The 68,996-nt window shown below is 34.7% G+C and overlaps 1 protein-coding gene across 1 annotated transcript; it reads left to right on the forward strand.

Moving 5' to 3' along the window:
* The first annotated feature begins 17,254 nt into the window (after window positions 1-17,254).
* Window positions 17,255-60,680, forward strand: LOC129220189 (tyrosine aminotransferase-like). Its single transcript, XM_054854550.1, is given in 12 exon segments — window positions 17,255-17,441; window positions 19,986-20,090; window positions 22,189-22,256; window positions 29,862-30,020; window positions 33,556-33,750; window positions 34,710-34,792; window positions 36,957-37,026; window positions 38,601-38,729; window positions 39,854-39,937; window positions 47,601-47,699; window positions 59,962-60,003; window positions 60,005-60,680. Coding segments are annotated over 12 exon segments (1,389 nt in total). The 3' UTR covers window positions 60,173-60,680.
* The last annotated feature ends 8,316 nt before the right edge of the window (window positions 60,681-68,996 follow it).

The raw sequence follows: 68,996 nt of genomic DNA on the forward strand, positions 1-68,996 counted from the left end.
GAAGTTATTTTAAAAGACATCTTCTTTACTAATAATAAAGCTGAAAGTCTGGATCTCTGTCTAGATGTCTGGATGTCCGTGACGCGCATAGCGCCTAGACCGTTCGGCCAATTTTCATGAAAGTTGGCTAAGAACATTTTACCGAGCATGTTATCATAACATGGATGAGCAAATTAACATAACGTGGGTGAGCAAATTAGCATGACGTGGACGAGCAAACTACCATAACATGGGCGAGCAAATTAACATAGAAAACTAGGGAGAAATTCAAAATCCATTATTTGTAAATGTACAAGCGAACCAAATGACCTTCTAATTGTCTACAACGAGCAAAGTCCTGCGGGTACCGCTAGTGTAAAATATTTGCATTTCTTATTTTCTGATTCTTGGGTCACTTTGAATGTTCTCCTAGATTTTTGGAAGCTTTGTTTTTGTTAGATGAGAGTGATCAAAACTAAGAGCTTTGCTTTTAAAAAGTTGGCATCAACAAGTTCAATAACAGAAAAGGCAAACGTCAAGCCTTCTTCTAACGTTGGACGACAGAGTATAAAAAATTCTAAAAATTTATTAATCTGTTGAATTAACGGCAGAGTTTGACAGGCTAGTTTATGTTGAGAAAATAATGCAATATAAATAAAAGTATTTTTTTTTTTGCTCTGAAAGTTTGACAGTCCTTTTGAATTTAAAATTGCTAATATTCTATTGAATGAAGTTTTTGGGCAGTCGACTAACTCAATGACTGCAGATTTTCCTCTGAAAACGAAATTCTTTGGAAGATTTAAGCAATACCGTCGGCGTTTTTTTAAACTCCTGGAACATGAAAAGGATTCCATTAAAGGAAGATAAATGAAATGCGACGCTCCTCCGTGGTTTTTTTTTTTTTTTTTTTTTTTGCCAATTCTCAATGTTTTTAAAAATTAAATGATTTCCCTATTAGAGCTAAACATAGGATAATAATTGGAGAGCTAAGCAAAAGAATTTGTTAAATGAAATTTTTGACGGGGAAGATAAATAAAGGTTTTTTTTTTTTTTTTTTGGTTTGCAACTTATATTCTGCTCTACTTAGCAACCTTTTTTTTTTTCTCTCTATCCTTTGAAATGACATGAAAAGATCAAACCAAATAGAAGAACCTTGTCGGAAAGGGTCATTGGAAGAAGACAAACACTAACATCTGCAATAGTTGGGGCAAACCTAACCTGGCAGCTCCGTAATGCGGTGATTAAGATCTGCGTAGCCGTCAAAATGGTGCCAGGTTAAGTTTGTTCCAACTATAAACACTGAAAGCAGGTAGAATTATCAATATCTATACCCCTTTATTTCATCATTTTTCTTCATTGCCATCATTTTTGTACTCGTCAGGTCTTTAAGCTTTATTTCAGGACATGTTAAAAGTTACAATTGGTTAGAGTTGAAAGTACTCGGTACTACCATCTCTCAGATTGTTTGATTCAAAAGCAATGGAACGAGGATATTTCCTCTTCTTTTTATTAGTACAAATGTATCCCTGGCAGTGAAAGACGAAACTGAATACACTATAACTGTGCGGTTGTCTTGTGATACTGAAGGCAAAAAATAAAATTCATATAAGGAAGTCATCTTTATAGCTCAAAATAAACCACAAGATGGCTGATTTAGGGGGGATAAATTATGAGTCGGAAAATGCTTTCGATCCCCTTTCTGAAGCTGAAAATGGGATAGATATGGTGATTATAAATTGTTTTTACAAATTAAGAAGTGATAGTACCCACCCAGTTGGTCAATAACTACACAGGAACATTGGGTCACGTCCCATTCTGAGAGGCAGAGAAGTGGAAACAGATTTTTCAGTTTTCTTTACTAATAATAAAGCTAAAAGTCTGGATCTCTGGATGTCTAGATGTCATAATCTCTGTGACACGCATAGCGCCTAGACCGTTCAGCCGATTTTTATGAAATTTGGCGAAAAATTAATTTGTAGCATAGAAGTGTGCACCTCAAATCGATTTTTCGAAAATTCACTTTTCTTCTTTTTCTATTCCAATTTTAAGAACATTTTATCGAGCACATTGTCGTAACATGGTCGAGAAAATTGTCATAACGTGAACGAACAAATTGCCATAACATGGACGAGCAAATTAACATTAGCAAATTGACGAGAATTTCATCATCCATTATTTGTAAATATACAGGCCAAACAAATGACCTTTTAATCTTCTACTAAGGGCAAAGCCGTGCGGGTACAAATAGTATAAATAAATGCAATTAAACTAATAGCATATGGGCAGTTGAAAATAGAGACATCGCGGAGCAAAATTACCCTGAATGACTGATCGTGGATTTTACCCCACCCACTAATTAAAGAACTCATTTTCCTCTATGAAGTTGTGTTACTTCTCACGCTTTTTGAGATCATGATTGATCAAATTTTGATTTTCACGTATTGTAGGTTTCCATAACTGATGATGTTTTGTTCTAAAAATAAGCCCCCTTTCGAAATAACCTATAGGATTTGGTTGTTAATTTAGCAGCTTTTTCCAAGAACAGTAGCCCTTCCGTGAACATTTCCCAGTAAGTAATCCAGAAAAGACGTCAAACTCTTAGCTATCTTGTAAGAAAGACGTCAACTCTCACAACATATACTTCTTTAATCTCTACTCAGACCGGCATCAGTGGGGAGTCGACTCGGCAGACATTTTGGTTATCAACTCGCAGAGGACCATTTCACCTGCGAGTCAGATATTTGTCCTTAAAGAACCCATATTTACCTTTAGTCCTTTTTTCTAATTCGATGTTCTACTCTACTTTTCTCTATAAAAGCCATAGGCAGCTCGTACGGGGGAGAGGGCAAGACCGGCAACTGCACTCCCACTTTCAGACATAAAAGGGCTTTGCCCCTCCACTTTTCTGAGTTCAAAATGAACGATGGATCGAAAAATGATAAAACTATTGATTCATGTGTCCTGCCTCAGGTGGCCAGTCGGTGGATTTTCGAAATGCAGAAAATCATCAGCGTCCATGTCGTATAATTACGTGGCATGTAAAAGATCCCTTGGATATTCGTTTGGCTTAGCATTCCCTCGGCAAAATTAAATTCCTTGCGCAATTTCGCATTAAAAAGAGCCCAAGTGCCTCAATCTGGTGGAAACTGAGCGTCAAAAGCTACCTGTGTCATGCACCAGAGCCTTAATGGTGGCACATGAAAGACTGATGCCTTGTCGGGGAGAGCACTAGGTCTGGTCATGGTCAAAAGGTCTCTTACACAACCCCACTGGAAACAAAAAAAAAAGAAAAAGATTCATGCGTTAAAAGAAAGAAGAATTAATTTGATAAGTGTGCGCTTTAAATTTCTATCATGTCATTATTTCATAAAAATTAAAATGTAGCTTTGAATTCGAAGAAGGGCGTTTACCGTGAGACCATCGGTCCCGATTTTTGAGGGCGTGTGACGTATTTTTTCGAGAAGGTCAATTAATAAACATTGACATTAGAATTAAATTAAAAAAAAGTCAAATTCAGGTGTACCGCCCCTCTAACCTGCCCCCTCCCCCGGCACCTCCTTTGACTCCTTACTTTTTTGGGGCAGCAGCCATCTATGATAGGAACATACACTTTCATCAGACATTTAGGGTAACTTTGAATTTTGTGGCCTTAGCTTTGCATCATATTTTTTCCAAGACACTGTGTTGTAGCGGGTAACGAGTTTACCGATGCTTTTGCTAAATCTGGATCTAATCTTCCACGATCAGATCCTCTTGTTTGCTACCATGCCACCAAAAGAATCATCATGGCTTGAATCATGACCCTTCAACGTGAAAATCATTTCCAACCTTGTAAAGAAAAAAAGCTGGGGTTTGCTTTTGGATAATCCTATTCCAAGTGAACTGCCCAGATCTGTGAGTGTTGCAAATCTTCATACATATAATAGCCGATGATCGAGTAACACGCGTGTTTCAACATTGAAACTCGCGCCACGGCATGATAATTCGATAATATTTTTTTTTGGTAATGTTTAACATGCAGGGAAAGGCTTTATTGTGATAGGGCTGAACTCGATCCGGTAACTTAACTGTTTTATTGGTAAGACTGTCCTTTCAGGGGAATGAAGAAACGACAAATGGCCTACAATGAGCGCTACCTACTGGAGTTTAGGGTTAATCCACTGGAGTTAAGGTTACAATTTCAACCATCAAAATATCACCAAACAGGCAATGACTTCGTTCAAATGTATAAGCAATTTTCACCCGTCATCCCTTGACGGGCGATTTTCTAGTTTCAGGATAAAAACGGGACATGACTGTTCTAGGAGGAAACATCTACATAGAGATGGACTAACGCACATTGTGCTCAACTAATTTCCATAGGGGAGGTGATCACTTAAATTCCTGTCTTGAACTTCGTGACGTAGTAGTTGAAAATACTACTAATAATTTTAATTGTTTTAACTGCTCTTCTGAACTAGATTGGGCTGCTCAACAAAGACTGTTATCAGTTATGGAGAAGCTGGTCTGGAGTAGGTTTAAAAAACATTTTTTTTTTTAAGTATGACACTTGAAAATAAATCGTATAAATTTTTAATACTACATTTTGCTAGCAAAGTTATACTATCGATTTTCTACCTAGGTTGTTGTTGCTATGTGCCAGCTAGGCTGTCAACTTGGGGTGCGCTGCTTCACTTTTCCAACTCTACTGTAATTTAGTGTAAAGTTCGACTTCCATAGTACACACATGCCATAAAGATCCGTTTATAGGGTAGAAAACCATTCACAGCATAACAACACATTCACACAAAGGAAGGAAAAGGATAGGATAGAGAAAGTACATCCATGCCCGAGTCAGGATTCGAACTCGGTACCTCCCCATCGCAGTCAGACTCCTCTGACCACGAGACAACCCAGGCGGCATTTTCTACTTTTGATCTTCTTTATTACTAATCATAAAGCTGAAAGTCTCTCTGTCCGCATCTCTGTCTGTCAGGATCTCTCTCTGTCCGGATCTCTGTCTGTCAGGATCTCTCTCTGTCCGGATCTCTGTCTGTCAGGATTTCTGTGATGCGCATAGCGCCTAGACCGTTTGGTCGATTTTCATGAAATTTGGCACAAAGTTAGTTTGTAGCATGGGAGTGTGCACCTCGAAGCGATTTTTCGAATATTCGATGTGGTTTTTTTTCTATTCCAATTTTAAGAACAAAATTATCATAAGATGGACGAATAAATTACGAAATTATCATAACGTGGAAACGTAACATGGGCACAAGCCAATTGGCGAGAAAATTCACCATACATTATTTGTAAATATGCAGGCGAACCAACAGACCTTTTAATTTTCTATTACGGGCAAAGCCGTGCAGGAACCACGAGTACTAAATAAATTGGCAACGCTATGCAGCTCAGTGTATTATCAAATAATTTTGAAATTATTTTTTTAAAGCTATCCTAGAATGCCTATTCGAAGTGGTTGAAATCACGCGTCCTACTTTGAAATATTCTATGCAATTCAGTTAATGAAAGAAATCGTGTGATGTTGTGTAAAGAAAACGGGGAGTTATTGGAAATTTAGTAATTTTAGTTTTTCTTGCGGTTTAAAGTGATACTATTTTCCTTAAAATAATTTCTTCTTCCTCCAACTTTCCAAGTTGTTCAAAGTCGTCACAAAAGACAGGATTACTTCAAACTAGGTAAATAGTTCATTTTGAATGGATTTAATGATAATTAGTTCATAAATTTGGATAACTACACATTACGTAAAAGTTTTTCTTCAATTTCATGCCAATAGATGTAACACTATAATTAAAATAGGAATGGGGAGTTAAAATTATAGAAATCTTGTGTTAAATTTGCATTAGAAGGATCAGTTATTTTGCAAGATTTGTTCATAATGACTTTTATTCAACCTCTTTTCTGTTGTCTTGCTACTTACTAAAAAAAACCTATGATATCCAATTTAAAATACACAGTGTTTCCAAAAAATGGTGGTGTTTCATTAGGCTACCTATTCGGGAATGATTTTAATTGTTTTTCATTCCCGAATAGGTAGCCGAATGATTTGCCTTTAGTTGTCTAGTGGAACTTAAATGAAAGAAGGAGTTGTAAAGTGTCAATTGGCTACCGCTAGATGTCTATGAGTATTATCGTACGTGTCCCAGTTGTTATTTATTATTCAGTTATTCAAAATAACGAGCATATAGAGAGATGTTTCAGCAGTTTTTGATTGCCCCCCCCCTCCCCAAAGCCACCAGACCTACACCATGTGATTTTTCCTGCGAGGATATGTTAAGGATACTGCGTTTATACCTGGTTTACACCCCTTGCCTGCTAATTTTGACAAATTAAAAAATTGAATCGCTGCAGCTATTGCTTGCGGTTATGGGGAGATTAAATAAAAGAGTGAGATTGTTCCGGCGTCAAGAAAATGGTTGAAAGATTTAAACGTGTAAAACAATTTCTTTATTTTACCATTTTTACTCTTAGAACTGTACTCGTTTGAAACTTCAACATTATTTTTGGATCACCCTGAATTTTACCTATGACAGGACTCAAAGTATTCTTGAGAAAAAATGTCGGACAAGTCGACCTTCCTTCTATAGTCTAATCTCTGCAACTGACCAAAAGCTCCTTTCTAATCCCACCTGTTGACGTCACAGGACCATCCGAGAGATGTCCCTTAAATCTCCAGTCACGTGTCCGAGGCGAACCTTTTGAGCAACCTTGTGTCGCGTGTGCCGCAGGGTTAACCTATATAAACAACCAGACGTGCGCTCCAGTCGGCCACTCTGCGTAGAGGACAGAAATTTGAGCGCTTTTTCACTTTTTAGTGAATTTAGTTTCGTATTCGCTGCGGGGCGTTTCATCGAGGAGAGACTATCATCTTCAGCGTGTCCTCTTTCATCCCCAGGCGATTCGGATTCGAAATCGCATCGGTCCTGACTACTTTTTTCTCGACGAGGTAAGATTTGAAAAATTTATATTTATGGATTGTTAAAATGAAATAAATAAATTAGTCCATAGTTATTTATTTAAAAAACTGACCTTACAGAAAAAATACAGTTACAGCGGCAAGACTATCGTAAAACAAGGCAGAAATTAAAGTAAAAATAACAAGAAACTGAAATTTAAAAAACATTTTTGGGAAAAAAAAAAAGATTTCAAAACTGCAAACTGAAATTGCTCGAAAAAGTAAAAAATACGTTTATGTTTTGAACACCATCGATAATACTTTCAAACATAATTATTGAAGTCGATTAAAACATTATATCTAGTTTTAAAACCAACAAAGGACATGTTAGAAAAGTGCAATCCTCCATTGTATTTGTTAAAGAGTTAATAAAACTTTTTCAAAAGTAAGATATGTTAATGCATTTAAACTTATTTAAAATATTTTTAATGAACAATAATTTCTCAATGCCTTATTTGGCACAACTAGTTGAATGCAATTCTCGTTGTAATCAATCATTCTATTAAGAACGAGTATTTTTTGTAAGTTTGAAACATTCGCGAAAATTTTAGACTCGGGGGGGTAAATTTCGGAGAAGAATACCTACTGGTTTTACATGATAAATAATGAACGAATTTGGGTTGAATCTGTTCGAGGAATTTAACTTTATTACGGCAATAATTATCCTAAATAATGTTGCAATATGTAGCATTAATTAGAGAGCACATTGCCCGACATTGCCGCCTTGTCTTGAGGTCCTGTTGGTTTGAAGTTAAGGTACTGGATTACAATCCCAAAAGTCCGCGGATCGAACCCCGCCACAGACACATTACGTCCTTGTCACTAATATGTGGCGAACTAATGTGGACAGCAGAGTGAGCGATGTGTCCATGGTGGGGTTTGATCCACGGACCTTTGTTATTGCAGTACTTTACCTTTAGCTAAGCGGACCGCAAAGCTCGGAGGAAAATTTGGATTATGTGCTCGCTAATTAGAGTAAGATACACAATATTCAGAGTTTTTTTTAATAAAAATATAAGGTTTTAAGAGCATTCTCGAATAACCTTTTTCCATATTTTGAAGAAAACCCAGTACTTTAAGAGGCCTTAAGAAATAATATTTTCAATATAATGAGTGCAATCAAAAATAATGTCTAAGTGACTCCCGATTTCTAGTCATGTAACTGGACCAAGAAAAAATTACAGTACAGAACCTTTTATCCGGGAACCAAAAAACCGGGAAACCAGAAAACCGGCAACCTTTTGCCGATTTTCGCACCATTTTTTAAAAAAACGCATTTTTGACAATTTTTGAAAAAACTAAGCATTTTTTTTCGAAATATCTAAAAGAAAATGAGCAGTTTTTTAATAAATACCATATGACACATCATAACTCGGGAAAATGTTTACAAAAATGAACTTCAAAGGGTTGTCTTTAACGCAGGGGAAAATTTCCGGAATATTTTCTTGAACTAAAAAGTACACACGTAAGTCTGAAATTTTTGTGTTTTATTCCAACTGAAAACTAAAGAAATGAATATTGTCACATTATAATGCAATATTTTATTGAGTGGCCTTTAATTAAAACCGTTTAGAGCGGAAGTGACGTCGCAAAAGCGCGTGGAACGCCGCGATTCTGGAATTTTCCGGATAGTTGATGGTGGAATCTAGAAATCGTTAAACGCAAGACTGTAAAAAGACTGCAGGAACTCACAAATTAAATTTCAATTGGTATTAACTTAATGCAAAAGCAATAGTTATCAATAATCGCTGATGCCAAACCTTTACAATAAAGTGAAAAAAAAAAAAAAAAAAAAAAACGCTTTCATGAAAACAAATTCTCTCATACACTAGCGTAGAAGAATCGCACATTTAAGTTCAAAAACTAGTTTCTTGCTCTTCCCTTCATTCTCTTTCATTTTAAAACATCGAAAATTGGTGTTTTTCTCTCCTTTTCAAAATGAGTGTGAGGGTCTCAGGTCTTATTAAACATTATTCTCTCACTAGTAGTTTTTAATGTTTCGATATTGATAAGCATTTCTGAACTGTTTTCTTCTTATTTTGGTACATATTACTATTTATTATAGTAATTTAAGTTTTATAAACAATCGGCCCAAAGCTCTTTTTAGCAATCCAGAAAACCGGGAAATTCAGATATCCGGGATAGCTATGCTCCCGAACTACCCGGATAATTGGTTCTCTACTGTATAATTTTTCTCTGTACCTTATGTTTTTTTTTAATCACGCGAAGCGGCTATGACTAGAGATGTGGATGTGCGGGGGGGGGGGGGGGGGGAAGCGGCAATTTGAGAAAAAACGGTTTTTTCCGTTTTTTTATTCCGATGAGGTTTATTTCCACTGGAAGAAAACTGAAAATGTTAATGCTCGTATTTGTGGGACAAAATAATGTATTGAGAAATTTACAAAACTTACATTCCAATGTTCTTTTTGTTTGATTTTTTTTTTTTTTTTGTTCAGTATTCCACATGAAAACACTAGTTCTGAAAATGCAAATTGTAAGATAAGTTAATTTTTCTGCGCACCAAAGTATTATTTGCTGCTTTTCTCACAAAAACTGTTAAATAAACAGAGAACAGAATTATTATAACATTGTTATTAATTAGTGTAGTGGAAATGTTTAAGTAAACATTTTTATGTTCTCATTTAATGAGTGCGTCTACATCGTCGTTCCAGTGGAACATTGACGTAACTACAAAATTAATTGAAAATGCGTTATTGTCGTCACTGGTCCCTACGTGGTTAACCCATTTGGGGGAACACTGACAGATTTGTGTTTCAACTTTTAGCCACCAGGGCAGCAAATCAACTGAATCGATCATTGCAGAAAGGGCATAAGTCAAATTTTTTTCAAAATTGAGTTATCTGTGGTTTTCCCATATTTGTATGTAGAGGCATCGACTGGTGTAGCAGGGAAGTCAATTCTTGTAGAACAAAGCACTATATTTTGGGGTCACATTTTTCGTTTAATGCAGAAAGGGCATAAATCCCGAACTTATGCCCTTTCTGCACTAAACGCGAAGGAAGAAATAGTAAGACGCAATGGCAAGATCATAGCAGAACTAGATTTTTTGGCGCAATGAAGTAAAAACAAATAACTCCATTGATCTGGCATAATTTCGGTAATGGTAACTTAGGGATTAGGGGGGAATTCGAAATCACGGAATCGGAATGAAATTCACTAATTAATCAAAGGTTTATTAACATCACTGTAGGAACTGCGAAAAAACTGTATGCTTTCAGTGTGATATATAAGTTAATCAAAATAAGAACACTGCAGGAGACTTTTTCTAGAAATAACACTGAAGCAGTTTAACAAGACTGCTGATCACTTTCCGCTGAGAGGACATTCGTTTGTCCTTTGCGACCGGGATTTTGGGACAGTAAAGCGAATGTTAAACAGATATGACAGATTATAACCATGTGAAATTCAATCTCTCATAAGTGAAATCCTGAAATTACATCAAGATTCACCGTCAAATCAGTTGAAAACAATGAAATCTGTAATTGCTAAAACAGGTGCCTTTCATTTTTTAAGAGGACTTATCTCTCAAAATGAGATTTTGGGAAAAAATTCTACTGGGGGTGACAAATGTTTTCAATTATCAACATTCATGATGTTTAAATATTCGAAAGAACATAAAAGGAACGGTTTCAGTCTAGCATTTTATAGACGGAGGATAGAGAATATTGCAAAGTAATGCTTGTAGGCTGAACTACCTTGCCAATATTGAGTATAAAGAGACATTTTTCATATTGTTGGAAGAAATAACAAATATCAAGTTGATTATTCGGTGCAAGTTTGAACATAGTCATACTGATATGTACATCGAACTTGGAGCACAAAACTAGACTAGAGAAGGATATAAAAAAAAAAAAAAGATGTCCATGGAGGATGTATCTGATGAATATGAATATGAATATAGTTTTATACACATGTAAAACCTTTGCTTTTTATCTCAGTTTGATAGTTTTTGTACTTTTTAAATTTTTTTTTTTTTTTTTTTTGCACCAGATTCTATTATTTCACTAAAACAAAACAAGAGAAAGAGGAAAATACACGATGCATTTTCTTAAGATAATGAATTTATGAATATGGACTTTATTAAATATTTTTGTCACTTTGATATATTATTTTTATTATCATAAATCAGTTTGAAACAAATCTATTTCACTTGATTTACATTTTCATCACTCCAAACTAGTCTTCCAGGATATTAATTGCAGAAAAGGCATAAGTCCTAATTTTTAAAAAATAATAATTAATTTCAGTGACGAAATGAAACGTAATTTAAGGTGAGGTAATGATTTTACTTGTGGCTATATTAGTCATAAAACGTTTTGTAGAATTTAAATCATTTCTGAATGAAATAATCACATTTTATTGATTCCTGGAAAGTTGCGTTGGTTAGAATTATACCCTTTCTGAAATAATCGATTCAACTATGCTTCATTGCATGAGGTAATGAATAAAAGAATTTTGCATATTTGATTCTCCTATAAAGTTACACTTTTTTTGCAGTTGCGTAAATGTTCCACTGGAACAGCGATATGTACACACAACTGCATGTAACTCTAAAATCAAGAAAGCTACTTTTTTGTTTAGAGTCTCACAATTTACACAAAAAAAGGTCAATTGCTGGCAAAAAAAAAAACATTGAACTGTTTATAATTATTGCATATTGCTCAAAATTAACGGTTGAATGATGATTAAAATAATTAGGATAGTTTTTGGTACTTTGAACACAGAAAGCTACTAGATACTTTTTTGAATAGGTATAAACGTTTAGTATATATTTCGGCTAAAAAGAAAACTAATATGGACGGTTTATATATTTTTAAATATTCAATATTTTTTACGTTTTATAAGAAAATGTGACATTTAAACTGCATTTTAATTTTAAAATATCAATGTTTCCACTTTTTCCAATTTTTCCAGTCCAGAAAACACGCTTTCTATCCCCTCAAAATTTCTAGAAATTAAAGTTTCACTTCAAAAATATTTTTTTGATGATTGGCAGAATTTTAGATTGGTGTAATATAGTGTTCAAAGTTGGCAAAGCTCATCTTGATTGAAACATTTTTGTGTTACAAACAAATGTCAAAACATTTTAATTAATAAAAAACCAAAAGTTTTCTCAAAATTTTCCTGAAAACAATTTTTTGAGGAAACGAAGAAAATAAAATCCACATTTCATATTTTAATTATCAGATACACATTTCAATTCTCATAAAATACTCGTGTTTTGTTTTGTTTTTAAAGAAATAATTAATTATAACGATTATTTATAATTATGTGCTCTTAAACATGAAAGCCAATTTTTGGAAAGTTCTTGAACATTTAAGTGAGATAAAGTGACGCCAACATAAAGTCCCGCGAGTTTTTAATTGCATTTCACACTTAGTAGCATCGATTCAGAAAACTTGTGGAAAACCTTAATTGAAGCAATAATTCACCTTGTTTCTTATTCTAATAAAATATATGTATGTCAACTTTTTCTATCAATACTTTTACTTCCTGTTCATTTATCTATACTAATATTAAAAAATCTGAGCACGTCTGTCTGTGTGTGTAACCCTGTTTCCTCCGAACTGGCAATGTATACCAGGTCAATACTAGTACCGTTGGATACATAACATCCAAAGGAAGCCATTCCAGACTTAAATCTTAGACGGCGAGCTAAGGGGCCAGACATTCAGCGCTGATGAAATCCTGAGGAGATCCAGGGATGTCCTGACACCCCTGGATGTTTTAAGGATAGAAAAGGGTAAAAGCATTAAAATCATCAATTGTCACCCGCCGCAGACGGCATTGAGCCACCGCTGGTGGCAAATGAGGGTTGGTGAGCGAAACGAGCAGAGGCAGAGCCTCTTAGTTAAAACATTAATTGCTGAGATGATTTTCTTTTGTTTTTGTTAAGGATGTCGTCTAAATAAAAGAAGAAACTAAATGCTTTGAAGGTGTACACTCGTTTATTTATACGTTAGATTGAGGTACCTTGGGCCTAAACTATATCAGTGTTTTTGGTTGCAAAACAATTTTTCTTTTTTTTTTTTTTTTGCTATCTTCCGACAAACACGTCATAATGACTTATAATACTGCGAGAAAACTATCTGGACTAAGAAAAGTAGTCCTACGCAGTTCATTTCAAACGTTTTAAATATTCAACAAATACAGGGTTAAATACAGCCTGAGTGAAAACTTAAGGCCAGTATAGTTTTTTGTGAAAAAAGTAAAATAAAATTAATGGAATTTTAATATTATTGTATTATTAATTTTTAATGTTCATTGGTAAGAAATAACGCTACAGACAGGATTTGGAAAGCATGCAACGACCAAAACAATAGTATATTTAAAGTTAGTATTTCAGCTTGAGTAAAAACTTGACGGCTACTCGTATTTCTAAAAAACTGCAAGTACATATACTGGAATAAATATCACCGCAGTTAACAAGATTGTGGAAACTCTTCAACTTGCAGTTTTGTCGTTAATTTTTTCAAAGTTTTTTTGTACTCTTTGTGAAGATATCTAAATGTAAAAAGTTTACTGTTCATGAAAGAGGGCAGATTAAAGCTTTTTCCTCAACAATGATAAGTAGGCGTACTATTGTCAAAAAAATAGGAAGATCGAAGACTGAAGTCAGCATTTTTGTTTCGTTGAAACACGGTTAGGGTAAAAAGAAAACCCGGGAAAACCTAAAGACTTGTCCTTGCGTGATGGAAGAAGAGTTTGGAAACTTACATCACCTGAAAAGTACTCAACCAGTGTACTTATTCAGACGATAGGTTTGAATGTTTGTCAAAAACGATATATAACACAATTAGAAGGTGTGGAAGTTTTATTAATGCTGCAAAATAGCTTAAACTTCAGTTAATGAATAGGCACAATATAGAGCGTTTCAACTTTAGCTAGGAAATCATGACCTGGGATAACCAATGGATACAAATAATTTTTTTTGACGAAAAGGAATTTGCATGGAACAAACGAATAGAAGTACTATTCGCATGATTTACGAAAAGAGAAAGAAATGTTCTCCAAGCGCCAATTAGATGGAGGCTCTGTCAGAACTTGAGAGTGCTTTGCTTACAATGGTGTGTGCTCAGTTACGTTTGTGTCAAGTAAAATGAACTCATAAGCATATCCAAATGCCCTCGCAAGTCATCTTTTACCAAATGCTGAATTTATTGCTGGAGAAAACTGGAAATATCAGCACGACAATGCATCTATCCATCCGAGTAACAGTGCAAAAAATATGTTCCAAGTCAACAATGTTGTGAAATGACCAGTTAAGCTTCCAGATCTTAACCTAATAGAGAACTTATGGGGTTACTTTTAAGATGAGTTTATGCAAATGAGGGACATTTTACTTCATAAATAGACCTGAAATCACTATCGAACATGAATGGTAAAAAGTACATACCGAACTTTGTCAAAAACTAGTTTCATTCATAAGAACAAAAATAGTTGAAGTAATTTGAAGAAATGGCTCCTACACAAGCTTATAAAAGTTTGAATTTTTGTCCTCATATGCTTTTTTCTATGTTGGCCTTAAAGATTTTACTCGGGTTCAAATATTGATCAGTAACAATTTCTGATAATGAAACACTTACAATTAGTTTCTTCTGTCTTTTTTACTTGTATTTAAAGTTAATAATTATCACTGAAATGATTTTTTGATCCTAAGTTTACGGTGTTTCCAATTTTTCAAAAAAGTGCATTGACCTTAAAGTTTTTACTCAGACTCTATTTATCTTTCAATTTTGTTTCGTAAAAAATAAAGAGAATTGGCAGAATTAAATAACGCACTCATAACTTAATATCTGAGTTAAAAATTAATTTGCAACTGAGATGATAAGTTTCAATAATTAAAACTCTTTTCGAGCGATAATATCGATAGAAGTATTTTTCTTCTGGATGTCTTTTTTGTACTGACACAATTTAAACTACCAGCACAAACTTCAAATTTTATTCAAAAATTTAATCAAAGGTTTCAAAGGTTTTCAACGAGATAATTAGACAATACAGTGAAACTAAAATACTAGCAAACTTTTTATTTAATTAAAAAACTAATTATCAGTACTTTTTTTATGCTGTATTCTTAATTTAAAAAACGTACGCATCCAATGAGACGACGATATCTTGGTTGCCAAAATGAATTTGTTTTCTCTTTGAGTGATATAAAGCGAGAGAAAGAGATTATTAATTTTTAAGTGCTTTTTAATTTGAACAATCAAGCAATTGTTTTTCTTGGATTAAAATTGATATAATGGTTGGCTTTTCATTTGTTGGATTTACAGTATTTGGCATAGGAGTTATTTACTTAGATATGAATTTATTTATTTTTCAATTCAGAAAAAACAAATCATACCCTTAAAGTTTGACTTTAAAAAATTTAGAAATTAAATTCACCCTACAAAAAAAAAAAAAAAAAAGAAATGATGAGATTTGAGTTGGAAGTTTTCCAATGAAGAAAAAACCTGTAGAGGGCATTAAATTTGAATCCACTTTAAACTGTATTCCCAAACTGATCCTTAGACGTACTTCGTTCTTGCTTTCTTTAGCTGAACTTGCATCAGCTTAAGTTCAGCCATTTTGGATCGGAGCGCGTGTTTGAGTAGTTGTCTTTTCTGGCAAGTTATCGCGTTTGGTGATTGTTCACTGCAAGCGATTATTAGCTGCACATGAATTGTTCATTAAATAAGAATTACTTTTGGCTAATTTGGCAATATCCCGAAACTTTGCTCTGGTAACACTACAACTCAACAATCAAAAATCCGATGCAAAATGGCTAAACTTAAGCTGATGTGTCGACAGGCCGACGCATCAGCTTAAGTTTAGCTGATGCATCGGCCTGTTGGCATTTGCGGCCTGCGAGCATTTGCCAAAATACCCGCATAGCCAGTCCGACCTTGGGCAAGATACTAGATGTTGTGTACTGAATACGGTTTTTTGTCTAAAGAGGAATGTGCAAAGGCTAGAGGGTCGGATATAAATAAAGTCGATTCCGGGGGACATGGACGAGAAGTCCGTCCTCACCACCACCCAGGAGAAGCACCCGCTTCTCAGGCCGCCGGAGGCCGGTGGACCTTAAAAAGGATACGGTGCCAACTAAAATCAAGTGAAAACAATAAGCAATCGTGGTTGCTTAAAAAGCAAAAACGAAATTTTTGACCAAATCAATCATATGGCAGAACCTATCTTGTTTTATTCTGTACGAAAACCAGTGGTGTCGCTACGGGGGGCGAGGGAGGTGGTCCGCTTCGAGTGTCACCCGTCGGGGGGGGGGGGGGTGAACATCAAGTAGAGCCCACTGAAAATTTTGTTATAACACAAATGTAGTTGTTTCTGTAGTTGGTTCTGTTTTCATGTTTACATAAAATTTTAATTTTTTTCTTTCACACACACAACAAATTACAGCCCCCTGTGTCACTCATGCTAGGTACACACCACTGCAAAAAATGATACCAACTCGAACTCAAATAAACTTAATTAAAATACTTTTTAAACGATGAAACATGATTTTGGTTGAAAGAAGTCTCATAATTTGTCTAACACTACGAGTCAAGCCCATCCATTGCATTCTTTTTCAGGCTCCCCAGTGCTCCTTCTCGTGAGCGGCACTGCATCTAGTGGAACACAGATCTACCCTACACCTTGATGTTCGAGCATTCAACGAACGTGCCGGAATTCTTACCGATCCCCGTCCATGCTATGAGCAAGCGCTTTCTTAACTACAAGCTCTACTGTTTCTTGCACTTCTTCGGGCGTATTAGGACTAACTGCCACAACTCCCTCCTTTAAAACAGCTATACTGTGATATCCGATAATCAGCTGCAGATCTCAGTAGAAGTCATAGTGCGCTTTTAGATTATTGCTTCAGATAGAACACGTTTCCTTGAGACAAGCTGATATCCGCCTTCAGACTATTTAATTTAACTTTTTCAATTACGTTCGGCCATCATACTGCTGACAGCAGTGTATATTTAAATCATAAATCCTTGTATCTTCGAAGAAGTTTGCTGTCCTCCACATTGCAAGTTTTAGTACAAAAGGAAGATCAATAGAACTTCCAAAGCAACCATTCAATATAAGTTGTGGCAACAATTGTAGCAGCTCAAAGCCCGAAAAATATTTGCATTCAACAGCAATCAACGATCTTCAATTATTAGATCGAGTTTTGGATATTTACACTTTTTGATTCACTCATTCCAAGTATATCAAACCACCAACACAAAACAGGCTGATTCCTCTATCTTACTCTCATCAACCGCAGTTAACGTTCGTCAAATATTAGATCGAGTTTTGGATATCCACACCTGATCCACGATGCCCATTCGAGTGTCTGCCACCCTCGCTGATCCGCCCCAGCTCCAGAGGCGATCCACGCCTCGCAGGGGCTGGAACGTGCGCCCTTCCAACTACGCCACTGGCACTGTCAATCCCATCCGTGCCGTAGTCGAGAACATGAAACTCACGCCCAACCCGGACAAGAAGATGATTTCGTTGTCGATCGGTGAGTAATTTTCCTGTTTATTATTAGTCTTTTCAAATTTTGGTGAAATATAACTTGAAGATGCCTAATACGGTCATTGTACAGAACATCATGACTGTATAGAGTAGAGGGGGGGGGGTCTTTCCTTTCTTAAGATTAACTTTATCTGTTGACAAGGTCTCGCGATCTATCATCAAAATGTTTGGTTTATAGTTCAGAGGGGTGAAGGGAATAAGACATTTAAAAAATGCAATATTGGTTTAGCTGTATGTTTATTTAATACTGTGAAACCCGCTTAAACAGTTCCCAGTTTAATAAGTTCTTTGCACTAATCTTAATTTTTTGACTTATTCTAAAATGTTATGATTTCCCTTTCAGGAAGTTTAAATTTACGTTTAAGAAGTTGGCGACCTGCCTGATATTAAAAAATATTTCATAAAAATTTCAATTTATAATCTTATTTTCCACTGATATTAACTTTTCACTGCCGAAAGTTACGGATTTTTCAGTTTAATCAGAATTTAGTGAATAGTTTCTAAATTTTTTCATCAAGTTCGAATCGCTTAACTTGCAAAACACAACACTTTTAATAAAGCAGTAATATGCTCTAAAAACATTATTTTTGTACTTCAAGAGCTTATAAATAACTGCAAAATGGAACAAAAGTTACAGATATTTTCAACAAGCCAATAAATCATTTATTTTTATTGTTGCCCTTTAAGAAGTTTTTCTTTTGTTCCCTGACAGCGTTTTTTATGCGGGTACATAGTAAAAACTCATAAGCGAAACTTTTGGTTGTAGTTGTGTAAAGAAGCCGTTTTACAGTAAGCGTAAAAACTTACGCAGATAGAACGATCAACTTATTGATCATCTCTGGTATAAGATGTCCCAGTCCAGAGATATAAGTCGAATCTAGTGGCTTGGATATCGGTCTCAGGTTCACAGGATAGTGAGTTCTATGCCGAAGCCATAAAAAATCATCGATTACATTAACCATCAATGGAACCAGAACCTTCTCCAGAGTTTATACAATATACATTACACAGAAATTTCCAGCTCAGGAAGACAATTTGAGAAATGGAGGCTTTAACTGTTATCTAAAGACTAATAGCTTTGGTATAAACGCTTGTAACATTTATGGATCTTGAAATTAAAGATTCAAATTAAGTGGTCTTAATTGTTGATGTTTCACTCCATCATTTAAATTAAATCGTTATCATGGTTTTATATTTTGTTCCAAGTATCCAACTTGTTTTCAGATTTTTCCATTCCCCCCCCCCCCCTCTTTTGTTACATTTAAGTTTGAAAATTTAAAACCTTTCTTTAACGGTGAAGTTGTAGCAATTCTACAAAGTATTTCTTAAGTAAAACTTTTTGTGTAAATATCTGGAAAGGACTAATTTGGGCGATAACGTAATGCTGCGATTTTCGAAGATAATTAAGTATTTGATTAATTGCCTTTCTTTATTGTAGCATGCAAAAGGCTTTTACAATAAATAACATCCAATGGAAAATTTCATCATGTAACTAATTTCGTGAAAATAATTCTCAGAGACAAATAAAAATGCTTAAAAGCCAAATTTCTAATCACACTGTGGTAATAAGTAGATAACTAAATGAATTGTTAACACCTATGTAAATTCAATGTTTTCTGCTATCGATAGTTCTACATGATGGGTGACACGCATTGGAAAGCTCGCTTTTACCTCAAACGGGAAGCGATCTTCAAGTCGGGAAAGGTTCTTCAAAATATGGTTAGAAGGAAGGTAACAATGTTTATACGAATTGCTATAGTGATAAAGCGAGAAATGTTTTTTACAGCTTGCGTTGCCATAATTAAACAAATAATAGTCAATGATCACCAATGGATTTTCTCACGATGTGGGATGCGAAGATGTGTCACATGACAATGAAGACAGTTGAAGGTAAGGACGGATACAAGGGAGGGGCGGTGAGGGTGATCGCCCCTTCCTTGAGCCGAGGTACAGGAACTTTCTTCAGTTATATTTACGTTACTAACGTTCCAAAAACACGATTTTACATAATCTTCGATGGCGTAAGGAGAAAGCGAGCTCTTTTCCTAAATTCTAGTCTTGAAAACGAAATCATAGTCCATCTCTTGTTACTCTAGTCTAGAGATAGGGACCGGAACTTTCTACAGGATTTTTTTCGAAATTGAAGTTCAAAAACCTCAATATTAGACGAGCTTATATAATATTAGAGATAGGTTCGAGGGCTCTCAGTGAATATTTTTCGAAAGAAACACAACTGTATGACACCTTTGATATCGTAAGGGTAAGCAATGGGGTTTAGTACACCCCTCCGAAAATTTTTAGAGATGGAAGTTCCAAAGAGTAAAAAATTATCGCCCCCTACTTGAAAATTTTCTGCATCCACCCTTGATAAATCTGGACCTCAGAACCGGACTAACGTAAGTCCAAAAGTTTTTTGGATCCGTCCTTGGTTGAAGGTCATCGTTTAGTTTTTCTTGTGATTAAAAAAGAATTTGATCTCTTTACTGGTAACTGATTGCACGATTTACACTCAAACTGATTTTTTTTATAGGGGACCCAACTGTTTCTGGCCATCTCAAGCCATGTGAGGAAATAATCAACTCCGTGGAGAAAAGTTTGCGGAGCTTCCGGTTCAATGGATATGCCGCGAGCACAGGTACTTTTTAAATGTAACTGTCATGTCAGGAAATATCGTAGAATAGAAGCTGCTAAAAATGTTCAGAACTATGCAGCTTGCAAGAATCGTACGACTTTGTAAAGTTTGTTGTTCTTGATGTCCAAAGAACAACACTGTGGTTAACATATAAAATCAGGGGTGCCCACAGGGGGGGGGGGGATTATGGCGCAAGTTGCGCCATCAAAAAAAAATTTTTTGGAGAGGGGCGATTTTTTTTTATTTTTTTAAACTTTATTTATATACATTTATTTAGTGATTTATTTTTAATTTAAATTCTTTATTTTATTTTATTTTATTCTGTTTATATTTTATTTCATTTATTTATTTAGTTTGTGTGTTTGTGTCTGAGGGTGTATGTCATTGACGTAGCATACAGAACTTTTCAAATAAAATAATAATAACAATAATAATTAAAACTAAATTTAAAAAAATTATGAAATTAAATTAAAAAAAAAATTAAATAAAAAAATAAAATAAGTAAATTAAATAATGAAAAATAAAAAGTAAATTAAATAAAAAAAAGTTTTAAAAATAAATTAAATAAAAAATATTTAAAGATATTAATAAAATGTAAAAAAGAGCTAAAAAATAAAAAAAGGGAAAGGGTGTTGAGAAAAATTTGGGGGGGGGGGATTTGCGCCATTGAACTTGGGGGGGAGGATGGGCACCCCTGTATAACATAGTCTTTGGTGTATTCCCTCAGTTTCGCCGGCACCAAATTTCCTTCCCCCTGTTTTTCAGTTTTAATTATATCTCTTGATCTGTTTTTGGGGGAAAGAAATTTTAAATGTCGGTGAAAGTGGAGATAACACCTATTCTTTATTTACAACGTCACGCTGCCGCAGTTCCTCAAAACTCTAAAATAACATATAAATATCTGCTTATCTAATCTCCTCAGGAAAGTTACACTTACCTATAAGGAATCTCGGTTGTTTCTTGTTATTTTTATGCTTAACTCACAAAATTAAAACTTTACACAGCAAAAAACTGCATAGTTTCTGCCCAGTTTCCATTTTGCCAGAAGGGAGACACTTGAATAAATTTTAAAGAGTTTGGTTTGTTATAAAATTTCAAGGCTACTAATTTTTAGAACTTTTTTGAGCATAAAAGTAATATAAATAGAGACTAACAAAGTTATCCCGTAAATCAAATTAAATGCATTTGATCTATTTTAAAGGTAAATCAATTACAGAAAATATGATTATCCGAAACATTGTCTATCAACCAATATTGCTCGTATAAGTGAGGCTTTGATTTATTAGAATATGTTTAAATTGTACCTTACATTATTTATTTATTTATTGTCGACAAAAGGGTAGGAACAAGCCATATGCTATTTATTGTGATTAAGTTTATATAATTAGAAAATATTTAAAAATTATAAGCTGCAAAGAATCCATTTCATGTCAAAAATATTATGGAACATTATCCCAGTTTTTGAATTCTTAACACGAATTTTTTTTTTTCTACTTTGTGTTTTAAAAGCAAATTGCTAAATAATTAGTCTGATACACAGAGGGGGCCAAATTATTATACCGAAACAAATTTTCTCGTATATATTTTTTTCTTTTTTGTTACGTAGTTTTTTAACATGAACACATTACAAAGTTTATTTAAATGTTTAAAGTTTATTCGAGCAAAACTTTGCTTTTTTTTAATTTTAAATGTGAAAGACGTAATTTTTAGTGTCCGTTCAAATTTCAAGTTACAAGCTTCTTTTTGTGAGTGTGATTTCTGGAAAACAAATTAACGATTTTATGTATAATACTTTGTAACTCAAGCAGCCATGTCATGCCTTGAAATCATCCAAGCCGCTATAGCAACAAAAAGCGGAGATACTGAATATTAAATAATTATTTTTTTACCTATTTTTAGTATCGATCAGAAAATATTTGACGTTTAATATTTTTAACCCATATTTTATATAAGCTGTAGAATGTGTTCAGATAACAAAACTACGAAAGCAACATAAAAAAAACAATAAAAAATACAGAAAAGTTTATTTGAGTATTTTAATAATTTGGCTACCCCCTATATGTATTATTTATTTATTTATTTTCATTTTTTATAAAACCAGGTCACTTGGAAGCGCGAGAGGCCGTGGCAAAGTATTCAACGAGGCCGGGAGCTCCTATTGAAGCAAAAGTAAGAATTTTATTTCCGTAAGTTATCTTTCGAATGCAAGTTTTAAAACTCGATTAAATTGCTTCCAAACATTTGTTTCAATGTACAATAAAGCATACACGGCACCAACGACAATACTTGTGAAATTCAGAGAGCTCAAAATGCTTCTCCGTTTTCGCAATTGCTCTCTGGGATAACGTAACATCGCATCGCACTATTTTGCAAACTGCAAATTCCGGCATTTTTAAATTGTTGAAATTAGTACAAAAAAATCTTTAGCAGGGAAATACGGCTTTGGCTCATGGCATCCTTTAAAGAATTAAAATTTCCATGCAGCACCCTAGTCCAGCTCTGACCATGACCCTACTAGATGGCGCTGGCGCTTAACGGGCCTTGGCAATTTATTATTTTTCTGTGTTAAAATGATGCAGCTCATGCATCCACCAATCAATGTCAACGTTTCACAGTTTGCTTAATTTAGATTGGACGTCGCCCATTTTGACCGCAAGAGGCGCCACAGGGAACCCCTGCATCCACCAATCAATGGCAACGAAATGGAAACAAGGGCTATGAGTAGCGCCCTCTTTGTTGCCATGAGTTTCAGCGATTGTCACGGCCTATAAAAGTTAAGTAGGACCATGCTCTGTCATGCAAGGTAAGTGCGCCAAATAAAGACACCCTAATATTCACAATCTAATGTTTTGCTGGTTTATGATTTTACTGAATTCGGCTTTTGCATATTCATTAGATGACTCATAAGAAATAAGAATAAATAAATAAAACCAGGTGAAAATTTATGTTTCAATTTTGCTTATGGGAAGTTTTAACGAAGAAATGCGATTTGGCATTATTAGGGACATGGCTTTATTTGGCTCACCTACCTTACACATACATAAATGCCATTGGCACTTTGTGACACCCTCACCTTTTTCTACATTACCCCAGGGTGCCGCGGCACCCAGTTTGGGAACTGCTGCTGTAAGCTATATCGAGCCTTTATACAAAGCACTGTAACTGTACTACTTTAATCTGTACTCAATACACTACCTCAATGTAAAAGCTGGAGGAAAACTTGCACTGCAGTGAGAAAAGGCAAAAACAAATTTAATATATATATATATATATATATATATATATATATATATATATATATATATATATATATATATATATATATATATATATATATATATATATATATATATATATATATTTATAATATATATATATATATTATTTTCAAATATGTCTGGGAACCCAAATTGACGGGTTGGGGTCAGCAGAACTCTAGTGTCGATTCAATCAATTCAATAAACATCCTAAACCATTCAGGAAATGTATCTCGGTCGTTTTGAATTTTCTCTTTCGATTTGCATTTTTAACCAGATTTGCTGTTATCCGCCTTTGCTGTCCTCTTCGCCTTCGTGTCCGACCCTGATCTGTCGCATTTGCCATGCAAACCGAGTCAATGAGTCCAACGACCGATGACAGCTTCGAGAAAACAACAGAAATATTTTGGGAGAGAGTTGTTGACGAAATATTCGTTATTCAGAAAGGAAAGCACTTTCGCTTTCGTTGCTGGTGAACATTCTGGAAGTAAATGCCTGTTTGCAGTTGTAAAAGATTCGTTTGCAGAAAACCAATACATCAAACGCAATGTAATTTTTAAAGATAGCTCAGAAAAAATTCTAAGCAGTAAATTTACTGCAATACTTATCACACGTTAAAGTTTTTTTTTTTTTTTCGTTTTCCTTGATTTCTGGAACTCAAAATAAAAAAAGAAAAAAAGGGTTCATGCGAAAAAAAACCTAAATTGTTTTTGAAGTATCAAACCATTATCATTCCTAATTTATTCCTCCAAATAATTTTAGTCTTCAACTAAAAGAAGTAGTTCTTCTCCTTAGCACCCACCTTACATTTGGGTTAACCATGTTTTTTGTTCAGCTTGTTGAAAATAACTTTACGTCTAAAACATTTCTCAATTTCTGCATTTTTAAATTTCTATCTTTCTTGAAAAAAAAAAAAAAACATTTTACATGTGCATGCGAATTATAGATTGTTTGAAGAGTCATTATTGTTCTCAACTCACTTAGTCAATCAGCAGAGCTAAGCTTTCACACAAGCTCAGTACGGTATTTCTTTTCAATTGTACATGAATCTTTACTTATTAGACAATTCAGATTACTTACACGGGAGAGATTAAGTTCTAAAGACCATAAGAAGAAGCTTCCTACTTTTCTTTTGTGAAAAATTAGGACCTGATTTCCGTCTAAAGAGTTCCATCGTTTCAATACTAACAATACTTATATTTAATGTAACCGGGTTTTCTATGACTAGTTTACACTGCTAGTGCTTTCCCTAGACATTTTTAGAAAGACTCTGCGCCCTGCCCTCCTTTCTTTGTATTCCTCAAGATTCAATATTTATCAATTGCTTTTGGTTATTTTTGCTTTTGATTACAAAAGCAGTATTTTTTTTTTTTTTCGAAGGGTTAAAATTCACTCTGGCATGGCTTTGAAACATAATTCCCCTTGTTCAGTTGAATATGTGTGGGAAGACTACTGAAAAACTTTGTGGACTTTTATATGTAGTTTTTTTTTAAATTCGTTTGAGAACGTGCTTTTTAAATTGAGGGAGTACCCTTTTATCAGGAAGTGCCCTGCCCCTCCATCAAACGAAGGGTTAAAAAATCAAGGAATCTTAAAACCAGAAAGCTGCTTAGTTGCTAAAGAACATGGAACTACTCACATAAGAACTCTTGTTACGCGTAGGATTGTGCACAGAAGTTTTATGTCCAGTCATAAAAGCATTTTTGGGGACCTCTCATATCTTTCAGTTAACAAATGTTCTGCAATTTGGGTTCCCTTCCAACTGCTTAAAAATTTGGCTGTGACTCAATTTGCCATGCAGCTTCTACATCAAAGGTAAAATACTGTGCACAATTATTATGCAAATCCAGAGTACAGGTATAGGCATTTTTTCTTTTGATGTTGTACTCTAAAGACAAATACTATGAATTCAAGTGCAACCATTTAAAGATCATCATGGTCAATTCGGGAAGCATAATCAATGCATAAAAGAGTGAGATTTTAGCATATTTCTTATGCAATTTTATGATTAATTTGATGTTTCGGATTTGCAAACAACATCAGGTTCCAAATAGTTCGGATTACGCTGATGCAGACATGCCGTCAAAGTTGAACACCTCTCTCTTGAAAAAATCTCACCTTCTCTTCTCCATTTAAGCATTGTTCATTATGTATTTAAGAGGTAATTTAAATCAGTTTTAGTTCATTACTTTGCTAGAGAATTTTGTGTGAGTAGATTTCTCCTAAAAATTTTATGGCAAATTTGATGTTTCGGATTTACAAACAACATCGTTTCAAAAAGTTCGGATTACAGGGACGCTAACCCATGCGTGCCGTCAGTTCATAGAAAAACAGAAAATTGAACATCTCTCCCTTGAGAAAATCTCACTTAATGTTCACCATTAAGCATTGTTCACTACGTATTTACCCAATAATTCAAATTAGTTTTAGTTCATTACTTTGCTTGAAAAATTTGTGTGAGTAGATTTCTTCTGTAATTTCGGGTTCAATTTGATGTTTCGGATATGCAAAAAGCATCAGGTTCCAAATAGTTCGGATTAGAGGACGGTAATGTATGCATGCTGTCAGCTTATAAACAACCTACAAGTTGAAACCTCTCTTTTTAAAAAAGCTTGCCCAATCTCTTAAACTAGGCATTGTTCAGTATTTATTCACATATCATTCAAATCAGTTTCAGTTAATTACTTTGGCACAGAATTTTGTGTTTAACAATTTTCTGGTATTTGAAGCTTCCATGTCGCACTCAGTCATCAATTTCGTACAACTTCCTGGTGAAATTCATTCACGTTGATAGTAGAAAGTTTCACGTTAGTTGGGTCAAGGCAATATCCTCTTCCGTCAAGGTGGGTTATTAACCTTCGTAAACGCTTGTCTCACCTCCAGAATATTAAAACACACTTGTTGCTTTTGGTTGATTTAAAAAACCGAATTCATTTCAAACCTTCATTTGAAGGAGAATAAGGTTAAAAGGATAGCTTCATTTATTTACCAGTTGATTTTACCTAGCAATACAGTAGTTTGGTCATCCTTTAATCAGTTTTTCACTTTTTCAAAAAAAAAAAATAATAATAATACCTAAGTTATGTTCGTTTTGGCTTCCTTTGGAATTCGTTAAAATCTTGGGAAATAAAGTCTCAATGCTGCCATGTAAATTAAGCGTTTCTCCACCAACGTGCAACAGCCTGCTAAGCAAAATTGTGACTGCTTATTCTTTTTTTTTTCATCGAGAACTCGTCTCAACATTCTTTTTCAATGATTTAATTTAACAACCGGGTTTTTGGTTTTTTGATATTTTTGTTCTTATCATTAGTGCTCATGGTTTTGGGACAGAGAATCGGTCTTATAGTTACTCCAGTTTTGTGCGTTAGTTTGCGAAGTGCATTGGCGTCGTTTTGCATCGAAAAAGGCTAAATATTTATATGGAAGTTTCAGTTCATCAGAAACTTCATGCTGTTCAGTATAATCACTGCCACAATTATTCCATTACGAATTCACTAAATGTGTTTTTGCCACAAATTCTTATGCACCCGGTCGAAATCGGTGGAAAATTTAGTCAAACATGCTAAATATGCAAGACCCAGGAGAAAACGTACATTTAAAGGTTTAAAGCAAACGTTCAAACTTGGTTTAATCTCCCACTTGGTTCGGATTTCTAGAAATGTTACGATTTTGATTTTAACCAAATAATCGTCAAAAGAAAAAGGTGCTGTCGTCGTTGTCAATGCTACTAAACTATAGAGGACACCGAAGCCCCATTCGCATAGCGTAGCAAATATTATATTCATACATCGGAACAGAAAAAACTCCTACACAGGTGCTCCAAAAAGTGAAATAATTTATTGCATAACAACGGGAAAGAATCTAAACTAGATTATAAAATATTATCACGAAGTAAACAACTGTTTATCAAAAAAAAAAAAAAAATTAACCATAAAATTTTCCTTAAATTTTTAACTTAGCGAATTAATATTTGTTTAACTAATCGCTTTAAAAAAAACTTTTTTTGCACACTTGTCTGTTTTGACTCAAAAGTTGCATACTATTGTATTGCATATTTCCAAAACAGTTAAACAACAAACTTTTTTTTTTTTTTGCCAAAGCTGCTGAAAGAAATTATCGCCTATGGGAAAAAAACTGTAAAATGTAATTTATATATAAACTATTTCATGTCTTAAATTGTCAAAATAAATCAGCAGGAAATGCTCTATAGGTGTTTTCTCAGAAATCTTGTAAACTTACTGAAAAACGAATTTGCGTATGTGTCAAAAATGGAAACAAGAACAAAACTGTTTTGGTGGCAGAAACACTGATTACTTAAGAGTTTTGGAGACGCTTCACTGAATATCAATGTGGCTAGGTAAATCGAAAGTAGTGTCAAAATCTTCTCGTCTTATCACTTAGAAACAAAAGTAGGCTCACCAGTTGCTCAATGCTCAAAACAGCAACATTCCGGTTAAAAGTTCCAAGAAATGTTAGAAAACCCTAAGGGTCGTTACGTAACTCTAAATGTCAAAATTTTACAGCTAATCTCCGACATAAGGTCACTTTGACCTTCCTCGCTGGATGTCTCGTTCGTAAATCTTTTCCCACTCGTCCTACTCCCCCAGCAACCAAGCAAAGCATTTTCCTTCTAAGCTCTAATTCAGACTTGTTGACAAGCGCTTTGCATGGTGGTGTCTTCTTAATTGGATTTTAAGAACGATTGATTCATCAGACGGCTGAGCTGTTGAAGAAGTACCATTGACGTCAAGAGCTCGTTTCACAACTCTTTCGAAGAAAAAAGTGTTAATACCTGATGAGATTAGTTTACTCTTCGTATGCAAGCATGCTAGTTTACTTAGTTTCGAGAAATTCAATCCAAAGCTAAATCAAGATTTTATATGATTGCCCGGAGAAATCTTCGTTTGATTTAGTACAGGATCGTAGTAATGATACTACATCAATATCCAACTTTAGAAACATCAATCTTTGCTCCCAGGATGGAAGAACGCTGTATATAATAACAGAAACTCAAATTACGGAAAAGCAAATTGCTCAAGAGGTTATTTTGAGGCATTTATAAATGAGTATATAATCGGAATATTCTTAATTTTGTCTTACAGTTCTTTCTAAAATAATCAACCTTTTTACATATTTAAGTTAAATTTATTTTAAAATACTGCTCATAATAACAGGGTGTAGCAATATTTGTGCAGTATTTTTGAATTCTGGATCACATAATCACCAATCTGAAGACGCAAAGATGTTTTTGTTCAAACTTTTGTGTTTAAGTTCCAAGTGAAATGCCCATCCTCTGCCGTCACAAACTTTTTGTTTCACCTAACCGACGCGACGGTTTTAGAACTGTATAATGGGCGATAAAATTTAATTTGCAGCTGCTCCAACGTTTTATATCTATGGTCACACTCCCATTGCAATGTGAACTATTAATATATTCGGCAATCTTTATTTATTTTAAATATTTATGGACTATTTATAATTTAAATTTTTATTTGTTTTTTTACTTTTATTTCTTTATTTTGTTTTATTTTATTGTTGTTTTTGTGCGCTTCAATCTAACATGATACGTAGAAAAGGATGAATTATGGTTGTTTTGAACACAATTGCTAGAATGAAATTTATACATTTATTACTTATGTGGAGTTTTTTTTTTTTTTAAATATTATACTTGTTTCAGCCTTTCGTATGATGGTCAAAATCATAGTTGGCCCTTTTAAGAACCATCTTTAAGCGTTCTGCGATTTCTCGGTTTGAAATACTTGTGTTTAACACTTTAACAATTAATTGTAGGTAAGATTAACTTTACAAGGATTTGATCGTTACAATACTAAAGGGGGTTTTGTTCACCTTCCTTTCGTTACTGTAATAGTATTGGGTGCGTAAATCACGACTTAGATCCGACATCTAATCGAGGAAGCATAGGGCTACTTTCTAGCTGCCAACAAAAGCAACCCTTTGTTTGCAGGTCAAGTGGTCATTACTCACCCCGTCACATTTCAATAGCGTTAGAATGCTCGCCTTTTTGGAAAAAGATTGCCTGAAAACTTAACATAATATTTTGAATAATTAATGACCGTCAATGAGTTATCACGTCAAAAATAATGCGAAGAAGCATCGCGTGAAGATTAAATTGTCCTCGGGGAGCCTTTTTCGTTATTCTAAAAGGGATTAATCTAGTGCTGAGAAGTCAGAAGAAGTATCATAGACTGTAGTTCCAACTCTGGAAATTTTAGAACTTTCAACTCCGACTCCTCTACTCCAAAGTCAGTCTACTCCAACTCCGACGACTCTGACTCCATCCCTGGAAGAGCTGAGCTGTGGACTCGGACGAAAAATGAATGATTTCGACTTCGATTCTTGGAATTTTAAACCCTTCAACTCCGACTCTTTGACTCCAAGATTAATTCGACTTTAACTCCTAGCCTTGAAATAATTTCCCTACGTCTCCTTGAAATCACTATGGAATAATTTACTAAATCATCAAAACTCTGTGTGAATAATTTCTAATTTTTCATAGGATGTAATTTTGACATCGGGATGCTCACAAGCCCTGGAGCTCGCCATCTGCGTGTTGGCCAATCCCGGACAAACCATCCTGGTGCCGCGTCCCGGATTTCCCCTCTACAAAACACTCGCCGAAAGCATGGGCATCAACATCAAGTACTACACATTGATGGTAAGAATTCTGCTATAGGAATATGCTCAAATTCTCTTTTGCAGTAATAACATCGAAATTTCTGCAACTGAGATCATATCGCATTACAGTCGAACCTCGATATCACGACACCTTTGGGACAGTCAACAAAGTGTCGTCATAGCCGGATCGACGTCAAAACCGGAATAGTTTAACAAACACATAATTAAATTATTTAACCACAAAATTAGATTTAATTAAGAAATTAATAATGTTTATTTTTTTAATTAGATTTAACTAATGTAAATTTGAATTATTGGTGAATATAACAAAAATTAATTCAAAAAAAAAACCTTCCCTTATTATTATTATTATTATTCCTTTTTTTTTCAATTCTACAATACTTTAAAAAGTTTGATATATTTTTTAATAACATCTGCCACACTCCTTCTTCCACGAAATTACCAGCAAGAAAAAAGAAACCAATTCAAAACTCTTTTCACTTTTGTCCGCAATTTAATTAGATTTTGAGGGAGGAGGCTCTTATCTTTTTTACTCCCATGGGAGAATTTTGTTGTGACCACCTATAGCTTAACGACGTAGCAATGGCCTTTCTGCTTTCACTTCTCTTGCTGTTTTTCTCGTGCAGTATTGAAATCCACCTGCTTTGAATTCCTTTCTATCGTCCCTCTTGTCGAAGTCTTGAATCTATACCTTTCAGAACTTATCTACTCGTCCCCCACCATTCTCGAGGTGTCATGCCTGGTCAAATCTCTTGTCAGAGTCCGAAAATCCTACAGCTAACATTTCCAGATGTCTTCATAATTTTACTGAACATTTTTCAATTGCAAAGAAATATTTGATCCAGTCTGCGCAGCTTGAAGCGTCATTGTAACCGGAGTTTCACGAAAATTCTCTCGTAAAATCCGGAGCCACTTAATATTAAAATTACATGGCATAAGTTCGGAACTTTGAAATAGTGACGTGACATCCGGAGTGTCGTGAAATCCGGGTGTCGCGATAACAAGGTTTGACTGTATTATGTTTTTATTATTATTTCGGTCTGGAATAGAATATATGAGGCAGCGAGAAGCAAAGGGATGTAAGTGGACATTTCCAAGTTTTGAGAAAAACGCGTTTAAAGATAACGTCCTACGTAGGCTTTCATTGAATTTTTTTTCTAAATCATGCTGTATAGCAGCACGTACGGGATACTAGTACTATATCTTGCTCCAAGACAGAGGAGAGGTTCACCTACCATGTGTACTGGTTATCTCCAAATTTTTAATTTTACCACTTACATCCCTTTGCTTCTCACTGCGTCATACAATAGAGAAGGGAAAAGCTCTGAGAATATTCTCTTTTATCATCTAATGCTTTTCTCACACGTATATCTAATGCTTTTTATACACATACATCTGTTACTTTTTACACATATACGCACAAAAAAAAAAGCGACTTGATGTATTGCTGTTTATAATGAATAATATATTTGATGAAGGTTATCTTTTCCCAAGGGTCAGTTGGTGTAAAAGCAAACATGCAGTCAGCGATGCCCCGATAGGAGGTCACTGTGACCTCCCAAAAGATTTCTTTATCCGGCAAATTTTGTCTGACGATTAGCAAAATTATCATCATTCGGCAAAATTTGGAGCTCCATTCGAGAAAACTGAGAATTTCTGACTTCCCTTCTGATTGAATTTTGATGTACTTTTATGAGCATTTTATATAAATTCAGTGCATAATTTAATTTTTTGAATGATCTTGCTTTTTAAATGATTTTCGACTACATTTTGGGAATTCAGCGATTCGCATGTGATCTGCGGTTCCCAGGTTGAGGAGTATTGTTGGGGTAGAACTTCTAAAGCCTCTAAACTGATTTCGAGGCTTTATTTACCGAACTTACTTGTGATTATTTACCGAAATCCACCTCATAAAGTATAAATTCGGTTTTTTTTGTAAGTTACCGCCCTAAGCCAGGGCTAAGGCAGAAATACCTAAAATACACCACCAGCTCAGAGCTGTTGGTGTATTTTAAGTATTATTTACTACAAAATACTTGCTTTGCATTCAATCTTTGAGTTGAACCGCGTCATTGCTGCGGTCCCTCATCTGGTGTACTAATTCTACATTAGCTACCAGTTTGTTTGGCCCTCTTGGCTCCCTTAAGAGGTTTTTCGCCTCCAGCTCATGTGATTCCTATTCCGGGCTGATGAGTGCTAAAAAGCACGAAACGGCAGTCCTCGGATGGAATAACTGAGCTGGCGGTGTATTTTAAGTATAAATTGGGTGTTTGCATTTACTCCCTAATCTCTGGGATAAAAGGAAACACGATTTCAAACGCTAACAAGCAGTCATAAAGCCAAAATTTTCATACCCAATACTCTCAGAGAGAGCAGTATTGAACACAGTGAAGAAAAATGTATCTCTCTATTTATCCAAAAGGAAGGGAAAGATATAAAGTTAAAATTATGTTTCCACTTAATCCTACACAAATTAAGAACGAAAGATATAGTGTCAGTTAACGACTGGAAAAACAGCCTTCAATTACATTTGGTGATATTGTAGAATAGGGATACATTAGCACTGGGCGACTTGCCTGCTTTCTTATGCGAAAAGAGAAAAAAATTTCGATTGCGTAGCCGGTCTGTATGCTCTTCATGCTTTCATTTTCCATTTTAGGGAAACTTTTATTGTGTTTTAGTTATTTGGAATACTCGTTTGATACATTTTATTTTAGCGGACTTTTTTATCTTGTTAAATGAATTGTTTCATATAACTGGCGTATTTGGGATGCCAATTTTTATATTATTCTGACAACGCCAGGTTTACCTACGCGTGAGCCTCTTAAGCCTTAAGGTGCATGTTTGAATCTGGCTCCAGTCGGTAGATTTTCAAGGTGCAAAAATTTCCAGCGTCCACGTCATATGATTATGCGGCATGTAAAAGGTCCCTCGAGTACTCGTTTGGCTTTGAAAGCTCTTAACGAAATTAAACTTCTTGTGCAGTTTTACATCGCAGAAAGCCCGGGTGTGTCCATCTGGTGGGGAAATCGGACGTCAAAATTGTCATGGTATCCGCCGATATTGGTTATACATGAAAGAATGGATGCTATATCGGGGGATTGCACAAGGTCTGCAAAAGCTTTAAGTCTGTAACGCAACCCCCGAAAACGGCTATTAAACTGTATAAATGAAGAATAACATCCCCAAACCTGTACTTATTATGTGAGCTAGTGTAAATAATCTTTGTTTGAAAAAAAAGCTTCACTAATCCTTGAAATTAATTCCAAAAATGTTCACAGGTCCATGAGACAAAAAGAATTAAGAATCGCTATCTCGTCTCTATGGATATTAACAGTTTTCCCTGTTGCCAAGTTGGCCACTTGGCGACTAATTTTTGGCGTCAAACCCCTTGCATAACAAAAATGGATGGTCAACAAAATTAAGCGAATTCTGTAAAAGACTTTTCTTTGCCACCGCAGTGTTAATGCAAGAAAAACAACTTGTATTCGCAACGCAACTCGGTTCGGGTTGAGTGTGCTCCTGGAATAAAAGTCTACTTTTGTGTTCTCTAGCCCGAAAAAAAGTGGGAAGTCGATCTTGCCGACCTGGAGCATCAAATGACAACTTGTGAAGTGGCCGCCCTGGTCGTCAACAACCCTTCCAACCCCTGCGGATCCGTGTTCTCACGAAGACACCTGCAGTCGATCTTGGAGGTGGCTGCTAGGAACTACGTGCCCATCATTGCAGACGAAATCTACGAACATTTTGTAAGACTTTTCTCCCTTTTTATGTTTTTGTTCACTGAAAAATATTTACGTTCTCAACTACAAAATAAGTTTGAAAATAATAATAACATAATAAAAAATGTATTTAAATTACTCAACAAAAACTTTTATGCTAAATATCTAAATGCTTATAAACTCCCCGTTTTTATTTCACAGTAAGCTCTATTACTGTCTAACTACGGATTGTATGGAAAGGCATACATCCGGTTTACACGCGGAAATGGAAGCATCTATTAGTTTTCAGGGATGTCAGATTTTGCAGATGGATGTTAGCCTTAAAATTAAGCAGAGTCCCATTCAAATGAGCAGAATACGCGCATAAAATTTTTATTTTTCACCTCATTCAGATGGCGACACCTTAGCTGGATGTTTGCCAATTCCATATAATCCGTGGTCAAACAGTATTCATTATGTTCATAGAGCGGGTCTTCTCAATTTCTTTAATCAAATGCGTATATCATTGATTCCCATTCCAAACGAGGACGATGACTTACCCCCCCCCCCCCAAAGGCTACGAAGTACCCTCCCTCCCTTGCATCTCCCTAGAACGAGACCCCTTCTTCCCAAGAGATCAAAAACACCCTCAAATTACCTTTCCCCCTCCCTCTAAAAAATTCCCATGCCTCAGTCTCTGCCATGCCACCCCCTTTCCTTCGTGGCCATCCCTGCGTACATTGGAAAATTTTAAGGGGTGCAAAGTTAACCCATATGATCAAAGTCAACCGAAATGACTTTATTTTAAACTAATAAAACTTAAAAACAAAAAATCATCTTTAAGTAAAAGGTTTTACAAGAATTTGTAGAAACATAAAAATTAACTTTTAGGAACAAAAAAAAAAAAAAAATCAAAATTTTTTGCAAGTATTAGTAAACGAAAAGGGATTATGCGAGTGCTTAATTTATGATGTCCTATTATATTATCCTCATATTACTCATTTCAGGTGTTCCCTGGTGAAGAGTTTTATCCCATTGCCTCCATGTCTCTCTCTGTCCCCATACTAACATGCAGCGGCCTGACGAAAAGGTAAATTTTGGACCAATTTTGCAAAGAATGCATTGAAATTGAATCAACTCTAAAATGGTTTGAATTTTAATGATGTTGCAAATTAGCAATATAGATTTCAATGTGCTTTAACTTGGATTTGGATTAAAACACGACTTAGATGAGGCAAAGGTGCACAAAGTTCAACCCGTATTTTGATTGTGATTAGACTGGTTGAGACCTTTTTCGTGGCTAAGGATGAAAGCATTTTTCATTTGAAGTGAAATCTGGTCAGTAAATCAAGTTCGCATGGTCATGTAGTTGTACATTTGTAACTTGTGATGAATGGCAAAAAAAAAAAAAAAAAAAAAAAACTGCCATCGCAAATGTTTGTTCGTCTTCTTAAATTTTCATGCAACATAAGGTCAACAGCGTAATAGCATGGCTGGCATTTGGAAGTTGGTATTGATAGTGGTAAAAGAAATTAAATAACAGTTGTGAAAACGTGAAGTACGAATTCGAAGTTCGAAGAGACCAATCTAAGTAAGCTAAAAATAAAAATCTTGATTGGCTAATGAAAAAAAGTCGATACGTGTTTAAATGGAACTTGTTTCCTCTTTGGACGTTTTCGAGCTCATTGATTTCAGTTGAAATAAATGCATAGAATAAAAGATTAAATTAAACTTGAAATTTTAAGGTTGCTGATCATCCCCAGAAATATTTCCTTATGGATTTTTAATAGGCCCAGCACCCGCACTTTCGACACGCTAACTATTGCGCATGTATGACAACGCAAACGTACAATCAAAACTCGAGAGGTATTTTCTGTTTCTTTCTTGCATTAATGTCAAATACGAATTCCCAACGGTTTTAACCGTTAAAAAGAAACAGATTTTTCAAAAAAAAAAAAAAAGCGGTGATCCAAATATTAAAGAAAGTAATAATAGAAAATCTTTATTGAGCTACTCTTTCATTTCAGTATAGGCATTTAGTATTTTAAGGAGATTGCGCCCCATTTTGTGACGCCACTGTACTAGGTAGTCCGATCAGTGAATGAATAGCCCGTGATTTCAAGTTCAATCTGGAGCTTTCCCTCATGGAATTATAAGAGAGCATCCCACTATAGACCATGTCTCTGTTCCATTTAATAGGGGCTGTAGTGACCCGATCGGCAAGGCATCGGAGTCGTAACTGGAGGGTCCAGGGTTTGACCCCAGCCGGTCGAAGATCTTTTGTGTTCAATAATAGTGACTGGCTAGGGCTCATTAAACATGCTCGTGATCAAAAACTCCTCCAAATTGCCATTCCGAATCAATGCCTCGCAGGTGCTAGATCAGGAGTTGCTCGGTACCTGTTCTGGACCAAAACACAGGTTACATCCAAGCGGTTAAACCACGTGTAGTAGTAAGTATAAGGGGAACCTGAAGTGCTGTGTGTAGTATAGTGTTTCATTTAACAACCACGACATTTTCCCCCTCAAATTTTTGCCAATAGACAAGACAATATAAGAAAGATTTACGGCCGTAGGAGGGGGAAATCACACTCAACCAAGACACCGGAGGGAATCAAACCCATACTAAAACAAAGCTGTCCATTTTACTAGAAAATCGCTGGGAAACTGGACTCTTTCTTAAATAGCGTTTACTACGTTACTAAAGTAGAAGCTGCATCGTTACTAGCTTTATGGAAGCCCAGTTTCCTTGAGATTTTCTAGGAAACGACCTTTTTTTTTTTACAGTGCACGACCTCTTCTACTTTAAACAGGCAAGCACAATCACTCGACCACCTAAGCCCCAGCAATTCGTACTTTAAATCATGAAAATAATAATATAAAGGCGTTTCAAAAGCGTTTATGAATCAGCAACAGCCTTCGTTCTAACTCTAGAAATAAAATAGTTAGAATATTTTGCATTTGTCTGCTGGTTGGACGTGTTCATTTTCTAGATTGCTGCTACACTTTACATTTAAGCCCCTCAAAAATATGAAGCAGAACCTTAAATGTTCTCCCAGTTATTTATTAATTCATTTAATAATTGTATACACCAATGAAAATGTTTTAATCTAATGTACTAAATGCTAGTTGACGGCTTTTTGAAAGTGAAATTGTGTTTCAATGTTCATTCACTGTTCGGACTACCCTGTTGTGATTAAGTCATGAATTGAAGGGTTAAGTCCACAGTTTGGAGCATGATTTTTTCTATTCCAGGTTTTTGGTCCCTGGATGGAGAATGGGCTGGATCTTGATTCACGATCGGAATGAAGTTTTCGGGTCGTCGGTAAGTCAAGACTTTCTTTAAAAATCAAGGAAAATCTAAGCCTTTTACATGTTTCTTTCATATACTGCAATTGTTATTAATATTTATCGGATTCAAGGGCAGATACAAGGGGAGGGTCATGGAGAGTCATGACCCCCATCCCCCTAAACCATCGACAATATTATCCATCCTCATTGTCTTCAAATACTTTGCAAACAAAATGTAAAAATTCGTGGTATTTCTTCAATTTATCAACTACATTTAAAAGTAAATATTTGAAATACTTTTTCCTCATTATTAACGAAAATAATTAGCGACGTTTATGCCCTACTATACTGCGTTCACGGGAAAGAAAGACTAGATGTAAACAAAGAAATGCGCCATTTGGTAACGTCAATCACGTGTTTGGTTTGGACAAGAACACATCAGTTCCAAGCAGACGGCGAATGCGAATTCTATTGCTTTATTTTTTATTCCAGAAAAAACTACCCAGAAGTTGCGTAGTGCAAACCTTCTGGTAACCTGTTTGTTTACTTCCTGTCTATCTTTTCCGTGAATGCAGTATAGGTACCCTATCATTGGCTGATTTGGAGCTTTTATTGACACCCAAGCAGGTTCAAAAATGTTTCGTGCCCAAAATCTAATATTCTTCGTAAAACATAATTTTGTGCTAGTGAACATTGATATTGTAAAACTTAAATGCCTAATTAAAAACTTGAAGGAAAATTTATATGACTAAAAGGCTCCTCCCCCTGCTCGTTCCCGCTCACCTAACCCCGAAGATTGCTTCACAATCTCATTTGGCTTGCTAAGATTTAAAGTGCCCGTTAAGAAGAATCAGTTACAATACGCGTTGCCATTAAAACAAAATAAAAATCACTCTCCCCTTCCCGTAGAAAATAGTTTTAGTAAAACGCTCATTAAACACAAAAAAAATATAATAATCCCACTTCAACCCGAACACAAAAAGAACTTTATAAAAATACTTATAACAAAATTGTTTTTAAAAAAAACACTTCAGAGAGCATTCCTCCCCCAAGGTCCAAACGAACTTGTAAGAAATTTCACAGCTTGAGGGCCTTCTGAAAAAAATAGTAAAAAGGCCCTTTTATATGTTTCTATGTTTTATATGTTTATTTATGCGTCCAGAATTTTACTGAAGTGAAGCTTTTACTTTAGGATTCATTTTTTCCTAAACAGCTGTTTTTTATGGTCGAAAATGGTGTTTTTTTTTTTTTTCATTGAAAAAGTGACTATTGTCTAAAACTTAATAAATTATGAAACAAACAGAATTGCCTTAAAACTTTACTTCAGTTCACTCTTAGATATCTCTTGAAAACACTGCAAAAACTGTAAGTTTCTAACATTAAAACTTTTTGTGAAAAAGGTACATAAAGTTAAGCAATTTTACATTACGCGTACCCAATGTGCCGACTCCTCAAAAGGATTTTGTTTTGCTTATTATCCATAAAATTCGGATTTTCATTTATCCAGATTGCTTTTGGTCGCAGTTAATCCAGATAAAATAAGTCGTACTGTTATATGTTTGTTCTCTTTATTATCGAGTGCAGCATATATTGTTGTTCTTCGATTAGATTCGCCAGGGCTTACAGTCTCTATGCCAAAGAATTATGGGGAGCAATACCATCATTCAGGGTGCCATACCGAGAATTCTGAAGGAAACGCCACAGCATTTCTTCAGCGGAGTTATCAACTCTGTTAAAGTGAGTAAAAGTACTTCATAGGTTTTATTTTTTACTCTAAACCAGGGCTGTGGAGTCAGTCGGAGGGAAAATTACCGACTCCGACACCGGAAATTTTTTAGCATTTGACTACGACTCCCTTACCCCAAAATCAGTCCGACTCCGACTTCGTAAGCACTGGCAGAGTTGCGAACTTTGTGGGAAAGTGACCGAGAGTGACTCCGACTCTTGAAATTTTAAACCTCCAGCTCCCGACTCCAATTTCAACTCCTTTAATCCAAAATCAGTCTGACTCCGACTCCGCAGCCCTGCTCTAAACTAGTGTGAAAAAATTATTGCAGCAGAATGTAGGGCAAAAGTAAAAATGAAAACGATAAATTGCGTTTTTTGAAATTAACGAATTGGAATCTCGATTTGAAAATTTAAAGGGATAATAATGTATTTTAGAGTAGAACTTATATAGAGTATAGTTATTTTTCATTTTTGGCAGTAAATTATATACCTGCAATAAAATTGGGAAGTTATCACTTTGAGTTCAAAGTGAGATAGTTCAAAAAAATTTCTAATTAAATATTTTCTATTTGACAGTTAAAACTATATTTCTTTGAACAAACCAGCTAATAAACGGACTAATGAATGACTAAATAAATTTTAGAATAAGTTGATGAATAATGAATAAATAATAGAGCGAATCAGTCAAAAATGAGTAAGAATTAATTAATTAATCAATCAATCAATGAATATGTAAACGATTTAGTAAATAAATGAAGTAAACTATTTCACTTTACCCCCCCCCCTCTCCCCCATGCGCTTGACACATTGTACCACAAACTTAAAACCAAAATGTATCTACTACTGCGAGCATCAGGACGTCTTAATAGTTCTTTTAAATGTTAATAACGGGGGCTTTATTATTTTATAATAGCAAAAACTGTTTTTGAAATGTCACAAAATATTATAGTGTCAGAAGGTACTAAATTTTGAAAATTACTTTTATTCTCATGAAGGCGATGTTAGTTTTATCCCAATGAAACCATATATGTCGCAAAAAGACAACGACGGATTTCGTAGTTGTTGCTGCCTATGTAAAACCAGAATGAGCCCTTACCAAAATATCAAACCGAAACGATTCTTTTTTGTTTCAGGTCAATGCTGAAATTGCGCATTCTAGTCTGTCTGAAATCCCTGGTTTGACACCAATTATGCCCTCTGGAGCCATGTACATGATGGTAAGTCTTTTACGTACCAAACTAATCTAAAGTATGTTTCATTACGAATAATTTGGAACGACAAAATGAAATTTACCCGAAATTTAGAGTGATCAGGGGGGTGGCGTTAAATGCCCCCTCCTCCTGACTTTGAAAAATGAATGTTTTTAGATATAAATAGGCGTGTTTTTTGTTATTTTCTGATAAAATTTGTATGGGATGTACACCCTTTACCCTGCACCTCGAAAAGTTCGAAATGACGGTCTTGCCCCCTTGGGGGCACCAATCGAACGGAAACTTCTCTAAATTACAAACCTACCCCCCCATCTGTGAGAAGAAAACTCGTGTTGCATTCAAAATGAAGGGATGTTGACTGTCGGGCGTGCCATACTGTTCCTATATATAATAACTGCGTCCCTTTTAGAGGAACTTTCGATTTCGGTTATAATGTTTTCTGCTTTGTTACTCTATTGTTAAAAGAAAGAACTTTCGCATTTGCCCTTTAAATACAAAGAATAGTGCTGCCATCTGTCTGAAAAACAAAACGATTTTAGCAATTTAGTGGACTTTCATTTTATACATTTTGCTAATCATTTATTTAGTAAGATTGACAAGTACCAACTTCACCTGCTCAATATTTTTTTCCCCAACCGATGGCCAGTGACGGCGATTAGGGTTTAAAAGTGGGGGGGGGGGGGGGAGCAAAAAAGACAACTAAAAGCCATGGAACTTTTAGTGGCAGCAAAAAAAAAAAAAAAACGAAAAAAAGGGGGGGGGGGAGTACAAATTTTTTTATTAGGGCTGGCTTTGAAAGCAGATAAGGGGAAATTGATGCATATCTAACAGCTTAACTCTCGTTTTTCTTAAGATTTTGATGAATTATGTATACAATAGAATAATTTTCCCCCAAGAAACACTTACACATGAATTAGACTTGCATTATTTACCCCAAAATATTTTGATATGTGACAAACACTTCATAGTAATTTCATTAAACAAGTATGGCTTGTGTAGGTAAAGCAACAAACTGAAAGTTACTGCTAGTGATAAAAACTGTTATGTTCTGAAAATTTTGACATTTCTGCTTTTTTTATAACTTTAAGTTTTAGTTCCTAAATTGGAAAATAAAATTAATTAATTAACCATAAAATGGGGGGGAGGAAATTGACTCGTAAAAAACTTGGGATCCCCTGAACAAAAAAATGTAGAATGCACAAGCTCAAAATTTTTTAAATAATTCTGTTACGTACAAAAAAAAAAAAAAAAAAACTTGTCCGCTCTAGTCTTAGGTGTTACTTCTCTCTTTATGTTGTATAACTTTCCTTCCTGTCTATCTTGTACTATCTGTGCAATTGTATCAAAATATTATTATTATTTTTTTTTTTTTTTTGCAGTAGACGGCTTATACTACACTTTTTAAGAAATTGTTATTGAGAGATCAATTTTTGTATTGTTTCACTTTATCATTTCTAAGATTAATAATGGACCAACTACAATAGATGTAATTACAAAGTTTAACAGAAATTCTTGTTTTCACATTACCTATGATCCCCCCCCCCCCCTCTCTCGATCTTGAGAATTTTATGAGCTTAATCTTGGGTTTTGCAAAATATCCTAATGCCAGCTCTGCCCATAAAGTATTATAAATATAAAGAATGGCTCTTTCAAATGTAAACAAACTGGATTTTTTTTTTTTTTTTTGGATCATAAATCTAAAATTGCAACAACAAAAGCTAGATTCAACGTGTAAAGGAGAGCAAAACAGAAATATGAAAGTTCCTTAAAATAAGCAAAACATTTTAAATACATAGACTTCCCAGGTTGCTTCGAAGCGAGGCAGGAAACATAGCAATATCAACACTGTAAAACGTATGTGACATGGGAATCTCCGAAATAAGAAAAATATCGCCGAACTAGGAAGTAAAAATAAAAAAATAAAACAATTTTACGAAAAGAGTTCATGTATCCTCAGTGAATTTCAACTGTTTATAGGATAGTAACTAAAAAACCACTTTTGACTAGGAATGTCTAAAATAATTTTTGCTTTTTGTAAAAACGTTATTCATATTAGGAGAGTCCGATTTTTTTTTCCGGAAGGAAGTACTTCTACTTATATCTCTTTCAATCCCTCTATTATTGAAGTCACAGGAATTGTACCTCAAATAGATAAGTTCAGTAGAAGTTGTTCACATTCTTCCAACAATTAGAAGAGTGATGATTTTTCTTGTATTATATAGAAAATAACGCTATCAATTAAATCCTTTTTTTCCAAACAAAAAAAAAAAATTGATACAACAGATACAGTTGAATAGAAGTATGCAAGTTTACAAATAACGCCCCCATTTTTACGTCAAAGGTTAATAATAAATGTAGATCAGCACTTTTTAAGTTCAATTTAATTATTTTAACTACCGAAAAAATCAAACCGGGCAAGGCTTGATCAACCTTTGAAATTAGGAGAACCTAAATCACTTTTAGGGATCCTCTGTTTTTTGTTTATTGAAATATTTTTAAACTTCATACACATTGAAACAAAACTCGTTAATTTACAAATACTATTCCTAAAAGTTAACGCCCCTCTACCATGGAGATTTTTTTTTTCTTCTTTCATTATATATGAGGCGGTGAGAAGCAAAAGGATGTAAGTGGACATTTTCAAGTCCTTAGTAAAACGTGTTTAAAGATAAGGTCCTAGGTAGGCTTTCATTGATTTTTTTTTCCTAAATCATGCTCTACAGTAGCACCTACCAGGGCTACTAGTTCTATCTCTTGCCCCAATACAGAGGATAGGTTCACCTACCATTTGTACTGGTTATCTATATTTTTAATTCTGTTACTTACATTCCTTTGTTGCTCACTGCCTCATATGGTTGCACATCAGTTCTGCGGTCAGTAGATGGATCCGATTTGCTGCTTCACAGAATTAATTAAACACTCTAAAAACTACATTCTAACAAAATTCAGCCCGACTTTAAAAAATACCTTGTAGAGAGATTTTATGGAATTTGATCCTATTTTCCCTCACTTTTTAAAAAATTTCCAAAATGTTTTATTGGACCAGTTTTATCCTTTCAGTTATCTTAAAAATGTATTTAAAAGCAGAAACCGAAGTTTTAAATCAGTTTTTTGGTCATTTCTGCGTCTCCTTAAAATTTTGAGAGCTGAAAATTTTGAGAGCTCTAGCTGTCTGAACTTTTTAAGTAAACAGGCACTTGAACCTGGCAATTAGAGAAAAATCTAAATGCATCTACATCAAGGGCGGATCCAGAAATTCTTCAAGGAGGGGACGATTATTTTTTTACTTGACCCTTACTACGTATCTGATTTACAACTGCTGAAAAAGGGGTGCCAGAGACTTCATTTGAAACAACTAAAATATTATAGAGATTTAGCCAAGTTTTCTGTTGATAGAGGTTTTCTAAAATTGCCATTTAGAAATTCAGTTTCGTTACACTTCCGGCGGAATTTTTCGAAACTCTCTCCCCCTAACATCATCGAAAGTCGTCTAAAACTGCGCGTTTTGGAACTTCAGTTTCCAAAAGGTTTCCAAGAGGGAGATTTGAACCTGATTATTTCCTTAACGTTGGTATGGCCTACACTTTCGTTTTAGGACCTTAATTCGAAAAAAATATGGGGTTAATGCCCCTTGTATCCGTCCTTGTACAAAAATGCTTATGATAAATGTTTTACAACTTCCGTGATAGAGAAAGGAAGCCCCAAAATATATTTCGACGGGCCACAAACTTGGGGCGCCGAGGCGATACAGAAAAGACTGCATTACTGTATTACAAATATCGAAAAATTAAAAATTACCGTCGGTTCAAAGGGAATCTAACAAAATGTCACAAAAACCGGTTTCACCACATCATATTTGTTTTCAAGTTAGTCTCCAATTCGGCAATATATCACCAAATGATCGTCAGTCTAAGACGCTATATTAGTTTTGCATTGTAATGTTGCAATAAGTAATTAATAGCCACAAAAAAAAAGAGTAAATAGGCCTTTTAGAACACCAGATTGAAAACAAAAAGGGAAGTGCACAACTTTAACGTTCGCAGACCCCACATACGAAATTTTGAACTTCTACAGCTTACTATTTTTGAGTTATGACTTATGAGAGATACATACTACGTACATCCAGCCGCAAAACACATAGAAATAATTAACTTGTTTGTACTTGAATTCAGTATTAAAAATTCTTTCAGGGGTGACTAACAAAGAAATTCATACTGAAATTTAAGTAAAAAATTTTACATGAAAACAATAACTCCCTTTACTTTGTATTAAAAAGTAAAACAGCAAAGGTCCTTTTTTTTTCCATATATGCATTGGCCAATTCCATCGGTTTTTCGATGCTTTTTAAGACCGATGGGCCGATGTTTTCCGCAAGTTTGTATCGGCCGCCGATGCCGATGGCTAAATTGTTGATCCATCGGCGCCGATGAATCGGTCGAGCCCTACTGATCAGTAAACGTTTTGTGCGACGGAAGGGACGAAGTTCTTTTTTAATTGTTGCCAAAAACAAAGAAAAATAATAGTGATTATAAAGTTAGTTTTGTTAATAAACTTAACAAATTCATTTCAAGGTTGAACCTAAGCAAGCTTACGTTGAAAATTCGGTTAAAATTTCGAAAGTACATATCCGTTGCCGTAGTTAAGAGAATATTTCTAACGTTTCAACGAGTGTTTGTGACAAATACTTTCCAATACTTTATTATTTAACTGTTAAGATATACTTATTAATAGGCGTATAAAGAAGTTATGTTGCATCGATATCGAGTTTTTCATTTAAATTTATTCTTATACTTTCGTGGGAAACGATGCGTCGGCAGCTCCTTCTTTCTTTATGAAATATAAGCCATTGAACTTCGACATTTTTTTTTACTCTAGTTTCCAAAAAAGTGGAACTCTTAAACAGCATCGCTGTCTCGAAGAGTCTAATTGATTCGTTAACCATAACGAATCAAATGCCCGGTACTGGAGGGTAGGGGATAAAATTGCCAATTAAAGTGTTCGCTACAGAGTTCTAAAAGCTAAATAGTTCTGTCTAGATTTAAAACAGCAAAATCAAACCTTCTGAAAGAATACGAGCAAAATCATATTTTGAAAGTAAAATTCCGAAAAGAAGTTTTCCGTTTGTGATTTCTTTTTCACCTTTTAATCACAGTTAAAAGCAGCAAAACCTAGTTAGAAAATTATTCTACTGTTTCGTATATATCGAAGTATTTGTTCGTTTACTGAGTCATTAAATTACGTTTTATGTAAGTATCAAATTAAAAAAAAACTGAAGCAAAACCATGAAGTTATCTCAGGGTTTTTTTTTTTTTTTTTAAATACAATAGAACGTTGATTTATCGAAACTGTTTTAACCGAAACCTCGTAACTCGTTTTTAACCAAAAATGGTTTCCCTTACATTTTATGTAATTGAAGGACTCGGGGCAGAAATGTGGCAAGATACAAGGAGTGACTTTTCGATCAAAGTTTTTGTTTCTCATAACTAAAATTGAAATTGTTTACTCTCACGTACCAAATCCTACGCTTTTCTTTTCTTTTAAACTGGAAAATCGCCCGTCAAGATATGACGGGTAAAAATTGCTTCTACATTTGAACGAAGCCATTGCCTGTTTGGTGATATTTTGATAATTGAAATTCTAACTCTAACCCCAGTGGATTTACCCTAAACTCCAGTAGAGAGCTTTCATTGTTGACCACTTTTTCGTTTCTTCATTCCCCCGAAACGGCAGTTTTACCAGTAAAACAGTTAAGTTACCGGATCCAGTTTAGCCTCGTCACAATAAAGCCTTTCCCTGCACTTTAAACATTACCAAAACATATTGTACAATTATCATGCAGGGCACGACTTTCATTGTTGATGAAGTCAGGAGCGTTACTCGATCTTTTTCTGTTATCTGTATGAGAATGATATTATGATATGCATTTTGTGCAGCTGTGAAGAAGATATGAACTCCGCACACCTTCTCTACTGTTCTGCTCCGCGCAAAACGTTTCCCGCAGACCGTTCGTTACTGGGAGGCAAGATATATGTTAGTTTAATAGGCTCCGTTTCAACATTTACTTTCTTTTTTTTTTTCTCTGTGTTCTTTGTTCTTTATATTTGCTTTTTGCAGTAACTGTTTATGATCTTCCTTGAAAAAAAAATATTATAAACATCTAAAAATAAAACTGCTTTAGCGTTCTTTTGCTTATCTTCAAGCGTTCTGCTACTTTCAACCAAATCCCTACCTTTGATTGAATAAAATCATAAAGAAACCAAATCCTTATAAAAATTATTTCTACCTTTATTTCACTTGACAAACAAAGAAAAGTACAGTCATTATAAAGAACAATTCGAACCATTTCGAAGGCAATTTAAAGCGCGGCTGAATGTCATCACCAAATAAGAGAAAATACGTTGATTGGCCGAGCTGGGGCAGCTGCGCTCTTTCCGGTCGTGCTCCCGCGAAAAGGCAGAGCGCAAAAGCAATAAAAGATCCGAAAAATCATGTGTTCGCAGGTACCTTGTGAGAAAATAGTTGGGGCTGAATCTACATTTCTGCCGGATCGATCGCCAGTTGTTATGGCAGCTGCCTTTAGAGGCTCCGAAATCACTTTTCGCTCTGTCTCAGATTTTAAATGGCTAAACTAGCTCCATATTGTCTGGGCGTGTCCGAGGGGTTAATGAAAATATATTATGGGAAATGGGTTTCATCATATGGCATCATCTTTAAATAGACGTTGAAAGATGAATGATTCACTTCCTGTAATGATTTGGGTTTTTTTCGGGGGAGGGTGTGGGACTTGATCTTATACTTCAATAACAAAAAAAGATTTCATACCTTGCCGCCCGCCCTGCCTAGTGGTGAGAGGCATCTGACTGAGATGGGAAGGTCCCGGGTTCGAATCCCGGCTCGGGCATGGACGTACTTTCTCTCTCCTGTCCTTGTCCTTTCTTAGTGAGAATGTGCTATTGTGCTGTGAATGGTTGCCTACCCCATAAACGGGTCCTTATGGCATGTGTGTACTGTGGAAGTCGGACTTCTCGCCAAATTACGGTATAGTTGGAAAAGTGAAGCAGCGCACCCCAAATTGACAGCCTAGCTGGCACATGACAACAATATTTCACACCTTGGCCACTTTACGGTACCCCTAACCTCCCCCGGAGACACCCCACTTGGAGAACTACTTCCGTACAATGTTCAAAAACTACAGAAATCTTGTGCTGCGACAAAGTAAAAATGAAAAATTTTAAACATATATAAATTTCAGTGCAGTATTTAGACTGCCTTTACTTTAAAAAAAATATTCGTATATATTTCGTCCCATTTCTCACATGGTTCAAAGTGTGGCAGGGCAGGATTATTTTGAACATGTTTAATCATTCCTTTTAAATAACACTCCTTATTCTCTTTTTTTTTTTTTTTTTGGAAAACTATACAATACTTTAGGAGTATTTTGTCAACAAATGAAATAAAACTACGACAATATGAGTGTGACAGTCGAAAATAAAGATAAAAGTTGCCCTGAATAACTGTACACAACAAATCATCATAATCAAAACAATACTACTGAATAATGTGGCAAATGCTCTCTTTTCCTTAAAAAAAGTTAGATATATGAAATCTATATTTTATATAATTGCCTGAAATAACTTTTAATAATTACAAATTTGATCTTTGTTTCCAGGTGGGCGTCGACGTGAACTATTTCTCGGGCTTTCGACACGATATGGACTTCGTGGAGAAACTGGTGGCCGAACAGTCGGTCATGTGCCTGCCAGGAATGGTAAGTTGCAAATTTTTGAAATCGGGTTCTGTATGAATTATGAGCCAACACTGTAAAAGAATTTCTTTTACAGAGAACATTTTCATCAGAAATTTACGAAGAAATAAATAGCAAGGGTTATTATGAAAAGCGAAATTATTTTTTATTGTGCAGTGAAATCTGAGTAAGTTAACCCACCTGCGGTGCAGTGCTTCAGTGGTCGACTTAGACAAGTGGTCAATTTAGACAAGTCGTCAACTTATGGAGGTTGATATATATCAAGGGCCGGCAAGTAATTTTAGTTGACGTCTTGATACCTTTAAACATTACCCCCCCCCCCCCCCCGGAGGTCCAAAAAAAAAAAAAAATAGCGAATATTCTACAATAACCATTAAAAACTTAAATCTCTCACGCAATGACTTAAAAAATACTACAGAAAGTGATAAGTGACACATAAAGAATTTTTTTTCTTCATTAAAATATTTTCAAATAATATTTGCGTAATTTATACTTTCAAAACATTTTTTGCGGTCCATTTTTCTAACCTTCGAAGAAGGGCGAGGGAGGGGGTAACAGGGGGGTATGACATCACACATTTTTATAATGTTCATGATATACTATGTTCATAAAAAATAGCGTGTCATGTGACAAGGGGTGGCCCGTCTTTTGGGCGATCGAGGGATTGGGAGGGTCAATTGACACCCGCATTATGATTTTAGAAATGTAATGTAATTATGCATTTTTGTATTAAATGTGTTGAACACAAACCCTTTGCGCCTCCCCCCCCCCCCCACCTGGAAATTTTTGAAATGATAGGCCTGGACAAGGGGAGGGGTGGGGGGGGGGGGGGTAAAGTGAAATGTGACACTATGTGGTAAAGGGAAGAAGGGGATTCAAATATTTTGAAAAGGGCTGACATCATTGGGGAAAGCCCCTAGTACTAAATAAAGGTATTTTATCAAATTGATATTTTTTTTAATTGAAAAAAACCTCCTGTCATCTTCATAGAGAGAAAAAAAAATCTTATTTTGTTGCATTAACTGTTTTCCTGTTCTTCTGAATCATTTCTGTTGGCTTACCGCGAATGCGAAGCAGCTGAGCTAAAATTTATGCCAGACTTTTGTAATTTAACTGTACCCGCAGCTGTTCGTTCAAGACCGCCATGTGGAGAAGAGGTTTTTTTTCTCCTTCCAATTTAAGTAAAGAAAACTCTTGAAGAGTATGCCGGTATATTTACGTCTGAAAATACTAGTTTCTGGTCGTTACAACTCCGATGACTGCTCCTGAAGAAAACGCTCGAAAAAAGTAATAAAATGAAATAAGTATTTGCTAGATACACTTTATTCGAAAGGCAAACACGCAGTAAAGATTGCGCTTTGCACTTCAATACACTTACGATATCTCGTTTTAATGGTTTGTAGAGGAAATGTGGAGATTTTATTTTTGGTTTAACGCATAAAAATATTACAGATCGTCGATTTCTATCATTCAATATCTCTGTATCTCTATGAAATTTCTGTAAGAATTTTCATAGACAACTACCATCTAACATTTTCTTCGTTAAATAAACACTTGAAATTCATCCATAGGCACTATAATTTTCTTCCTTCTTTAAATTTTCAAAATTTTGTCGTAGTTTGTTTGGAACGAAAAATAGTAATAATCAGGGATTGTTCCCATAGGGTATGCTCCATATACGCCGTATACTCTTAAACATTTTTTAGATACATTGCGAAGCTTCATAAACTTTCATTTGTAACTCAGATTCTATCATCGCATTTTTAAATTTTCCTAAAGCAATGAAATGATTTAACTACCGGTTACAGTTTTTACCAAGGGACACTTATAGCTTCAGATAAAGAACAGTTATTTATCGTTACAGTGGCAGTTTGTTAAAGTTAAGTTTCGAAAAATAAGGAAGATATGAAACTTTAATCTTACCAGTTTTTTTCTTCTCCCTGGAAACCCGGAATTCTACCACCCTTGGGTTGTTATACCCTCAAGAATTTCTGGACATATCATGTACATGATCGCATAGCGCATACACATATTGTGCTCAATGGGGTACTGGGAGTATACCCTCAGAAAAATTGATGGGAACATCACTGGTAATAATAATTATAATAATAAGGTAAATAGTTGATTGATGATACTAACTTCATTCACTTTGAATTGCTTTTAATAACTTTTACCCAATCTAAATCCTTTAATTAGTTCCCCTTTTACACAAAACACATAATTTTAAATTAATAATAATTTAATTAACATGGACTGTTAAAATAAATCAGAAGCGTTCCTGAAAAATAATGGGTAGCTTAAAATGCCTAATTTCTGCCAGTAACACATCTAGCAAAAAACAGGAAAATTTCCTGGTAAAAGTCAGGTACCTTCCGAACGTTAACTTGAAATCTTTCAGAAGAATTCAAAAACATTTCCAATAAAAGCCATTCAAGTTTCTGGACTAGCTCTCGAACATTCAAAGACAACTTAGATGCGTTTATAGTAACAGCTTGGCACCTTCCTTATCTACTAGGAAAGCACATGTAGCAAATTTGGCCTGAAGCCAATGCAGAATTGCAAGCAGATTCGGAACAGCTTATTTGCCTGCAAAGCTACAATATCCGGAGGCTGCATTTCGTCCTTGTTTGTAACGCAGTAAGGACCATAATTGGACTGAAAGCGAAACACCTAACAAAGGAGGGGAATATATTTTCACATTGGTAGCTAAACATTTTTTTTTTTTTCACAACTGTGAGAAATCTGAATTTATGAAACTTGTAGCGACTCAGGAAATTTAAAGCATTTATTTTTCACAGAAAACTGGCGGAAATTCGCAAATTCCCGGAACTTACCGGGAAATAATCTGTGACGCTTCAGAGGTTTATTACGGTGTATAGACAACTATGAATTAATCCCATTTCTCTTTCAATGTCTCTTCAGTCGCACTATTTAGATTCACCTAAAAAAAGAAACAGATAAAAACTATCTTATGCTGTATAATAAGTCTTGTATATGAACCATTTCATTTGCCTTGCTGTGTCTGCAAAACGCTCCCCATTAATGGTTCATTCTGAAAATGCCTCAAAAAATCTGCATAAAACTCTGAATTTTTCCACATTTCAATCCTCACATTCATATTTTTACCAGGTTTCTGTCGGGAGTAAAATGCATTTACTTTACTAAAAATCAATTTCAGTTTGAGTTAGGGGGTGAGGAGATTGAAAAGCCAGAAACTATTGCGTTCATTCCTTACTGCCAATAATATTGATTTACACAACCGCGAACATTAGAAACTATTGATAAAAAAGACAGCGAGCTTAAAACATTTCAGAATTGAATTCAAAACGTTGGAAATGTTTTTTTTCTTTAGTATCTTAATGCAGTTTCCAAAAATATTTCTTGAGAGGAATTTTAAGCTTGAATGCAATACATTTTGTTGGTGGCAATTTTATGCATTTTGTTGGTGGGGATCAGTTTTCTTGACTTTATAAGTGCTTTACTGAAATAAAATTGACAACTGATTTACTTTTTCTAAAAGGGTGTCTGGGATTTAAACGCATTCCTCCCCCTCCCAAAAATCGTTAGATAATATAGATATTTTATTAATTAATAAATTTAATCTTATTTAATAAATCTCATTTTGTTTTTAACACTCACTTCAAGAATGCATACCTGTAGGTATCATATTTCTGTTAAGTTCTCAAACATTGCAAGTAATATTTCCAAATGCAACAGAATATCCAGCTTCTGGTTTTTGAGGGGGTCATTATTAAAACATGTCCACACAAATCCGAAGACGGTGCTATAAGTGTTATATTCTGATGCAATGGGTATGAAGCCCGCTTGCCCCTGGATCCTGGATCGCCGCTTGCTTTAACGAAAGATCATTACCTAGCCTATGACTACAAAAAATAGGAATAAGGAACAGTATACACGCTTTAACCGACAGAAGCTAAGGAGGCTGTATGTATTAGCTTGAGCACCTGAATCTGAAACCGGGATATTTGTCAGCAGAAATTCTAGAACATCATAAAATACTTTATTATATAAATTAGGGCTTGGAACCGTAATTGTTAGAAATGAATAACTTTGTTTTATGTACATTCTAATTTGTACTTTAAAAAAAAAACAATTCTATCATAAATATAACAATGCAAATTTAATGATGATAATTACAAGATTGAAATTAAATTAGAAAATATTGATAAGTTGAATACAGAAACAAAATGACTGAAGATATATCGAACCAAAATAAACCGATTTTTTTTTCGGTTCCGGATTTCGTGCCGACCAAAATAACGCCCCCCCCCCCCCCTCGGTTTCAACTCGATAGTTTGAAGCCTTCACCTTAAAGCATGTCTTGCTTACGAGTGTGCTTTCATTTACTTCTATATGTTAAATTATTTAATTCCGGTTTTGAGAAAATTTATTCGAGATAAAACAATGCTTATTTTCATATTTTAACATATTTGTTCCTCATGTTTAAATTTCATTTCTGAAATTTCCTGATATTTTAAAGGATGTGGTTTCTATTAACCTTTGTCCTTAAGTGTCACCCATTATCTTTTAATTCATGTTATCCCCATTCACCTTTTTTCTTCAAAAATATCTAATTATCCTTTAAAAATATTTAATTATCCTTTAAAAAAGAAAGTTAATCTTAGATATCAAGAGTACAAAGTTTTTAACAAATAACAGTTTAAAAAAAGACACTATTTGAAAAGATCTAATTTTTAAAACACTTTTAAACTGAAAATCACTACTTTTGGTATTACCTCCATTTCCAGAGGCATCCAGAAACATTTCATGGAAAGAAATAGAAAGTTATTTTTAACTTACTAAATTATGAAAAAATGTTTATCAAAGTATTAGAAGTTCGAATAATTTCATTAAAAATGCAGTAACAAGTAAAAAAAAATATCTAAATACATTTTATTACATATTATATTTAAAAATAATAATATTATTTATAAATATCATTACAAATAATACTAATAAAAAGTAAAGATTGAATAATTAAGTTTAAATAATGTAATCTTATGGGGGATTTATTGAGGTAAGTAGGTCAACCCCCTTAAACTGAAACATGGATCAAGTTTTGAAACTTTTTTGCACTGATCATATTAAATTCCATCGCAGTAATTGGTTTTGCACATAATTGGGATCCTTGGAAACTTTTTTTTGGGTCATAGCATTTAGTCAAAAAAAAAATTTTGAAAACATTTTTTTTTTTTTGCGAGCTCAAGTAACATTTTTCAAAGAAGTGTTTCAAGGTTAATAATAATAATTATTATTATTATTATTATTTATATATAATTAATTTTTCACGTATAGTGTAACTTAAAGTTCATGCAGTAACAACATTTTTTGCATAAAATATTATTTATAAGTGTTTAAGAGGAGGGGTCCTACTTACCTTGTACATTTTTCCTATACGGGGTAAGTGGGTCTCCTCACTGTGGGTTAGGTGGGTTCCCCTATAATAATGGGGATTTCAGAATCAAAAGCAACTCTGATTAAATATTTGTATTGGTGAAATACATGACAACTATGACGAATTAGTAGGAATTGATAGTTCAGCTGCAAAAACTGCTAAAGCTAGAGATTACGTACTTGTGAAACGTACATGAAAGAAAATCATTAAGATTTAAGTAGGGTTAATGTTGGAAGTTGATGATACAAATTAAAAAATACTGTTGAATTTGCAAGAACGAATAGAAATAATGATACTTTTTATTGGCATAGTGCAGATGATGTTGGAAAAATGATTGAGGATGAAGCGATAATGGTTCTTCCTTAGCCAACTTTACATAGACGCAGTCATTTAGTGTTTCCAATTTCTTTTTCAACTTGCATTTTTAGCAAATTTACTCAAATTGATCTCAATCAACTGTATTATGTTCATTAAACACACCTTTATATGTAAAAGTAAAACATATCCCGATAGGCTTTCAATTAATTTCACAAATGAAATTGTTTTCTTTTTCATTTTAAAATTTTCCGTGATATCTCATAAATGGATGCATTTACAAAAAAATAATTCACACTAAAAATTTACATACTTTATCCCCTTACCCCTTTTTTTCGACATGTTTCATTTAAATTTAAATAAAAGGAGGGGGGTGACCCACTTACCCCTTACTATGGGGTAAGTGGGACACCCATCCAATTTTTTAAAAAATATAATCGTTAAGAATATTTAAAATATTATTTTTAAAAATATTGATGAACATTTGTTTATCAATAATGTCCAAGATAAAATAAGACAATAAGTTTAAATTTCAACAAACCCTAATATTACTTTTAACGTCATTTAAAATTTAAAAATAAATATTAATTTATTCTTTACATTTATTGCGTATCATAATATTTTCTATGCGTTATTTATTGTAAAAAAAATAAATAAATAAATAAGAATTCAAACAAAAATCTTATTTCCTTTTAAATAACAGCAATTTTTATCAATATGTAATTTTAAATGTTTTTATATTATTAAAACTCAAAAATGGTCTTTCAAAATTATTTTTTTAAATTTAAATTTTTTTTCTACATTTCGAATCAATTTTAAGCCTAAACTTATTCGAAAATTTGTCTTCGAAGAGCAGAGCTGTCAAGTTGAAATTTAATTCCCAAAAGTGTCTTAATAACTAGAGGAAGTAAAGCTCTTCCGGCATTCAAGCGTTTTCACCTTTGACCTTACGCAACACCCTGAACAACACACAAATTTTTTGAAACCCCAACACTTGTTATCCCGTTCACCATTTTCCCAAAAATTGGTAGTCTCAACTCGCCAGGCTTCGTCAAGAGCTCCCCTTGCGAGTGCACGAGTGAGGAGAGATGCAGAGGGATGGAGGAGGCTTTGGAGAAGGGGAGGGGGCGGATCGATGCAGTTCTCTCCCCCTTTGACATTTCAATGACCAGAGAGATCTTCTTTGGCCCTCTCCCGAACGCGGTGGAAGGGTTAAGTGGGTTGGTGGAATATTTCGAATTCACTCGCTGTAAAATGACTGCGCGCACTCTAGCTAAAAATAAAAATGTATGAGAATTTAAAGAAAAAGCCGCAATTTGTTTTCCTGATAAGCTTTTTTCGGGTCGGAAAACTGGTGATAACATTGTGATAAGCGCGACTTAAATAGCGTTACTTGAGTTGAAAGGAAACATGGGACAAATGAAAATAAATTCCATTACCACGCTTGTGGTAATTTTTGAATTTGAATTGTTGGTTTATTTATGAATTTCACTTTTCGTGCTATTTTTTATGTGCAATTCAGGTGTTTCCATTTATCCCTTTAATACTGTACTCTAGGGTAAATGGAAACAATAAAGTTTTTCATCCCCCCCCCCCCCCCCCATCTCTCTTTCATCCTTGAAATTAAACTGTTGATTTATTTATGAATTTCACTTTTCCTGCTATTTTTTATGTGCAATTCAGGTGTTTCCATTTATCCCTTTAATACTGTACTCTAGGGTAAATGGAAACAATAAAGTTTTTCATCCCCCCCCCCCTCTCTCTCTTTCATCCTTGAAATTAAACTGTTGATTTATTTATGAATTTCACTTTTCCTGCTATTTTTGATGAGAAATTCATGTGTTTCCATTTGCCCCATAAAAATACTGCACTCTTGGGTAAAAATGGAAACATCAAAGTTTTTCATTCCCATGCTCCCCCCCCCCCCTTTTTGGAAGATTAAATCTTGATGTATATTAAACTTTTGTGTGTATTTTACATAAATTTAGCGCATAATTTAGCTTTTCCCATGACTTTTCTTATTAAACGATTTAAGATTACTTTTTGGGGATTCAGCGGTTCGCAAGCGACCTATTGTTCCCCAGATTGAGTACTGTTAGTGTAGAACTTCTTAAGATTCTAAACTGATTTTGTATAGTGAGATTATCTACCAAAATCCGCCTCATGGAAACATAAATTGGGTGTTTACATTTACTCCCTAATTCTGGGGTAAAAGGAAACACGATTTCCTCCACTATTGGGGACCTCGTTTCCACTACCTCGTTTCCGAAATTTCGAGGGGGGGGGGGGTTTCTGAAAGAGCATGCTTAAAAACATAGGATTTGACAATTTTTTAAATAATTTGTCAAATTTTAGACCTTTTTCACAATTATTTTAATCGGTTCAATTTCATTTTTTACGCTTCTGCACATGAAACCACAAGTGATAAAATGCCATTCACTGATGCCATTAGCGGAATATTTAATTCGCTTCTTTACTCATATATAAAGGCAACGATATGGTATGGCAAGCGTAGAGAGCAGTATTTAATTCCCTTCTGATTTATCATAACCTGGAAATACGGTAGACAGCAAGCGTAAACATTCAGGCGCCAGTGGAGTGCGCGCCGAAGTACATCACTTATGACGTCATATAAACCGCGCCTTGTTTGAAAAATCGGACAATTTAAAAATTGGATTAAAATATAAATGTTTGGAAAATGAAAGTATTCGCAACTCCAGCGCTCGAATACGCTACCTTGCGGTGATTTACAAAACTGGCGAAGAAACTAAAACATTGCCACGTTGCGTTCCACGTGTGTCTGTTGACGTAAACACAGGCAGTTTGTTCTGAGTATTTATTAACGCAATCGATGTGTCTTAGATTGCTTTCAGCTACAGAAATATTATTTCGTCCCTTAGTAGTATTCTCGAGCTTCTCAAAATAATGTTAGTTTTCCTTAACACAAGAAAACTCTGGATTAACAAACTTGGATAACGTTATACCAGGTAAAAAATTTTATTGTTTTGTGTGAATTTGTAAGAATATGGGTATTTTTTTTTAATCTTAAATTAAAGTAACCATATTTTACAGCAGCATTTAGTTGGAATGGACAGTATGCAAAATATTTTCTTGAATATATTATCGTAGAACAAAATGAAAAATGTTTAACCGAGAAAGAATTTACTTTATTCCTTTTATTCTGATCTGAAAGGTTTCGCCAAATTTGTTTAGGGTTATAGTTTTAGTATTGTGCGAGCAAAGTAGCCTTGGCGAGATTTCGCGTTTTTCGTTAAACCATTTTTAATTTTTATCATGAGTGGAATAAAATGGTAGTAAGATTACAGAATTCGTTAAGTAAAAAGAAATAATGGTCAATCAACTGAAAAGAAAACTACCACCATATATCCGTAAGAATTTTGTAGATGATTTGCATAACATGACATAATTAAATCGTAACTCAGAAATTAGAAACATCGAAACAGAATTTTTTTTTTAAATTAACCGATTCGGGAATTCAAGAGAAATAATTCAGCTACAAATGCAAAACAATAAGCTCTAGATAAGCAAAGCAAAGAAGTATCATCTTCTTTCGGTAATAATTTGTAATGTCATATTAAATTTTCTAGCATTAATTGTTATTCTTGTCAGACCACAATTATTATTTAGTTCTATCAAGAATTGATAAATATCGAATTCAACATCATGAAAATGGCTTCTTAGAACTACGAACTACGTAGTTTGCATTAATGTTTGACGTTTAGTAATGCTTCTTGAATTTTCACTTCTTTCTACGTGGGTCAGAATATCAATAAGACTTTGAAAATTAATTTAAAAAGAATAAAGCGAAAAAATCATGCATACGAACAAAATTTACCAGGCTTAATAGCATTTTCTTCGTTACCACATGCGTTTGTTTTAGTTATTTCGTCCACCATTAGACAGTGACTGCAGTGCCCCCTATAGTTCGTTGGAGTTGCTTTGCTTTTTTTTGCTTATTCTATCAACTTTAGTGATTAAAAGTAGTACTTTTGACTGAAGGACACAACTCCATTAACAGTCGTGAAGTCAATTTTTTCCTACCCATTACTCTCAGTGGACTCAGTCTTGGACAAAAATACAAAAAATTTTATCCCCAGTTCATCCAAAAGAAAGGAAAGGATCTAAAATTGAAAGATTGAAAATCCTGTTTCACTTTAGAACAACTGACCCTATATTACAAAAAATTATAAGAATTGAGTTATGAGTTTTAAATATTTCGCTCGCTGATTCTAGGATTAATGTTACTGCATTGAAATAAGTAAGCAATGAATACAGAAACTGCTTTTGAATATCCCTGGACGAGTTATTCGATTTCAATTGAAACAAAAAATATTTGCGCAATAATAAAGAACGGGAATGGGTTCAATGATTAAAATATCATTACGTTTCACAAATAGTCTGCTTTTTCTTCTTCGTTGCTGCGTCCATCGTTTTGGGGTAATTATCCGTTCTTCATAGAAAATATTTATTTATTTATTTATTTTTCTCTTTTCCTTTTCTTACTTATTCCTTCCTTCTGAACAGCTAGATCCAAACTAGTTTCATTCATAAACTCTAGCTCAGTTATTCCCTATTCCAGACTAATAAGCCCATAACAAGGACGAAACTGCAGTCTCTGGATGGGATGACCGGGCTATCGGTATAGTGCATTAAGTTTTGCTTTAGCCCTGACTGCTTTTAACACAGTTCTCCCCCCCCCCCCCTGCTTAACGCCGCAGAGGGGTGGGCAGAAAATTCGGGGCCGTCACAAATGACTTTAATGGGTCCCCCTCCATATTTTTCACCCGTACGTTCCTAGATATATTTCACCCCTCATTTTTAAAATCTCGGGCGCTCTCCAGACGCGGGCCCGGACCAGCAAGTGTCCTCTCTCCCCCTCGGCGCACGCCAATTAACACACGCACAAGTGTACTTAGCTTGGCGGAAGTCGACACTTGGACTCGTTTTACTTTCGCCAATGACCAGCATACCTTGAACTTGCGTCTCTTTCAATGCGGTGGTTTCCTTCAGTCAAAAATACTACTTTTAGTCATTGAAATGGATAGAATGAGCAAAAAAAAAAATTACATGGACCCAGAAAATACTTTTATTTTTCCCCAACAGTTTTCTTTTTAAATTAATTTTTTAAAATGTCCGATTTTTCAAACAAGGCGTGGTCTTTATGACGTCACAAATGATGCAATTCGGCGCATCTTTCTACTACGTTTCCACGTTATGATAATCAAGCAGCGAATTAAAATTGCGCTCTAACGCTTGCTACCAACCATATCGTTGCCAATACACGTGAGTAAAGATGCGAAAAAAAATATTTTGTTCTGTGAATGGCAACATTGAATGGCATTTCATCATTTGTGATGTCACACGACAGAAGTGTAAACAATAAAAGCGCACCGATTTAAGTAATTTTTTAAAAATATTAAACTTAAATAAATCATTTAAAAAATGGTCCTATGTTTTTAAACATGCTCTTTCAGAAAAAAATACTTTAAAAATTTTGGAAATGACCCCATTGCTTCGGTTACAAGAACCACATAAAAATACTGCTGTCGGTAGTTATTATTGGTATAATTGTACGCTTAGAGAAGGAATTATGAATGGAGGGAGCAAGTCCAATCACTGGCTTAGCAAAAGCTTGGGCAACGATCTCAAGTCACGTGACTTAACAACAACGAATGGTTGGCACGCTTTGCATGAAACTAGTGAAAGAAACCTGATTTCTTCCAATGCTTCGCTTTAAAAGCTATCACGTGACTTTTGGTGTCTTTGTTTCACGAATGAAAGTCTGCACTCCCCTCCAATTTATCTCTTCTCGGTGATTGTACCTATTCGAGTTCTACCGAACATTTGAGGCCTAAAAAGCGATAAATAGCCGTTGAAATACGACTCTATGTAACGTCGTCTTAAGTTAGTGGCTTTTAAGGTCACTTAGGATCTGTTCAAAAATGATGTCACGCTTCGAGGGGAAAGGGGGCTTGTGAAATTGTGATACTTTGTGACAAGGGAGAGGGAGTGGGTAACAAGAAGTGTGACACCATGCTTTTTTTTCATAAGAATATGTTTGGGAAAATAGCGTGACATGTGACAAAGGGGTTGGGTAGAAGATGAAGGATGATAATTTGTGATGAAGGAAAGGAAGGTGTTAAAAATATTGAAAGAAAGTGTGACATAATTTCTGTACCTCAGAGCCAGTTTAACGTAAAGTCATGTAATCGTACAGGAGAGCGGGAAAACATTTGCCTGATCCGTACTTAGAAAGGATGGAACTAGCCCAGCTCTTTTCACACTGGTAAATAATTATGAAGGATTTTTTTTTTTTTTTTTTTTTGGAATTACGTTCATGTGGCTCGATGCGGAATAGGATTATTCTACCTACAATGCACTAATAAACGGAAAATCGCAATAATTGGAATTAAGTTAGTCTGGTTCTGAGATCAAGATTTATGGAAAATTCTTTATGTATTGTATCTGCAAGTGTCGGGCTCCCCACTGATTTCCTGTGTCTTTTTCTTGCAGTGCTTCGACTACCCGAATTACGTGCGCCTGGTGCTGACGGTACCCCGAAGACGAGATCCGCGAGGCCTGCACCAGGATCGCTTCCTTCTGCGGCCGACACTCCAAGTTCCAGTTTATCCAGGAGGTGGAGGAGGAAGAGGAAGAACAGCTGCCGATCCACGAGCCACTCTCCGAGACAGTGGAGGCTGCTCCGATGCCCATCCGTGTCTGAGATGTTGTCGCCGAGAGATAGATTTTAGAATAGAAGCCTTCTCAACAGCAATTAGACAGCAATTAGAAGCTCGCATCTGACCTGTGACCAGTGACAGCCAGATGGACCGTCTCCAGAGTTCTGGTTAGCGAGAGGTGCAAAATTCTCAAAGCAAGTGCAATAGGAAATGTGCAATAGCAGTTGAAGACAAAGGGATGCAATCCAAATCCGTATCTGACATCACTTATGCTTAACATTTCACTCCGAGGAAAGGACATTCAGCATTACTGATGTTCCAACAACATATTTTTGTTAGCTATCCATAACAAGCGGCTCCCAAAGTTCAATCCTTATGTTGGTTTCAGACCTTAAGCGGTGGCCACAAAATACGTTGTTGCGGTCCCTACTGCCGTAGTTTTACACCAACATTTACAGTGGACCTGTTCCGCGTCATAAAACAACATGTTCCAATCAGGGGCGCTCAAATGTTTGAGGAGAAGGAAAATTCTCAATTTGCCAAAGTGATTGAATTTTTTTCGAACAATAAAACACGGGGATATAGGACTTACAAAGAGAAAAATTAGGCACCAGTTTTTTTTAATGCAGTGTAGTATGGCAATACTATCTCGAGGTTTGCCTAATCGACAAAAAAAAAATTTGCTGAATAAGCAAAAGTTTGGGGGAGTAACAATGGCTTCCCGTAACTTCCCATTGCGACACAACTGCTTCCAATGGGCGAAGATTAATGATACTCAATGAGTAATAAAAGCGTCATAAGTAAATTATGTTCCAACACTCACACACAATGACGTTCGCGGAAGGCTAGTACGACATTTCATCACTATCGCGGCAAGTGAAAAACCACCAATAGACTACTTCCCAAATTATTTCACACATCCAATCAGCAAGATTTCGCAATCAGTTGCTTTTCTTTTAGTAAAAGTAAAAGAAAATAAATTACTTGCCATCAGTGAGCATTTAAAACGTCAAACAAACAAAAGCAAGACATTCTTTTTGGAATTTATGTGCCCCCTTTACCCCTTCCTGAAATGAATGACTAGCTGATATTTTTTATTAATACAGTTAAGTTTGAGTAAAAAAGAGGACTTTTTTTTTGGACTTCTAATGTAGACGTAAAAAGTTAGGAGAGGTAGAACAACCTAATGTAATTGCATAACTCGGCACCACTATTCAGACAGCACATTCTCTTTGAAAATTAAGAAATTAGAGTATAGTCACTGCAGTTGAAGTGGGCAATTCACCCTGGATGACTACCATCAGGGATGTAACTCAAAGGGGATTACATATGCGTCTAAGCAAAATTTTACATAAAATGCATTTGTAATTTTATACTTGTCTTTTAACTTAAAATCAACAAAACTAAAATGAAAATGAGTTGTTTCTGAAAACTGTACGAACTTTGAGCTTACAGAAGACATTAAAAGTTTATTTTTTCACTTCTTTTTTTTTTCAACGGGGGTTTCACTACAAATTACAGCCCACAGTGACACCCGTGCTAGGGACGCCATATAAGTATATGAAATACAAATATTACAATGCTTCAGTCGGTGGGAAAATTCGTTCCCATAAACCACAAATATTTGGTTTCCTACAATAATAAATATTTAATTAACGTATTTATTATCATTACGATAGTTCAATTGAATAATGTACATATTTTTTGATTTGTTTGGGATTTAATTTGTTCACTCATAATTATTCGAAACAGAAACGAACATTTATTTACATTCAAATTTATACATCCTTGACATCCATCAGCGTGGGGTAAACATTGTGAAACGAGCCAAATACTTACATAAACTAACGCTAATTATCATGCTACAAAATATGTAATTTTAGTGCAAATATTCCAAAATTTCAACTAAGGATGCACTGTGCACTGCCACAAATATTTTTGCTCAACTAAAGCACTACATATCTGTGTGTGAGTTTATGTACGTTTTGTGGATGTAAAAATTCGAGAAACCGCGTAATGATTTCTTGAGAAAGGCCGACGAGAGGTCATGTCAGCCTAATCGGAAACTATTGTTAGGGCAAAACTAACCTAGCAGCATTGTAAAGGCTACGTAGATCCTAATCATAGCATTGCACCACTGCCAGGTTAGGTTGTTAGGGGGCACGGCCCTTGGAGAGTCCGGATCGGAAATGAAGTAGTTTAAGTTTTAAAAGCTTTCTGGCGGGGGAGGGGCGGAGGAGTCCGGCTACCAAAATGACAAGTCTTGACTCTGTGCGGCCCTGTTCTTGAGACTACTCAGAATCAGAAATACTTGATTAAAACAGTTAAAGAAAAAGCAAGTACATCAATATCAGCGCAAATGAAATTCTATTTCCAGAAGTTATATAATGCGAAGAAAGAGCCAACTAATGTGTGCAAGCTCAAATGTTCCATTTCAAGAATATTTTAAGTCTAAACCACAAACAAAATGTAGTCTTCCAGAAAACTTTTGTTTACTGACGAAAATGACGAAACAATGGATTGTTCGAAACGATAAGTGAAATGTATTCGAAGAAATAACTGGAATATCAACTTGTACCAAATTGGAAATGTGTGAGATATGTTATATGCTAATTGCTTTTTGCGTATTAGTTATGAGTTTAGATTACTGTAGAATTTTAGATCATATGTTGTTTCGAATATAATTCTTAGTTTGTATACAAAGTTTTTCACTTTCAAATAAAAACTATGATATTTTGTTGACTTTGTCTCTTTTCTTTTGCAAAATATTTCTCATTGAAAGAACCCAAAACGAAATAATTAGATATATCTTAATACAAATCTACTCCTTCAAGACTCTGTGTGAAAGTGATGGTGATTAAAATCCTCAACAACCCTGGATTTAATACCCAACTTGAAAGTTTTCAATTCTATAAGAGCCTGGGATGTGGAGTCAGAATCGGTTGAGCTTGGCTTTATTTTCATAGAGCTCACAGTTCACTAATTTGTTTTCAAATAGAAAAATCGTTTATTTTTAAAATACTAACTATGGTCAGGGGCGGATACAGATTACCATTTGAGGGATCATGCAGAAGAAGACCCCCCTCCCCATGAACGAACCTAAGGTTTTGGGTACAAAAAATTTCTGAAGCTGCTTGGATGTAAGCAAAAAGTACCAAATCAGCCATGAATAAGGCACCAAATAGGGCATAAATGTTACAAATTAATTTCAAAAGCAATGAAAAGAAGAAGTATTTTAGATATTTACTTTCAAAAATAAATAACGAACAGAAAAGATTGCTGAAATATTTTATATTTTATTCATAAAGTGTTAGAACACAATGTGGACAGATACTATTGTCGACGATCTGGGGGGGGGGGGAGTGGTTCATGACCCCTACGACCTTCCCCTTGTATCCGCCCCTGACTATGATTTCAGGACGTTAGGACCGAAGAGAAATTCTCCCGAGCATTGGCTTTGGATGGGGGAAAAGAACCCTCACCACTCCCCCTGATTGCGCCCCTGTCCTGCTGCAATGCTCTAAGTTCTTCTATGCTAGTCTAGACGCCACTTTACTTATGTATCAATATTTTATTTTTAAGGAGGCTAGCCGACTAATCAGATGGGGTGTGTGTTTTGAAGGTTCTCTATCGATTACCTTACACTTAACATATGAATTTGAAAGAAAACATATCAAAGTATGCTTCTACCAGGGCGTAATTTCAAACAAATTTTAGGGGTGCCCAACTAAAGAGAAAGGGGGGGGGGGCATGGCGCAAACGGCAATTTTAGTGGGGCTATATTCAGGGGTACTTTTTCCTTTTTTGGGAGGTGAAGAGGGGGCTCTTGCTCTTGTGAGAGTCGGTCACAAACAGCAAGAGTGTCAGAGGACTTGTTCTTCCACATGATTGCCTTCTCAGGCCTGCTTTCTCTCTTGATTCGTTACAGATCAAACATATCTGGGATCACTTTGGACGGTTAATTGGAAGACCTACGAGTTTGATCGAATTAGAGGCACGATTACAGTAACTGTGTGATACGAGAGGGTGTAGGACATCGTGCGATACTTCAAAGTCTCGATCCTCTCCAGATTTTTCCTGAAAACAATGATCATTTTGCTTTTATTTTATAATCACTTACATAAACTTTGCCCTCACGCATGTAAAATTTCGCTTCACTCTAACAACTAATTCTTGGTGCGTCGAATTTTTTTTTATTGATTTTTTGTTATAGAGCGTATACAATGGACTTTTTTTTTTCTTTTATCTGAACACTGGTGGGAATGAACAAAAGTGATGGAATCAATAATTAACATTTTCAAAAAATGTATAGGCGCACCTAAAAGAGTAATCTTGTTCCAGGAACCTATTTGCGAAACAATATATTTCTTTTTCAGCTTATCAAAAATGCAAAATGAAAGAAATCATATAGTAGTTTCTTGCAAAAAACCATGATTATTGATGAAAATGGCATGTAGTATCAGTATGTTATCTCAACTGTATTATGACTTGAAAACAAATCAGCAACTGCTTTGAAATTCACGCATAAATAGTTTCTGAGTCCTTCAATAAAACTTATATGATATGAAGTTATAATTTTCTTAATCATATAATATTTTCTAGATAAAATATAAATTAATTTATAAAAACTCAAATTAGGAATGGGTTTATTTAATAACCTTGCCCTCGTGTTATAAACATTATGACAATGTTCCTAATTAAAACCCTCGCTCATTGTATAGCATCTCGGTGACATTATATTGGGTTTAGTATTTAATTGGCTTGAAACGTTAAAAGGTTTCCGATTTGAAGACTTAGGATTTTCGTACGGCTCCCTAGTCCATCTCAGTTACACTGTCAAAAATGAAACGCTCAATTTTGACGATTCGGCAATCCTCGAGCACTATTTCGTTATTTTCGACGATCCTTTCGTCACCGAATCACGTGATATTTGACGAAACCAGAAATCTCAAATTTTTCACGAAATTATTTCGTCCCGATTTCGTCACATTGCAGCGCATTCTGGGAGTTTTCGTTTCAATCTTGTACTTGCTCGTTAAATTATCTTACCTCAATTTATTCTAAAGGATTCATGAAAAAGGTTAGTATTTATTGAAATTTGTATGTGCAATGTGCCTTCTTTTATGTATTGTTACATTTTTGTTTAGTGTTGTGTTTATAGTTGTATTTAAAAACACATTAAAATTGAAAACGAACGGTTCGATTAGGTTTAGAATTCTGTGTGTGTTAACTTTGAGTCACCTCCACGTTAGGCTTAGCTAGCGTTGCTTTTTTTATTTGTAAAAGAAAATGTTGGTTCGTTGACATTTGTTTCCAAAAGCGTACTTCCTTAATTTCGTTACAAAAAAGCTTAACTAACACAGATGATAAATACAACGCTTTTATAAAAGGCATAGAACTTTGAAGCTTTTAATTTCAACATGGAATATATTACATGGTTATGTGTTTTCATTCTCCTCAATGAATTTTACAAAAATAATTCTGTTAAACGAAGTGTGTTTTTTAGTTTAATAATTCAAATTTGTTTCATTCTGCATCTTTATTTTCTTAAACAAATACTATATACCAATTTCCCAATATGCTTACCAGCTTACCCCACGTTGTTTATATAATCTCTTTCCCTGCGGCAGATGTTTCTAGCAATAGGTGCTTATGTTCATTATTTGTGCAGCCTTTTTTTTTTACTTGCATAAAACATGAAGTAAAGTAAATATCAATTTGATGAAATCATTTTAAGATAGAGAAAATATTAATTTCCATAAAGACCTCTATCTTTGTGCTTGATATTTCAGCAGAATATTTTCAATATTTTTTTCAATTTTTCCGCAAATTAAAATAAATTATTGAAGTGAAGTTTTAATGTTTAACCTCGATTTAAAAAGAAAAAAAGAAAAGATCCTATAGCATGTTTGAAAATTGTAATAACAATAATAAGCATTTTTTGTTGTTTATTTTCCCACTTCATGCACTAAATTTATAAGTTTTTCTATATCATTTTGTGTTACATGATTTGTCATAATTATGAATTTTTCCATTATACATAGTTTCTACAGCTACAATAAATGCAGCATTAATTTTATTGCCATATTTGCCGCCTCAAGATATTGTCAACAAAAAGTGAGAAATCCCGGTCTACATTAAATCAGACTAAGAAGCATTTTATAGATGAACTTCCAATAAATCCAAATCTTTTAGTTGAAGTTGTGATTTTGCTGGATATAAAGTAAAATGTCTGAAAATTTAACCGAACTTCAATTGAAAAATTGAAAGGATAATGAAAATATATGAAAAATTAAAAGGATAATGAAAATATATGATAAGCTTTATATATGTAACAAGTTTAGCTCACCACATTAGGCCCTCTTTTCATTATATACCTTTGAAAAAAATCCATTGATATCAGTCAATTAGTTCTCAAGACAAAAACAAACAAGAAAGTGCACTTTGTTATTGGGTTTCCCCTATCTTTGGCAGCTCTTCTTCCTTGACGTTTTTTTATTTACTGGGTGAAAATTGCATATTTTAAAAATCAAATATGCTCAGCTAAAAAGTGATACTCCTTCGTCTCCGTCCCAAACTAGTAAGTAGAGCTACGTTTGAATATTTGTGTACTAGTGATTGATTCTGATGATTTTATGATTTTGTTCGAATATTTTTTAAAGATTTCAAGGTACCACACTAACAATTAACAACTTAACTTGGCAAGCATTCCCTCTTAAAATCATTACCAGCTGAGTTAAAAAAATCCGAAGTACACACGCCCTTAAGCTACGCTCCATTTTGTAAGTACTCTATCCCCAGTATAGCGGAAAAATCAGTTTTTTTTTCTACTAAATCCCTATCCATCAGCTAGAAGGTAGCTTTATGTAATTACTAGTTATCTTATGAAATGGAGCGTGGCTTCGAGTGTTGGAGCCCTGGGCTTTTGACTCTAATTTGATAGTGGTTTAAGAAGGTAAAACTCGGTAAGTAAATGTTGTTTATTGATAACATAGCACAATAAAATCTCTGAAATATGTGCAAATAAAATCATAATCACCAGTTTCAGTACAACTCAATTCATAAGTACTTTATTGAAACTAATTTAGGTAGGGGGGGGGGGGAGAGTACTTCAGAAAACATTCGTGAAGAAAACGGAACACGAAAATCGGAAAAAAAACGGTAAAACGGTGTATTTTGGCTATCGGTTAAAATAAAAAATAAATTTAAAAAAAATCACAGATCAACAATTTTCGCACTTTTGATTTTTTTATAACTCAAAAAAATGAAAATTCACGACTTGATGTGCAAAAGAATTAACTCGTTTAATGGCTAAATAATGCTGATTCTCGATAAATTGAAGAAACTCTAATTCTAGAATATTATTCAGAAATTAATTTCAGAAACTAACTGAGAGTCTAGCTGCTTAAATAAAATTTTTGTTCATCCGCTGTAAAAATAACTCATTCTTGCAATCTGCTTGAAAAAAAGCTGTCAGCATTGAAATGATCATATATTTTGAAAAATATGAAAATTAAATCAGATGCTTTTCAAAGTCACAAGCGAATCGTAGCATTTTAACTTAAGAAAAAAAACCTCAGATTTTGAAAGATATCGTGAAAACATGTTTTATTTCAGAAATAAACTGCTGAATTTAATCGTAAAACTTTCCTCGGAATAGAAAAAAGATCCATGTGCATGAGGGCATACACCCATGAACTTGAACCTTTACTTATTATGTATATATTCTCTTTTTAAAACTTTTTTAGGATGGATCCAACATCACGGAGATAATCGGAACAAGGACAGACGAAGACTTTTTCATAATTATAACAATATTCTAAATGTTCGTATATTATACATTGATTTCATGTTACACATGTTTGGAAATAAAAATAAAAACTTGGGGGTAAAAAGCAAAGATATATTTTTATAATTATTTAACAAACATTACACTAAATTAATTTTACCAAAAGATTTATTTCACATCTGCATTTTTTTAAGATTTATATTTTCAAATTTGCAATTTTGGCAGAGAATTGTTTTCAAAGTATGAAGTATGAAATGCATGCAATAATAAAGTTCCTGTATTAAACATAAATTTGGCCAAATAAACATTCTACATACAAGCAAAATTAATAAAACAAATAATTAATTGGAAAAAGAAAAAGGTAAGCTTTTTCTTAAGATTATCTAATTTTATTTTCTGTATCTAATTTTAGAACAAATATGTACTAACTTAAAGTTGTCCATTTTACTGTACTTTTTCTTTGAAATTTGTGGTATAAGTTGGATAAAAATCTTTTTTTTTTCCAGGAATTTTTTCATGCGATGCAATGAAGAAGAAACTTCTCAGCAATTTTCTTTCGAGCATGTATCGATCTAACTATGCATAAAAGTAGCACATGATTTATTTTTCCAGAACCAAATGTCTGCTGAGGAAGTAGCACTTTTATATTCCCAGTAGGTGCAGGGCGATGTAGGAATTTCTACATCGTGATGCATCGCCATCCTTGCATCGCGGTGTAGCGATGTAGTTCAAACAGTTTGAAATATTCTTTCCCCTTTAGGGGCACCCCCCTCCCCAATTAGGGAAGTTTTTCCTTACAAAAATCCAGGCTTTTGTCAGATCTTTTTCTAATTTGGCACATAGGTTCTTTAATCACATGGGGTAGTACCCCATATGAATACTACCCCATGGGAAACTATCCTATGTGGATTTCCAGCATCAAAGGATATCTGGGCCGAATCTGGAAAAGATCCGACGAAAACTGGATTTTTATAAGGAAAACTCCTATAAAATTTGCCACACATAGCGGGATGAAAACTACACTTAAGAATTCCGAAACATTAAAAGACAAATGTACCAAATTTGGAACAGATCAGACA

Source organism: Uloborus diversus, chromosome 4 (genome assembly GCF_026930045.1).
Source record: "Uloborus diversus isolate 005 chromosome 4, Udiv.v.3.1, whole genome shotgun sequence".
Taxonomy (NCBI): domain Eukaryota; kingdom Metazoa; phylum Arthropoda; class Arachnida; order Araneae; family Uloboridae; genus Uloborus; species Uloborus diversus.